General features: G+C 42.3%; 2 protein-coding genes across 3 annotated transcripts; one reads left to right on the top strand and one right to left on the bottom strand.

The window, feature by feature from the left end:
• The first annotated feature begins 8,366 nt into the window (after positions 1 to 8,366).
• On the top strand, positions 8,367 to 9,467 carry LOC147901904 (thioredoxin-like protein YLS8). Its single transcript, XM_087374854.1, has 2 exons — positions 8,367 to 8,539; positions 8,684 to 9,467. Exons 1-2 carry the CDS (start codon positions 8,420 to 8,422, stop codon positions 8,990 to 8,992), a joined length of 429 nt encoding a protein of 142 aa, XP_087230980.1. The 5' UTR covers positions 8,367 to 8,419; the 3' UTR covers positions 8,993 to 9,467.
• A 12,613-nt stretch (positions 9,468 to 22,080) lies between these two features.
• LOC147901903 (uncharacterized) lies at positions 22,081 to 44,747 on the bottom strand. 2 transcript variants are annotated; one of them, XM_087375105.1, is made up of 7 exons: positions 43,330 to 44,747; positions 42,090 to 42,630; positions 41,686 to 41,972; positions 31,810 to 31,983; positions 31,521 to 31,678; positions 22,726 to 22,836; positions 22,081 to 22,601 (listed from the first exon to the last, which is right to left on the bottom strand). In XM_087375105.1, the coding sequence occupies exons 1-7, from the start codon at positions 43,432 to 43,434 to the stop codon at positions 22,541 to 22,543; spliced, it is 1,437 nt and encodes a 478-aa protein (XP_087231231.1). In that variant the 5' UTR covers positions 43,435 to 44,747; the 3' UTR covers positions 22,081 to 22,540. The 2 variants fall into 2 exon arrangements, with proteins under 2 accessions (XP_087231231.1, XP_087231230.1); XM_087375104.1 differs by having other exon boundaries at positions 22,082 to 22,601; positions 41,686 to 42,630.
• Between the last annotated feature and the right edge of the window lie 27,342 nt (positions 44,748 to 72,089).

Genomic DNA, 72,089 nt, shown 5'->3' with positions numbered 1-72,089 from the left:
ACTACATTGGACACTAAGTACTCTTTGAATGCTAGTGTTGTAGCTGGTCTTATTTCGATACGCTTGTACCACCATTAAACCAATTGAACCATTGCTTGACTTAGGTCTACCACACTTGTGTTGGGTCACTCCATTATATGCACAACGTGCTTGCCAAAGCGATCATTCCATGCCCTGAGAGGACCACACTCCAGTGCTTCTATAAGTCCATGCCATGTATGGTGCATGAGCGTATAAAATGTGCTGCCAAATAGAAAAACAAATTAGTAAGTATAGGACCATTCAATATGCACATCTCAATGTCCAAGTTAGAGCAGATTACCATGTACTGTGTGAAATGATTCTTTCCCCAAATGATCTCCATATTTTGGCTAAATACATTCATAGCATTGATGAAACCCTGTGCATTATCATCTTTAAACCTTTTCTTTTGTAGTAAGGTTACCAAGCTATCAAGAAATAACCACACTCGAGCCTTTCCCAATCTTTATTGTCCCTTCCCCCCTCATTCACAATACGCACTGTGTAACTTTCTCCATATATCAAACTTATTAGCACGTTTGATTTGTCATTCTTCTTCTTTGCGGAAACTTGAATTTTAAAGCCTTGACACCACCAAATCTTGGCTTACAAGAAACATTGCCTATTTTTCTAGATCTTTTCTCATCTGTTGTAATCTTTACTTGCCCAGAGTGTAGTCCCATGTCTGAAAGAGCCTTTTCAATTCTTGCAATCATCCTCTCACTCTCTTGTTGGGGCTTCAAGTTATATGCATCAATGATGTACAGATGAATCAACTTTTCAATTATTCTCACAATAGCATGAAGCGCACAAATGTGTACTCTCTCAAGAGGAATTTCAAGAATTGGGCTCCATGACAGATCTTTCCCTAGAACATTCCTATTCGTTGCCTTAGTTTGATTTATCTCTACAAGTTTAGAAGCCCATTTCTTTTGATTCTTTTTACCACCGTTTGCAGGTACTCTCATTGCATGCATAATGGACAAGGATGTTTGGTATTTGCTTCATGTGTAGCAATCAACCTTTGACAATATCCTAACAAACCATTCTCACCCTTACACAGAAACTTTATTAAATTGGTCAATCCATGGAATTGAGGAGTCTGACAAGGTTGTGGATCTACTGGATATATCTTCCTGTCCAACCACAAATCCATATGTGTTTTTCCTTGATTTCAAAGATCTACTAAATCACTTTCATTTGCTAAGGAAAATTCATTACTCTTTAGAAATGGTACATTCTCTACATCAATTTGAAAATGGATATCCACCTTTTTTTAATTCCTAGGGGCTTGCATGATTTCATACACTTTCCACCTAATATAATATAGCATTGACATCAGCAAACAATATACATATAGGAGATGTTTCAAAATAGTATCAAACCAAGCAAAAATGAAAATCCCAATTGCATACAAAATTTAACAATTGAAATCTATAAATTCAAAAAAATATTTACTTATCATCAAATATTGTTAAATTGACATCAGCAAACAATATACATATAGGAGATGTTTCAAAATAGTATCAAACCAAGCAAAAATGAAAATCCCAATTGCATACAAAATTTAACAATTGAAATCTATAAATTCAAAAAAATATTTACTTATCATCAAATATTGTTAAACTATGTAAATTAACAATACTTGACAGGGATCCTGGAAGGAAAAATATCATCAAACTTATCATCCTCAGTAATTTCTCTTGTAATCCAAGATGCTGAAGTTAATGGATTTTGCTCCAAATTTAATTATATGCTTTCAATCAACTCAAAATCTATTTCAAGCCATCATATATAAAAAACCTCAATAGTAAGAGTGTATCTTTTAAAACAAACAAATCTTTCTTTCTCTTCAAACCATGTATTAAAAAGAAAACAACACAATTACCAAAACAAACTACAAATTAATTGTTTCTTCAAAGTTGCATCATTAAATCTTGTTATTTTCATTGTCTTGCATTATTCAAAAGCTTTCTCACCTCAATCTCCATACAAGTTGCTTTGATAGACCCTGATTTGTGTTAAAAACTAAAAACATTGTAAAACTACATAAATGAACAATACCTGATTCTTGGAGCAAGGTTCTTTGAAAGAAAAATGCAATCAAATTTGTCCCTCCCGGTGGTCCCTCTTGTGTTCCAGGAATGCTGAAGTTGATGGTTCTTGCTTAAAACAAATTATTTGCTCCAAAACATCTGGAAATCTATTTTAAGCAATATTCTATAGAAACCTATTGATAGTAAGAATGGAAAAGACTCATTTCTCATTAAATTTCTTACAAAATAAACAAACCTTTCAATGTTTTCAAACCATGTAATAAAATAAAACAACACAACTACACAAAATGAACTATGAACTAACTATTTCTTCAAAGTTGCATCATTAACAAACCAATCTCATCATAATCATTGGGTTGCATTATTCCAAGATTGTCGGACCTAAACCTCCATACAAGCTATTTGGATCGACCCTTAACCTTCACAAGTGGTTCAAAATCATGCACCCTTAGAGATTGTAGTAGAGAAAGTGACCAGTATTGAGACATGGGCAAAAAAAATATTGTTTTTCATGCATAAGCAACTGCAATGTCTGAAAATCAATCTTCTTTTATCCTTTTTCAAAGAATCTCATCCAGTAGCTCCTTAAGCTGCAAACACCCTGCATCTCATTCAGAACATTGATTGCCTTGACTTCTTGAATGAAATGATTTCAGATCATGGGAGAATCTCAGATCAAAGAGGAAGTGGCGAGATTTGAAAGAGAAGTGTTCAAAATAATGAAAGAAGAAGGTAGGGTGAATCTCATTCAAAAATCTTGAAATTTTTAAAAGAATGAGAGTGAAATGGAAGGGAAGCGCAAGTAGAGAAGAGAAGTGACAAGATTTTGGCGTAAGAGTCGAACCCATGAGAGGGAGAATAGAGAAAGAAGCTTCTCACTCAGAAGCAACCAAGAAATTTGAAAAGAGGGCTTGAGCAAAGAAAAAATCAAAATGGTGCTCAGAAATGAGGGGGCAGGAAGAGGAATGAGAGAGAATGAAAGAAGTGTGGTAGTTGGATGGCAGGATTTGTTTTTAGGTCAAATGGTACAAGTTTAGTTGAGAAACTAGGTTTCTCACCTTGGTTACAGTTTAAAAACGTGACGGGAGAGTTGAGGCAGCAAGTGGGTGCTCCATATCATTGTTTGGGCCATTTAATACAGAAATAGAGAAGTCGGGCCACTTCTAATATTCTATTTCCCTCCACTAGCCACCAATATTATATTGGGTTTTATTCACCTTATTCTTCTATGTCACCAGCCCAAGGGCTCCCTTATAGGGCCCTTTTTGAGTCCAATTTTTTGTAATGTCACAAAAATTTGCCCAACTTGATCCTTTAGCATTGTCTCTAGGAGAGCCAATGCTAACAATGGAGCCATAAAGAGCCAAATATATATTAAGGCCAAGTGAAGCATCAGTAGAAATACAACCAGTTTCACACCTGAAGCACATTGTCTCTTTATCAAATTACAGCTCAGTTCCATCTCTCTCCTTAAGAGAGCACATTTGTGGCAACTACTTTTTGTTGACTCAAGCAAGATTGGCCAAGAAGTGTCACTATTTGTGATCATGCTGGTTTCTTGCTAGGTAACGTCGAGTGGTAAAAAGTCTCTCCAAGATTACTCTTCAGGATATCCCTTTGACGCCTTCTATGGATGTTCCTGCAATAGCTCGACAAGCATGGTTTCGCTACACTCCACTCTACTTTGATTCTGTCTGGCATATGCGACTATCTTGCATTTGGCATTCCATTCCTTCTTCTCGTCATGCATTTTTTGTATGGCATTTGGTGTTGGATCTACTAAGGATTGGTTTATCAGGTGGAAGGATGTGGATCCATGCGGTATCTTCTGTCAGGTGCAGTTTGAAAATCATTTCCATCTTTTCTGAGGCTGTTCAATAATTCAGTCTGCATGGAAGTTTCTTTTTCGGTGGATGTCTCTGGGCAAAATCTCAGTGCTCATTCAATGGAAGCAAGATCTTCTAGGAGATAGAGGCACTCTTAATTATTCTCATTTCCATGTTTGGGCCCTTCTGATAGGATGGGCAGTGGACATCCTTATGATTCAAGAGCACACGTTTTCAGCAACAGACATCAAACGACACCGTCACCTTCTCCCAAGGAGAGGTCCAGAGGAGTGATCTCTTGCAGTAGGATGGAGCGGAGGGGTCTGCATCTCAGTCTCACAAACTTTGGCTCCAGAGGTCTACGATCAAGGCGAGCAAGCAGTTTGGATGGGAGTTCGGATGGGAGAGTCCAGGATTGGATTCATGAACGTGTATGCCCCAATGTGTAGACAGCACCGCTCGACTTTTTGGAGGAGGCTATCAAAGTGTCTTCCGAATGTTGATTCCTGGATTGTTAGAGGGGACTTCAACAACTTGGAGTTTGGGGAGGAGAAGCAAGGCGGCTCGTTCTCAAAGATGCTAGCAGCAGACATACGGGTTGTTTTTCTACATAGGATTTGGTTGATCTATAATAACATAATTTTTTGTGAATTCTAGCCTCTTTTCACTATAAGGATTTTTGAGTTTCACCAAGAGATTTTGCATGTTCTTCAACCATAATCCACTAGGCATCCTGATTATGCAATTGCATAACATGCTCTGAGCTTCATCTCAATTTTTAAATTTTCGTTAATTTAAATTCTTTTTCTTTGGCTCGCAAAAAAAAAACTATAACGTCATCTAGTAGTACTAAATAAACCACTCCAATCGTTTTTCTTTAAAAGCTAAATAAAGCAATTATCTATTAAAAAAAGCAATTGTTTTTCTCTAAAAGCATAAATAAAGCAATAAACCAATGAGGACATGTAGATCATTGTCCTTAGTAGCATTTAGCTAAGCAATTGAACTGCTTGAGAAAATATAATAGACACAAAGTTCAAGTTCCTGTGATAATTCAACAATGGGAAAATAAGGACAACATAGCATTTTGAGCTTCCATCTCTTTTCATCCGTAGTTATGGTTGCAACTGATCAACATGCACGAATCTAGTCAAAAAGCACTAGCTTCATTACAATTGTGCACATATAAACCCAAGAACATGTTACGATGGACTCATATGGATCATCCATCTCTTGACTACCCTCACTATAGTATGCAATAGCAAGATTCAATTTTTGTTGTTCATAGAGGGGAAGGAAGAAAAAGAGCTATCTATTGTCCTCAAGTCCAATTCAACCATCTTTATCTAAAGCAACAAAAAATAAATTTTGGTTTATTTGATGATGATGTACTGAATGGAAGTGCTTGAGTACTAACAAAGATGCCATAATCTATTTAATCAAAGAATGAAAGTTATTGTATTTTAGATGGATTTACATATGTGATATAGTCAAAGTGTTTTTCAATTTGGATATAGCATAATCATTTGCCATTACAAATATACTATCAGAGGAGAAAATATAGAATAGAGATCATTACTTATAAAGATGCAACTTTGGTATGTTTCGAGTACGTTTCAAAGGGTGATAGACCTTTAGCCCCAAGGATTCACTTGTGCTATATGGGGACTCCTATCACACGTGTTCTTAGAATCTTGAAAAAGTCCCTTTCATACTAAGTCACCCTTTAAAAATATACCCTTTTAATATATTACACATATAGGAATTCGCTTGAAAACAAAGCATATGCCCCTTCTATACATCTCTTTTATGATACACCCCTAGTCTAAAAACACCCTTCCTTAGATGGAAGTGGTTGCTACAAACATTAAGAGGACAATGTAGTCCCCTAACAAGGCATCGATTAGGAAGATGAAGGTGGTTCATAAGGAAAGAATAGGTTCACAATAGTTTGAGCTTATTTTTTACAACCCACAAGAGCATAAGATGAAAAGTGGTTGGAAGAAAGAGGCATGTACTTTCCCATGGCTCCAAGGTTACACCCACAAGTTGTCTCTAATGTGATCAGGTTAAAGAACAATGCAAGAAGTTCAAGAGAAGAATCCAAGATAAGTTCATAGCTTACATGCTCACAATGCACATTAGATAGAATGAATGCATCCATATAATATGTGTAGAAGAATGAATGTGTTTGTAAGGTAATCCCAAATTTCCATAAAATTCAAGCACATCATGAATGGAGGGGAGTAATGGCCTTAGTGCCATTGTGGGTCAATCAAACTCTCATATCCATGGCAGTATCAAACTCTATGCACTACTGGTATTGTTTGCCCAAATATAGTGATGAAAGCATTAAAGTGGCTCGTTGAAACACCATTGTACAAGCAAAGGGTGTCTCAATCTCACAGCTGTGGCTTCCACATTTCCATCTTACAAATGGGTGATTTACAGAGGAAAGTATGACTCTAGAACAAGAGAACGACCCCTTCACAGACACACTAGTACATGGGTATGTCGACACAGCTGAGATTTTTGATACAATCTCAGCCATCATAGCAATTCTCCAAGCAAGACCAAAAGCCAATGGGTGTATATAAAGACAAGCATTGCGAGGAGCTAAACTATCCAACACTATTCTTTGGTCAACCAAGGTATGAGCATATGCTCAATATCCTTAGTTACCAAAAAGCTGCCTAGTGGGAGATCCTGCACAGGGATCGACGCTTTGCAACACACATCCAAAACCTTTTCTTCAAAGCAATAAAGATCTTAATACACTTTGTTGCTAGTTCAATGTGGATTTGTATGCGGAACGGTAGGATTGTAACTACTAGGGATGTCAAAACAAAAACCCAACTTAGATGTAGTCTTGGAATCAAATATTGGTTACCGACAACTTGAAAGCATCTGGACATCGCCGAACTTGCAATGCCAGCAGAAAAGGCTATTTGTAATGATTTGCCAGCTAGGCCCACCAACATTCTTCGTGACGTTTACAAGTGGAGAGAGCAATTGGTCATCATTATTGGATGAACTGAGAGAGTTGCGGTCACATGAGTGCCACAATGATAAAAACGAGCTTCCAATGCACCAGCTGATCCATGATGCCCCCATCACTTGCACGTGGTATTATGACCACCGCATGAAAGCTTTTGAAGGTTGATTCAAAGTTCTTCGGAAAGATCATGGATTTCTACTTTGCAACTGCATTTCAAAACTATGGGAGCAAGCATGATCATGCCCTCCTTTGGGTGGACGAGGCCCCTATTTTTTATGGTAAATCAAGTGAGCCGGTAACATGCTTTGTGGTTCAATACATATCCTATGCTCTAGCATTGCTCCTCGAGTCGTTGCAAGCAGCACAATGCCAGACATACACGCATATGCCAAGAAAAAGACAGCAATTTGCAGGTTTCATTTTCCAATACCACCAATGGATGAAACAACAATCTTGGAACCTCTCCACGATGACAACTCCTTCCATATCAAATCTAACCTAGTGAGCTTGTATAGGAAGCTGAATGACTCGACCTCTACTTCATTGCAGAGTTTCACAAATTTTTTAAATAAATTAAGACTAACCAAGAAAGAACATATGTTGTGTTTGCGAGCAAATTTAAAGCGGCCAATGCTCTTTCTATAGAGGATTTAGCCATCGGATGCTTGGACAAACCCATGTGTGAAGTTGCTGGCACCATTATGGGATGCCAACACTGATGCTCAATCCATATTAGACCCACATGCAACGGCCGCATATTGCACTTCGTACCTCACAAAGGTAGACAACACAATAACTAGAGCATTTAATGATATAATAAAGAAATCAAACCAAGACAGCAATGACATGGTTGAACGAATCAAGAAAATGGGAGCTACATTTTAAAACTTGCAACAGATGTCGTCACACCAGGCAGTCTACCTAATCTTTCAATGTAGATGCACCACGCTTCTCGTACAGTACAGTTCATAAATACAACACCACTGCAGCAGTGTGCAACTATGCTAAAACCTAATAAAGTCTTGCAAACATTACCCGATGACTCAACCGACATCATGTGCACTTCAATTAATACAGATCACTACGTCGCACGACCAAGAGATCTCGAGCTAATTTTGCTTGCCAAATTCGTATCGGAATACAATAGGACAACATAAAAAAGGCTAAAGAAACCACAGGTTATTAGGTTCACACTTTCAAACTACTATAGAGAACAATTGATGCTCCACATTCCTTACCACGAATCAGAAGAAACCTTAGCCGGCAAGGACCTTCACATACAAGTCAATCATACGATCGTCATCAATGAAATACCCAAAATCGGATGAGTGACGGTGGACCTCGGCGATGTTGGGGACAGCATTGCCATGTGTCTTTTCCGAGCTGGAACTCGGTTCCAGTGGGGAAAGAAGTGTTCCAAGAGGGAAAGGGCGTGCTGATGTCCTTTCCAGGATTCTTCAGGTACATAAACACTTGTTGAGAGAGTAGAAGGACTGATAGTCGCAGCATTTTTCGACATGTCTTATCTGCTGCCTCATCTTCATTCTGGATGGGCTGTGGATCAGGCCATCTTGGCCGAAGAGGAGCGCTCCGTCGTCATCAGATTCGGTCACGACTGGGACGAGACTTGCATGCAGGCATTCCCTATCCCTTCTGGCAGAAACTGGCTTCAATTCTTCTTTCAAATAGTTCATCTGTGGTCTTTCACACGATCCCCTGTTTGGTGCGTTTACAGGGGCTAGGATCTGTCCCTGCTCTCTAACGCTCGCCCTGCTTTCCAGATGGACGAAGTGCTGGCTTCCGTTGCAGAAACTATAAAGAATTTTGCGGTCATCTACCTGGTGGATATTACAGAAGTGCCCGACTTTAATACTATGTACGAGCTTTACGACCCTTGCACGATAATGTTTTTCTTCCGGAACAAGCACATCATGATTGACTTGGGGACTGGAAACAATAATAAAATCAACTGGGCTTTGAAGGACAAGCAAGAGTTCATCGATATTGTAGAGACTGTCTACAGAGGTGCAAGAAAAGGGCGCGGTTTGGTCGTCTCTCCAAAAGATTACTCTACTAAATACAGATATTAGAGTCATTTTTCGACGTAATTAGTCTACTGGACCTTGAAATAACTCCTCTTGAAGGAATGCAGACTTTTATGTTATTCAAGAAGCATCAGTTTCTTTCTGAAGGCGGTTTTATTTTCAGACGGAAAACAGCATATTATTTTATTTGGAAGCAAATGCCTGTCCAGTTGCATGGGGGTAAAGAGCACAAGCCATTAGTTGAGACGAAAGGGAGAGACTCTCTATCCATAGGGCTCCTCTTTAGCAGCACATATCACAGCTTGGATGAGAAGGTCTTGGGGTATTGTGAGCAAATTGAAGTTTGACCAAAATGCATTTGGAGACACCGCTTGTCTCCCTCCATAGAAGGCTTTGTCAACTGCACATTGAAATTACACTCCTGACGTGCGAACAAGAGCTAGCATACAAAATCTCTTATGCCCTCTGTATACCAATTTGAATAGTGCGTCACACTATCCTACGTTTGAAATTGTTTGAAAATAAATGTCATCTTCGGTACTTTTCTCAATGTGCTGTCTTTTATCTGAGTAGCAAATGGGGGTTGCTTAACTGGGCTATAGGTTTCAATAATTGGGGCTGAGAAATCACCGATTTACCCTCAGACTTCTTCATCTATGCCATTTAGACTACAGGCCAAAGTTTCGAATCTATCTGTAGCGACAAATCCATTTGTTGAACATTGGATCCATGTTTTGCAGTCTGAGTAGGATGATGGTTGTTTGGGATTTATTGACCACTCTTGTTTTACCCTGTTGCTTATTTTGATTCAGAGGATTATTGTGGTGTGACCCTAACATCATCTTGCAAGAAAAGTTTTCTTGTTTCCGATGCAGCAAGATTCCCCTCAAATTTTGTCTATCCAGTCTTGCCCTTCAGCAAATGGCATGCTATCGTTCTCGACCTTATCCTTATATGACTCACTGCTTGCCCAAATTGAAGCTTTAGTGAAGGGTCCACAGAATCCTCAAGCTTAACTTGTGTTTGAAACCAGTGTTAGTCAGTCAGATCACAAGTATGCCAGAGCATGAATTAAATGAACGGTGAACCATGCTGTTATTTAGAGCTTAGAGAGGAAATTCATAGCATTTCAAGCTAAGGCAAAAAGGCAGGCATTCCAAGTTTTCGTCCATGTTATGGCCTGTTGGTACTGGATAATTCTTTCTATATTATGTGGTGTGTTGGCCTATCAGCTAGATTTAGATGCTTGTCTAGGAGAGACTAAAATGAAATAGTTTAGTCTTCACAAGCAATTGTAGCTTGAATGAAGAGGTGGACTACTTTTTGATTAGCCTTCTCCTTTAGTGCTAGCCTTCGTCATGGCTGAGTCCACCACCTCCGGAGTGCCGACAGAAACTCAGTATGAAGACTTTGTATAAATGGATGCTCAAGAATGTGTGGGTGTGTGGATTTGTATGTGTGAGAGCATATGTTTATACTATGGTCTACACCCACTGTTGGGCGCTGATGATGTCAGTCGGGATGTCATAGTAGCTAGTCCTTGCTATGCGTGATGGAGTTTATGGTTTTCAACCTTATGAGTGACTATCATGAGGTTGAAAGTGCACTATGTTGTGTTTTTAGAGGATTGAGTTTGGGCATGTTCCTGGATTCATCCAGGACATGAGAAGTATCAGAGAATTCTTATATCACAAGGTGCCAATGTAGGCACAAAACTTGGTCAGGCCGAGCCAATGCATCTGTAGGAAAGGAATGTGTACAACACTGCAAACTTCTTTGTGTAGGTATGTGTTCTGGCCCCTTGTGTTGGAAAATGTTGCCTGTCTACGAGTGATTGTTGGGTTTAAAATTCATTCTATGGAAAACTCTATGAGAATTGTGCTATGGATGAGAGTGGAGGTGTGAGTGGAAAAAGAGGTTATCATTGCTTGTCTTAATCTGACTTCATAGGGATTCATGTTTGGTTTTTTATCAGGATGCCATCTTTAGATAAAATAGAATAAGTCGCAAGCACGCAGAAAGGGCCTCTGAAAACATGAACAGAAGTAATAAAGCTTATTTCTTTGTGTAGTGGTCTCTCACATGAAAATGGCACGATATTGCCTTAAATCAACTTGGACCTTGTCTACTGACTGTCAGGTTCCTCCCACGTATCTTGTTTCTGCTCATTATATTTCTTCTCCATGATTTCTCAGCTACTTTCGTATTGCATGTGTTATTATGCTTGTAAGCAAGGATTTGGATTCTAAGGAAAGCTCCAAACTAAGCAACATTCAGATCTAATTATAGATGACGTGTGCACAAGAATCTTCAGATTGAGGTGATATGGACCTTCGTAAAGACAGCAAAAATATCTAATCTTTATTGCATCTAAATAGGCCAATCAGTTACAGATAGTGTCTGGGGTCCATGTGTGGGCTCCCCCAGCCACTCCAAAATTATATCCCACCCTCAGACCTGCTATGGTGCTTGTCACTGAGCTCCAGTGGCATTCTCTGGAGTGATCTAGGCTGGGCACAAGGAGAGGGGCTGGCTGTGCCTTCTCCCTTCCCTTCATGAATGGCCAGCCCAAGCTTATAAGCCAGCCTACCCTGATCTAGCTGACCAGATGGCTGACCCAGATCTGGCTCAATCTGATATCAACCTTACATACTGGCCAACCAGTCTGGTGATAAGCGCCTCAGCTCTCCTCAATTGGGGGTGAGATGTTGTCCCTTCTAGCCCAACAGGCTTCAACTGCCAAGGCTCCACCTCATTCATCGGAACAAGTCGATGTATAAGCTCCTGGTTTGGGTGGCAGTCTTTGTGGGCTCTATGGTTGATTTAGCATTCTGTGCAACAGGAGCAGTCCTATTATTACCACACACAAGTTCTGGACTAGCTTCAGCCTCAGTAGAGAACATGGAAATCAGAAAGCAAGTTAATTCTCAATACAATACCGTGGATATTTATGTTTTGCAGGTACGCAAGACTAGGGAGTACTCCCTTGAAAGTTGAGGCTGACAGCTCCACCTTTTAAAGTTATTTAGAATGTGTTAAAGACAGAGTACTCTCATGAAAGTCTAGGTTTAGAGTTATTTAGATTGTCTGGAAAGATGAGTACAATGGTAGGAGAGCTGCCTTTTTATAGTTTTAGGGCTGGGTGAACAATTTCACTGATATATGTCGTATTAATCCCTACTAATGACATGGTATTTGGTTGTCTAATGCAATAATTTGCATGGCATGGGATAACTATGTTAGAAATGACCCAGAGCGTACGCACAGCGGAAGATTGATAGTAATGCCCAAGAGCTCACACTGTGTGGTGTGGGGTGTGGAATCACAAACTTCTTTAGTGCATAAAATAGATGTGCAGACTCAGAGAAACCACCAAAATAATATATTTCCGTCCAAAGCTATGGACACAATACAAAAGAGATAGATCCAGAGTCCCACCAATGGTGTGGTCCTCTGATCTTACCACAAGGTATTTCTCCTATCTCTGCTGGCTATCTCTAGATTCGAGCCCGCGTGCTCCACCTTGAGCGTAAGTAGACTTTCCGTCCAAAGATCTTCTTCATCTTGCTGTCTGTAAACCAGCCTAGGTGAGCTGCCACTCAAGCTCAGTCTGCAGCTCCTTCAGGGTCACCTTCACCTCCTATGGATAGGCCCAAGGCTAGCCTGCTTGCTGCGCCTGTCTGCTGTCAGAGGGCTGCTCCAGATGATGATTTATGAGGACACAAAGGCCCTCCTTATATAGGGCACAAGGCCCTGCAGAACCAACCGACCAGCCAGCCCTAATTCGGCCGACTGGCTGGTCTGTAGCAGCCCTAACCAACCGACCAGATGGTTGGCTGGTTGGCTGCCTATCCAGCCCTATTTAGGGCCCTTTGCCAGCCCTCTGTTCCATGCAGGGCCCAGCCCATTTGGACTGCTTACCCTGCCACCTGCCAGCCCTGTTTGCAGGCCATAGACCTGCCCAATACCTGCTGCAACAGTGCGACTCCATGTTGCTACTGATCTGCCTGTGCTCAGCCCTTGTCCGGACACTGACGCACCCTGCACACCTTCCGTACACTGCCCTGCAGCTGCCCGTACTGATCCATATAGTGGCTGTCCCCTTTCTCTGGGCATACCTTGCCCTAGGTCTCCCTCCCCCATGCTCTCCTGATTTGGGGGCTTACAGATGGGGAGGTGACCTTTCCAACACCCCCTCTTATTGACACATCTCGGCCCAATGCCAACACGTCGATGACGATGCTCTAGTAACTCCCTGGTCGTAGTCATCTGGAACATTTCGGTGTCAAAATCTTTTCTTGGCTTTTCATCCAGTGGCTCTTGCTCCACCTGGTCTGGTTTCACTTCCGCACACCATCCTAGCACACAGGTCCATCTTTGGTAGCACCTCCTGGCACCACCTCCTTCAGTCACGTTCCTACCTTTGAACTCGAGCAATCTAGCCATCACGATCTTCCAGTTGTCCCCCTCATAATGAGTGAACAACCTGGAGTCTTTCAGGCACCATGCTTTGAGGGTCTGTTTCAACCCGCCCGCCCTTTGGCAAGGTCTACAACCAATGAATATTTCCAGATAACCTGGACCATGAACTTTTGCTGAGTTCTCAAGCAAGTGCTCTTCTGGCTTCAGTACTCTTTGTCCATCACCTTCTAGCAATCTGCGTCCTAGATTTGAAGAAGCACCAATACTTCCCCTTTTGCCTTCGAAGAAGGCCAATTCCTTCCAATCTCGTATCACTTGAGACAAATGAAGAGCAGAGTCTTCACAGCATGCTATAAAGGCTCAAATGCAAAATATCAACTACGTACTAGATTGTTGTATTGCTTGTGTGTTTGCTTTGAAAGCAAACCCTATACCTCATTGAGGCACCCACCAAGAGCCTGTGTAATCCTGTACTATCCCTCTCTGAAGTACAGCATCCATCTAACCATGAGACCCCAGGGCCCTCCATGGAATCCACCCTCGTGTTAGTGTCAATAGCTATGCACCTGGAAGGTACCAAGTGCTCCATGCTGTCCTTCACCTTCACAAAGGCATCTGACTCCTCATTGACCCACATCTCTATGTCAGACATCCTCACTGTGATTTCTTGGTCAACATATTTGACCTCAGTAACACTCGGTGATTTTACCAGGAACAACTCTTTAATAACCACATTTGCTTTGGCCTCTCCCTCTGAATCTGAGTTAGACTCCTTTTTGTTTTTCCGATCCGTCTTTTTCTTTCAATCCGCCTTTTTCTTTTTGCAATCCTTTGCAAAATGTCCTGGCGTATCACAATAGAAGCACTTCTTTTTTGGCTTCCTTCACCTTCACAAAGGCATTTGACTCATCAACCCACATCTCTATGTCTGACATCCTCATTGTGATTTCTTGGTCAACATATTTGACCTCGGTAACACTCGGTGATGTCACCAGGAACAACTCTTTGATAACCACATTTGATTTGGCCTCTCCCTCTAAATTTGAGTCGGACTCCTGTTCGTTTTTCTGATCCGCCTTTTTCTTTCTGCAGTCCTTTGCAAAATGTCCTGGCATATCATAATAGAAGCACTTCTTTTTCTGCTTTCTTTTTAGAGTCTTCTCGTCGTAAGAGTCATCTGTCTTGGACTTGCCACCGTTAGGCTTGCCCTTTCCTTTGCCAGCGTAATCCTTCGCTAGCATCGCCTTGTCGTCATTGTAGAGCTTCTCCCGAGCTTCCTCCTGTAGCAGTAATGGACCCAACTCCTCAAATGTCAAAGGTTTGGTCCTCTGTCCTGCTGTCACAGTCGTAACAAAGTTCTTGAAACTCCGAGGTAGTCTCCTCAATACCATCAAGGCCAAATGGCATGAGTCTGTCTTCTGACCAACTGTTGCCAGCTGATCCCTCACCACCTTGACCTTCGTCAAGTGGTTATGTACCGTATCTCCTTCTTCCATATCAAGATTGTAGAGTTGATCAAAATCCGAGAGGTGTTGTCCGTCTCGTATAGATCCTTCAGAGTGACCCACGCCTCTACTGACGTCTCAGCATTTTGGATATGTGGAAGAACAGAGTCCGCCGTAGTCCCTATGATTAATGCCAGGGCATGGGCATCTCTGTCTTCCCAAGCTTCGAGCTCCTCTTTGTCTCTGCTGCCATGAATATCTTCCCTTGCCTATCCACTATGTCCTCCGGCTTCGCCTCCACTCCCATTGTCAGCATCCACAACTTCCGAGCCACTAAATGACTCCGAATCTTCACTTAGTTGGTCCCGTCTAGTTTCCTAGACTCTCCAAAGTTAAGGATAGTGAATGAGAGAAAAGGAGACACAGGAGAGAGGGGGAGAGAGAGAGAGGGGGGGTGGGGGGAGGTACACATCAAATGGAAGAGAGAGAGAGAGAGAGAGAGAGAGAGAGACACACACACACACACACACACACACAGAGGAGCTACAGCAAATAGGCCAGAGCAAGAGGGGAGAGGGCGAATGTAAGGGACGACAGCCTCACATTTCAAAAATGGAGGGAATGGCATGTTGGACCAGAACAGTGGGGGAAGACGCGCTAGAAAGAGGGAGGAGGGAAGAATTTTTTTCCACAAGGGGCCCACCATGTCATTGAAAGCGGATTTGGTCTCATGTGGGGGAGGTGTACTTGGAAGGAGGGTCAAACATGGGTTAAGGGGGAGGGGGGTGGGGGATGGTTTCGGTAGTCTTTAGCGTAAGGGGAACAACCAATAGGGGCTCTCTGTAGACCTGCCCACCCTCCACCTCAACATACCATTGCCCCACACCTTTTAGCACTCTCATTGGTACACCTCAAATCCCTCTCTAATCCCTTGAAATTAGGAAACACTAATTGGAGGCCCTTTTGCGACCCCATTTCTCCCCTAATGGTCCATTTTCTTTTATCTATCCATATGGGCTTTAGAAGGTGCCTATATATTAGGTTTAATCTTTTAACTTTTTATTCATCTACAAGTATCAATAAATGTATTTTGCTTATGACAAAGAAGAAAGGTAGGTGAATTTTAGAAATAAGAGAGAACTCTAATACACAAGCCATAAACCAAACATGAACAAAAGAGTGAAGTTTGACATAGTTTTATGGGAATGATGGAAAAAACTTTTCAAATGTCAAATATTTTCCCACATCTTGATCCTTGAGCCCATTTGATAATAATCCTATCAAATATAACCTCTTTTTATATGCATGTACCATGCATATCTTTTTTTTTAACTCCAAATTCTTGCACTTCATTTCCTTCTAAAGTCTAGGGATGGCAGAGATCCATAATAATGTTCCTACATAAGCATAATAAACTATGATCTAGTTGCATGCTTATTTCAAGTGTGGGTGAATTCTCCACTACATGAATGTACCTCTTCCAATCTAGTGGTCAACATGAGACGTATATTCTACACATATAATCTAGTTCTACACATGAACATATACTCTAGCATAATAGCCTCATTCTTTACCCAACATTTAATGATGTTGACCCAAGCATAGACTCTATTTCCGATCTAAGAAACAAGTGTTAGGAGTGTCCATTCACTTCAAGCTACAATGCATTGAAATTCATTCAAGTTCTCTCTCTCTCTCTCTCTCTCTCTCTCTCTCTCTCTCTCTCTCTCTCTCTCTCTCTCTCTCTGCGCGTGCACGTGTGTGTGCGTGTGCATGTGTGGGGGGCATGTGCACGCGCACATATGCACATGCAATCATGCATGCACGACTACATCCGTGCATTGTGTTCCATGCACGTAGTATTCTTCCAATATCTTTCTTCAAATATATATTCTCCATATATGACTCTACTTGTATACTCCAATTAGACAAAATTCATAAGCTCCATGATTTATCAAAGTTACAACTACGATAAGCAAATGTAATGTCTCATCGTGTGAGAAAGAAGTCTTTGGATCAAAATTTTCTTATTCCACGATCTTCTTCATAGAGATTATGCATCATTGGCATTCATTGTGTATGGGCTTGATGTTTTCATGGCTATTCTTCCATTTCATATTTCACATCAATGCCTCCATGTATCTAATCCTAAGTTACTTGCTAATAACAAGTTGTAGCAATGGAAGAGCATTCATTATGTCCATCACTACAACATTTTAAGTGATCCACTTTAATGCCCCTTGACTAAAATAAACCAACAAACTAGATCCACTAGAAGCAAGATAGTAGCTTAAAAAAAGAGTTATATGCTATGGTTGGCATTTGGCCATGTAATGGTTGATCGGCTTTTGTATGCAGTATCTCTCAAAGTCTCTAGTTGGCTTGTGGCTTTTTCATTTGATGTAACAGAACTATAGGGATTGATGAGATGGTTTACTTTCATTTTTGGCTACTAAATGGCATCCCCATGACAAGATGCAACCTTTTGATGCTATGCATATTGTGGTTGGTAAGTGATTAGTGCATGTAGAATTGTAAGAGGAGAGAGTTAGTACCTCACTTTTCATCCCAACACTCTTACAGAATTACCTATTGGAGGGTTAGTGCACTCAAACCTCTGATTCTGCCATTAATGGAACCCCAAGTGTCATTCTCTCTTGACTTCTCCTCTCTCATCTCACCAACTCTCTCACATTTGCTTACACTTACTCTCTCTCTATCACTCAAGGAGTTGGATCCTCCTTTCTCAATACGAAAACTCAAGATTGAGTGAGGGTTTCTCTCAAGCAAGGAAATTTTGAATGAGCAATTTCTCAACGAGGAATCAAATAAGCAATGAGGGAAGATAAAGGTGGCAATTCATATCTTTGAGTCTCATTCTTATAGTTAAATTACCAAGGCATCACTACACCATGTCCTATTATTAAGACTATTGGGCTCATTAGATTTGGGCTATTGTTGGAATTTATTTGTACTCGAGAGCTAAAATGGAGCAATGAACACGACAGGAAAATTTTCATGCATCTTCAAGCATGCCTTCAACCACCCAAACCCCCATTCGTGATAGAAAATGCCTTGCGAGGCTTTGGTTCTCACTTCTTCTTCTTCTTGCTGTTCACTCACTTTTGAATTATTTGATTTCCTGTAATCTTTGATTATTGAGAGAGATAAGTAGGGAATGAAAATGACCACCCTTACATGGGTTCCTTGAGTGGATTCATAATGATGTGTAATTTTCTTGTAGAATTGACCTAGGAATTCACTTTGGTAACCAAGGTAAGAGCCTTTGCATGATGGTTGTAACATATGAGGGTAGTAGAGGGAGTTGTAGGTTTGAGCATCCACACTAGTCGACAAGCTCTTCTTTTAGCCCACTTCCGCTATGCATGGCATCTTTGAACCATGTGTCAAAAGCCATATGTCAACTTCCTCTAGTGCATGAGGGACTTCAACAAGGCATCACAAACCTTTATCTACTGAGTGTCAAACAAAGTCATTTCCCTTCATCACCATGCTTTGCACTGTGATCAATTTTATAAAATTCAAGCTGTATGCTTGACTACAAAGCCTTATTCAACGACTTTATGAAAACTGAAAATATTCTTAGTTGCCGTTGTTTTCTAATTTATCAAACCATTGTAAAGATGAAGATCTACTCTAGATACATAACTTTTGCTTTGTTTGAGAGTTGAATATCATTGTATTCAACAATTTGAATAGACTTGAAGTAGACCCAATTATTGCTTCTTACATTTGAACTCTTTCTTTAGGTAGGAGTTCCTCAATAACTGGCATATTGAGTGCTCCATCGGACCTTTTGATCTAGAAGCCATAATTGCCTTTCTTCTGATTTGATCTTATGTAAACTATCTCAATAGCTCTTGAGCTTTCGATTGGCTAGGCTTCAATCATTAAACCTTCATCACATTCTATTAGTGCAAGGGATGAAAATCCTCCTTGGATATTAATGTTAAACCTACTTTAAAGTGATCTTGAGCAATAGACCTTCGACTGTTTAGATCAAAAAATCGTCAAGCTTCTACTAGATCAAGCAAAAACATGTAGCCTAAGCACTATCAAGCCCTTGAACATGTACTATTGGTACACGAAATCGATGAAATCCTTCTTCTCAATCCATGTAAAGGTTCTAACTATTTGGAAAAGTCTCGGGCTCTTTTATTTTACACTAGATGGCCCCGATATCTATATTGTGAATCTTGCCATCTATTGTATGTTTCACATGTACAGAGCCATGTGGCTAGCCTAGATTGCAATCTTGAAGAATACAAGTATGTATATGAGCGCAGTGCCGAAGCTCTCATAGCAACGTTGACTCCAAGGGGGGAACATTCTGGGATGTAAGAATTTGTGAACCTTTAACTTACAACTTAATTTATGCAAACCTGAAAACTCTAATACAAGCAATTCATGCATTCCTTCCCCTTTATTTAAATTTGATATTTATCATTTTGTGAGGCCCCTTGTATTTGTATGTTTCTTTCAATTTATTGGTTAAAGACATCGCTTATGCTCAACCCCATTGTATGGTTATATAGTTTTAGATGCACCCCTTGAGATAGGCCTTTGCTTTATTCAAATACCCGAAACATACACAACAAAAGCACTTTTAGAGGTACCAATTGATTCGTGATCACTTTTTGACACATCAACTAGCAATGACATTTGAAGCAAAAAAGAACACTCATCGACAATGAAATCTCAATGAATTACAATATCATGGCATGCTTATAATTTCAAATAATCATATGGCCCAAGAGATCAAATAGGATGACTCTTACTGCTGTACGGCAGACCCATGGCCTAGAATCACAAGCAAGAGCCCTTGGTGGAGCTCCTTGCCTTGTTGATTGGAGACTTATCTAGTTTGAGGGTTGGTACATGAGTTCTCAAGAATCATTACTAACAATTGAGTAAGACTCTATGCCTTTGTAAATTTTGCCTAACCTTGAAATATCACCAATCAAAGTGGGATGGAGGGAGTAGGTTCATTCAAATAGCTCATCCCTTGTGCCTTTTTACCCCTCTGATTAATGCCTCTAATGTATTAATGAGCTATTGTTTTTATGCACAACTTTGATCAAAGCGTCATACTGATGTGAATTGCAATCCAAACCTTCACTCAATTCTTATTTTCATTACAACATACACACACGTGCCTCAACTAATGATGTACTCTAGTTCATAGCTCCTAAAACAATTTAGCGCTACCTCAACAAGCCCATGCTCATCGAATCCTACTATTAGTGGAGCCACACCTCACCTACCAAGAAATGGCATTGCATTTTTGTAACGTACGGCTCCATCACTCGACTCTCTTTAACAACATAGTTGCTATTTATCAACCCCTGCATTGTCAACTCTAAAATCTCATCCTTCTGAGTGCGCGCACACACAGATGTGGGTATCCTAGAGGGAAGCAAGACAAGGGGACAAGCCGTGCCCAACAACAATGAAGTCACTAACTAGACCAAGAGGAAGCTCATCCTGTCCAATGCATCACTTAATAACCTTAAATCTCTAAAAGCAAGAACCCAAGAAACTAACATAGCCACTATCAATAGCTAAACTAAGAGTAGAGCCTCTAGATTGACGGAGGAGCCATTAACCCAGAGAGAGTCAAATGCAAGAAAATATGAGAGATGAGGTAGGGTTGGTAACAAGAGAGGAGAAGTTGTGATATTTGACAAATTGGGTTCATTAATGACAAAATCAAGGGCTTGGAGTGCACTAACCCTCCCTAGTGATAGGCTTGAGGCCAAAGATGAGGTACTAACTCCTTCCTTCAAATCTACATGCACTAATCATTGACCAACCATGATATGCATGGTGTTAACACAGCTTGTCACCAAGATGTCACATTTTAGTGACCCAAAAATGAAAACTAATCATCTCATCAAGCCTTATAGTTTTTTTGCATCAAATAAGGAAAGTACTTAGAGAGTCTCCATGTACAACAATCCATCAACTATCATGTACAACTGCTCCATTTAGGCCACTCTCTTCCATCTAGGCCACTCTCTTGCTTTTAGTTAGGAGCAAGTCTAGTGAGCTGGATTACTAACGTCAAGAAGAATCAATGATGATTACTTAAAATCAATTGTAACCTAGTATATAATTAATGCTCTTACATTACTACAAAATATATGTAACCACCATAATTAACAAGCAACTAAGGATTACACTTTCAACTAAGGATTACACTTTGAGGTATGATTGAATATGAAATCGAAGCATTGTCCATGCAAACATCACAATAAATATCAATGAGGTATCATATTTATGAAAGCCATTGAATGAGGAGACAACTTTGATCCAAAAACTCCATGTTGATAGCAATGGTGACTTTGACGGTTCACGGACCATGCAAACTTCTTTTGATTACAAATAGAAGAAAGATGGTGCAAGAGAATCTCACATGGAACACCGTGCACACATGGACATGTACGCTCCGAGAGAGAGAGAGAGAGAGAGAGAGAACCTAAGTGCATGCATAGAGAGAGAGAGAGAGAGAACTTAAGTGCATGCATCGAATGAATTACCACCTACCCAACAATTGTAGAACCGAAGGACAAGTATCGTAAAGAGAGAGAGAGAGAGAGAGAGAGAGAGAGAGAGAGAGAGAACCTAAGTGCATGCATCCAATGAATTACCACCTACCCAACAATTGTAGAACCAAAGGATAAGTATCATAAAGCATTTCGTTTGAACTTATTTTTCCCATCACTTGACCAGAGTGAATTGGGCATTAGATTCTATTTCCAATTTCAATTTTTCCTACCAGGAAATTATTTACAAATATAAGACCCTCACAAATATTTTTCCTTACCTTTCACAGACACTCAAGTCTGGCTTCCATAGTCTTGACCTCGCACTTGGATCAAACAGAAGTTGGGAGCAGATATAATGTCTCGTAAATGAACAAAGGCCTCCTGGTCCCATTCCCTTAATCATATTTCATTTAAACGTACTAAATTAACGAAGCTGACAGTATCCAGTAAAAATATATTAAGTCTTTGTATCATGATCTTCCTCTGGATAAATATACCCAAACTGATCTTGTGAAGGCAAAACAAACATCGGTTCGAATCTATGATCTTAAGGTAAGAACCATATACTACTATGACATCCCCCAACATCATCCATGCCCAGACGCTGGGAGTAGACTATTGTATAAACAAATCCTTGTGCACACACCCACACACAGACAGTCGACCAATCATTTATACAGCGCTCTTCGTTCCGAGTTTGTCAAAACCCTGAAGTCGCACAAAGTTCATGCATGCAAAATCTACTTACAGACGACTATAAGAAAGGAAAGCACAACACGACTGGTCACATATAAATACAAATAACTTCAAACCTTCCATCAAAATTGGCTGTGTTATGAATTGCCATTAACACACCACCCTGAATCCTCTTCACGCTTCCTCCAAGCAAAGCTCTCAAGACCAGTTCGAAGAGGGGGCATTAACTGGCCCATAATTTCAAGCTTCAACCAGCACCCGACTTTTTACAATTGTTGTTTTGAACTCTTACTTCTCGAATCACATTTACCAGGCACTTAAGTAGTCATACTAAAGCAACTGCAGCATGAAACCTGGCCCGTAATTTCATGCTTAACCAACACCCAACTTTTTACATAGATGTTCCAGAGTTAATTCTTCAATCAAACTGCACAATAAAACCGATTATTCTTCCAGAGTAATCACACTAAATCATCTGCAGCCCTGAGCTCACAAACATCACCCCGACATAAAGGGCATACCCTGTAGAAGCACAAGACAACACTCCAAGCCATTAAAGAATGCACTTGGGCAAGACAGAAAATGCATGTTGAAAATACCATACACAAGCCATCAGTAAGGGTTAAAACGCATGCAGTTGACCTACCTATGAACCTCTCGCAGCCATTTGTCTATACAGGTCACATGATATTCATGATGGCAAGGTAAAATTCGCACTTGATCTCCTTCTTCATATTCCACGAGGCATATGTGGCATCTGCAAGATATAAAGACAGAACATGTGCCCATGTAAGGAATATGCTAGTCACCATTTCTCACCACTAAGCACCTGTGGATCTTTGAAAAGAATTGAGATATTCAACCTCTACCATCCCACTACAAAGATCTGTGCCAATCCAAATAATGTATGTAACCTGTTGGAAAACCACAGCTTCTTTATCCATGTTCACCACTTCAAATATACATCTACAACAGTCAAGATGAAATAGAGAAAAAGACACAGCACGTAATTGGGTTTGACCTAAGCCCTCACCTCCCCCCCTGCCCTCCCTTTTCAAAGCTAATATTTTATTATATTAGTGCATTCAAATTGATGTTGAAAGATTGTTCTTATCAGGAGCCTGAAACCTCACTCCCCTGGCAGCTTCAACCTGCATCGCCACAGAATTAGGGCAACCCAACTATTTATAGGCAAGGGAAGGCCTAGAAGCCGGCTCACCTGAGCGGTAGCCTGTAGTGCTAGCTGACCTGGCCAACTACTCCTACCAGCCACATTGCACGAGTTGACCCATGGACTCCGGTGTCCCATCTAGAAATCTCTGGATTCTAATGTGTGTTTGCAATGCAGTCTAGGACATTCTGCTACAATCGGTGAGAACTATCTAGGAGACCTATATAGCTATGCAAACATTTGATCAAGCTATGGAACATTGATGATGCCTTGCTAGATATGTCATTCATTCATGACCACAGCCACTGTCTAGAGGCACGATTGGATGACTACCTAAAAGAGATCCAAAACACATGTGGAGAGCCAACAGGTTCAAAGGGCAGACAAAGCATTTGATGATGATTACATGCCAGCCACTGATGATTTGATAATTTGCTCATCATGGACCAGTGGATGCCACTGTGATGAGTTCTCACTCTCTTACATCAACTCCCAGTAGCATGAGGGCACAATTCATGGATGTACAAGGCTTTGTTCATCTGCGACCTTCATGTGGATGACCCAAGCTCAAGGACTGGCATGGAGAACATAGGCAAGCAAATTCGCCAGTAGATTGCTAGAGGCGAGCAGCCCATGGCCTAAGCCTTCATGATATGTGTGAAGCAGAAAAAAATTAAAAGGACAAGAGCAAGCGGCCCATGCCTTCCCATAGGCACTATGGCAATGACGATGACAATGATGCCTCTAGTCAATGCACCTTAGAGGGGACACCAACCTCAGACGCAAGGGATCACAGAGAAGACCAAAAGAGCGACGTGCCTGGGTCGACCAGCAAGCAATTGTCCACACTAATGGGAACTCCTTAAAAGGCTAACTCTATTTATTTGCGCCTAAGGCAGAGGCAGCAAACACTCTGCTGCTCATAAGGCAACTTAATCAATCTAATGATGATAAAATATACAATGATTCCCATGGACAGTATGAGACTTTCCCTTTAGCAGGGAACACACTGTGGTTGCAACTACTGGCTTGGGAAAGCACAATGAATTGACAAGTTTGAGCACACATACCTATTCAAATGGTATACCCAAAGTTGAATCCTCAATTTGTGAGAATTTGCCAGTGACAAGCCTATATAGAAAAGTAAAATGTACACACGCCATTCCCACAACAATGAAGCATTTGTGCACTTTAATCTTTGCCACTACGATAGGTATGTGTAAGTACAATGTTCATCATGAAGAGCATGCACTTTCATCAGATATGAAGGGAACACCAAGGAATGCCAATTGTTTTTTGTTTTAAAAGAATATTGCTATGATGATTGACTTAATTAGCTATGGCAGTATCCTTGAGCAATGGGATCTAATATATTGGAATTCATGAGGGCTCCAGATTTGGATCTCCTTCTGGATAAACACCTAAGGTTCCCATTTGGCAACCGTCTAAACCCGTAGCAGGAAATTGTTGTACCAACCCTAGAATCCATGATCAAAGAATGTTAATGGTTCACAACTTGGGATATCACACCCCATACCCCATAGTTTCATAAGTCCCTCATTTTGTAGCTTTCTAGCTTTCATTAATTTAGCTAACATGTCATGACAAGAGAAATGATTATTTAGTTAATTAATAGTCATTAGAACTTTATTATTGTTAGGCGCCAATTTGATGGTGCGGTTATATGTTTGTATTTATGATCGATCAAGCGGTGTAAATAGTACCGCCAAAACTATGTAACATTGGCCAATGATTAGTAATAAAGATGTGCACACACGAGTCTAGGTCCTAGGGGCAATAGGAAAGGGAAAGGGTGCATTAGAGTGCATTGAATGGTAGGTGCATGGGTCATAGGCTAAGGGTAGGTGTAAATGGGAAGATGGAACTTGAGTGATCTCAAGGGACATTAATGAAAGGGGATCACCCTTTCATTGTGAATCTCACGTAGCATTCTTTCTACCACATTGCATTCATCCGTCATCTCTCTCCCACCTTGCATGTAGGTCGAAAAAGAAACAAGTACTCTCACGAGGGCGCTCTTCCCCATTGGAGGGCCAATCAGCATTCAAATTCTGCATGCATTGCACACATTTGCATTTTCGAAAAGCGTGGATCTTCACATTTGGTATCAGAGCGGCGACGATCCACGAACGGGACGAGGAGAGGGCGACAGTTGTGAACGACGGAAGTCGCAAGAGAGGTTGGCGGAAAAGGATCACGATCGACCGATCTCGAGGTTCTGAGACAAGGGGTTTTTTCGGAAAAATTTTGGCCTTCAACGGCGAACGGCGAACGGGGTGCTCTCTTTTGCGCCCCCCCCCCCCCCCCCAATGTGAATGTACCCTTAAACCGTGAGAAAAAGGGATTCCCGTTCTACCTAACCGGAAGTCGGATCGGAATAAGATTTTAAGGGAGTGATCCACCCATAAAGCAACCCCTATAACGGTATCTAGAGCTCCAATCCGCTCAAAACAAGTAGCCCAAACGGAGCGTACCAGTTTACAGCAGAAATACAAGAAGAAAAGCTTCAAAGGGAAGGGAAAGGAGGTCATTTTAAGTGTCTTCTCAACACAAACGAAGCGGGAGTCGGATAAGTACCACCACCTCTACAACACTTGAAGTTTGTTGTAAAATAAACCTTCTTTTTTTGAAATTACAGCAAGACATTTTCTCTCTTGTATTAATAAAAGGAAAGAATGGAAGGGGAAGGGACATATAACAATGAGCTTATTCCTTTTCCTCCATTACCCCAAGGAGAGAGAGAAAGAACACCTTCACCCCCTCTTGAAGAGGAAGGATTAGGTGAGAGTTATACACATCTTGAGTATGATAACCCACAAATAGATTTACAGCAGTCTCTCCTTCAAGAACCTACTGATAGGGAGTTCTCCTTTCGTAATGAAAGAAGAAATGAGACCAGCCAAGAACAAGGTGATGAGTTCACACCTTTAACTCAAAACCCAATACACATGGATTCTAATCCAAGTGCAAGAGGAAGAGAGGAGACTCCTGTTGATAAGCTGGTTTTCCAGCTTAGCAATATGATTGAGCAGTCCATTATGACAAGATTAGGGACTAAGAGGACTTTAAACTTCGGGGATGAAGAGTTGAGTAACCCTTCTACGAGGTCCAAATTCCAACCGCGAGAGAGAATTGAGTTCCCCAAATATGATGGGGCAAGGGAGGCTGACAAAATCCTCAATTGGATTCGTCATTTTGAGCTATACTTTGCCCATCAAGACAAGACCGAGCAAGAGAAGCTTGCTCTTGCCACATTGCATCTGCAGAAGGATGCTCTAATGTGGTGGTCCTTGTCACAAACAGGAAAAGAGCCTATTCATGAATGGGCTAAATTTGTGGAGCAACTAAAACCACTTTCATGCCACCGAGGCATGAAGAGAACCTAACCTTTCGTTGGGAGAGGTTTAGGCAGTTCGATAATGAGAGTAATGCAGATTTTACAGCCAGATTTTGGAAACTCTCTCTAGAGTTACCCGAAAAGAGTGAGGAAGATAGGAAAAAGAAGTATTTAGCAGCTTTAAGCCCAAAAGTAAGGTACGAGGTTGAAATGTTTAACCCGACCACGCTTAAGGACCTCACTAAGCTGGCTGAAATAGCCGAGAGAAAATTGAATCCTCGTAAACCCTTCAATAAGGAGTATGGGTCATCATCTAAGACCAATAATATACCCACTTTTAGGAAACCAAACCGGTTTAAGAATAATAAAGGGAAGGGTAAAGCTCTTGTAAGGAATGTGAATAGCCAATCACGTCCTGGATGGGTGCCATTTCCTTCTATGACTGACGAAGAGAAGAGGAAGTTGATTAAGGAAGGAAAATGTTTCGGTTGTAAGAAACATAAGCCAGGGCACGTATGGCATAAGTGTCCCGTTCTCTTGGCTAAGATTGCCAAGACGAATTCAGTAAAAGGGAAAGCCAAGGCATCCAAGCAGGAGGGTGAGGCTTCTACCTTGTCACCTTAGAGCTTATGAGGATCGATTTTCAAGAGATGACTCATTCGAATTGCCCATGGAGAGAGAAGATGATCATGCCATAGACTTAGAGCCAGGAGCTTCCCCTCCATGTAGAGCCCCATATAGGATGAACAGGATAGAAATGGAGGAGGTAGAAAAACAAATTGAAGATCTGTTGCAAAAAGGCCTGATTCGACCAAGCAGTTCTCCATTTGGAGCACCTGTATTATTGGTTAAGAAGAAGGATGAATCATATCGTATGTGTATAGATTACCGTGCTTTGAATAAACTTACGATTAAGAACCGGTATCCGATTCCAAGAGTGGATGATTTATTGGATATGCTTAAAGGTGCTAAAGTTTTTAGCAAATTGGATTTGAAATCTGGTTATCATCAACTTCGTATGAAAGCTGGGCATGAACATAAGACAGCTTTTCGCACTCTCACTGGACATTATGAGTTTTTGGTCATGCCTTTTGGCCTAACTAATGCTCCAGCCACTTTTAGTAGGCTGATGAGAAGGGTTTTGCGACCCTACTTGGGAAAATTTGTCATAGTCTTTTTTTATGACATTTTAGTGTTCAGCCAGAATGAGGAAGAGCATAAGGATCACCTTGCTAAGGTGATGGAGCTCCTAAGGAAGGATCGATTGTTCCTAAATATCAAGAAGAGTGAGTTTTTCAAGACAGAAATAGAGTATTTGGGACACATTGTGTCTGCCGAGGGAATTCGGGTTGACTCTAAAAAGGTCAAGGCCATAATTGAATGGCCAATACCCAAAAGCATACATGAGCTGAGATCCTTCCTAGGGATGTGTAGTTATTATCGCAGATTCATTAAGAATTTTGCACGTCTTGCTTCCCCACTAACAGATTTGTTGAAGAAGCATTCCTTGTATGAGTGGGGAGAGGTTCACCAGGTAGCTTTTGAGGAGCTTAAGAGAACATTAGTGACTGCACCAGTGTTAACACTTCCGGACATGGACAAAGAGTTCTTTGTTGTATGTACGGATGCAAGTGGTACCTCGATTGGGGCAGTGTTGATGCAAGGAGGGCATCCCATTGCCTATGAGAGTAGAAAACTTCAAGGGGCTGAATTGAAATATATCACGTATGAGAAGGAGTTATTGGCAGTCATTCATGCTCTAAAGTTATGGAAGCATTATTTATATGGTTCTGCTTTCAAGATTAAGACTGACCATCAAAGTATCAAGCACTTGTTCTCTCAACCCATTGTCTCTTCAAGACAAATCAAATGGGCTGAATATATTCAATCCTTTGGGCAACCAAATATCGAATATCAGCCGGGAAAGGAGAATTTAGTAGCTGATGCTTTGAGTAGACGGCCCCAAGTTAATCACGTTTCTGTGATTAAGGAGAAATCATTAGGAGCAATGGTTGAAGCTTATCCTTTAGATGAGGACTTCGCTGACATTTATGGGAAGATTCAACGTAATGAGGTTGGGGATTTAGAAGCTTATTCCATCGTGGATGGATACTTATTTTTGGGACGTGCCATATGTGTACCCAAAACATTTCGGTATCTAGTCATGAGTGAGTTACATGCGAGTCCATATTCTGGACATAGAGGTATTAGAGGAACCATTGACAATATTGAGAGATACTTCCATTGGCCTAAACTTCGCAAAGAAGTTTCGACCTTTGTTCAACAATGTGACGTATGTCAGCGCATTAAATCTGACACAAGTAAGACTGCTGGTCTTTTGCAGCCTTTGCCTATTCCTTCGGAAAGGTGGGAACACATTACAATGGATTTTGTGTCTGGTTTCCCCAAGGTTGGTCAGTTTGAGCAGATTTTCACTGTTATAGATAGGCTGAGTAAACAAGCTCATTTTATTCCCTGTAAAAAAAGAGTTGTCTGCTCCTGAAACAGCAAGGTTATTCATTAGGGAAATCTTCAGGTTACATGGGTTACCAAAATCCATTGTATCCGATAATGATGGCCGTTTCATTAGCAACTTTTGGACAGCTCTATTAGAGAATCTCGGAACCAAACTGAAATTTACTACAGCCTTCCATCCTCAAGGAGATGGACAAAGTGAGAATGCCAATCAAACCATAATTACTTTACTTCGAGCTTATGTCCATGACCAACCTAGAAGGTGGCCAGAGTTCTTACCCATGTTAGAGTTTGCTTATAATAACACTGTACATACTTCCACCAAGAAAGCCCCATTTGAAATCATCTATGGGCAATGTTTACCCACTCCAATAACACACTTGGGGGAGCGAATTTTTGCCGCTGACCAGTTTGCTGAGGATATGTCACAGGTTATTGAGCAGGTAAAAGAACATATTAAGAAGGCCCAGGTTCAACAATCCAAGGCAGCCAATAAAAAAAGAAAAGAAGTTTATTACAAGGAGGATGATTGGGTTTTATTGAAGATTGATAAAAGAAGAATCAAGTCAGTGAGAGGAAGTACCAAACATGTCAAGCTAGCACCGAAGTTTTATGGTCCATTTCAGATTTCAGCAGCTTTATATCCAGAAGAAGGATCCAGAGCGTATGAGCTGAAGTTACCAGCCCACTGGCGTATGAAGAACATCTTTCATGTGAGCAATTTGAAGAGATACCATGGCGATACTTCTGCGTTTTTGGATACTCAGCAGCAAGAAGAACCTGAACTTGAAGATGGGACTGAAGTTCTTACTCCGGAACAGATCGTATACCATAAAGAGAAGAGTACTCGTGGAAAGAAGAGATATATGTATTTACTGAAGTTTAAAAACCAGCCAGCTAGTGATGCACAATGGATGGAAGAAGAGTTCTTTACAGATTTTCCACAGATACTCGCAGATTACAAAGAGGCGATGCAATGGCAGAAGTAACAAGAGAAAGTGCACATAAGAGGAAGAGACAAGCAATAATCCAGAAGAGGACTTCTGCTCATTCAAGCAGGAGGGAGTGTCATGACAAGAGAAATGATTATTTAGTTAATTAATAGTCATTAGAACTTTATTATTGTTAGGCGCCAATTTGATGGTGCGGTTATATGTTTGTATTTATGATCGATCAAGCGGTGTAAATAGTACCGCCAAAACTATGTAACATTGGCCAATGATTAGTAATAAAGATGTGCACACACGAGTCTAGGTCCTAGGGGCAATAGGAAAGGGAAAGGGTGCATTAGAGTGCATTGAATGGTAGGTGCATGGGTCATAGGCTAAGGGTAGGTGTAAATGGGAAGATGGAACTTGAGTGATCTCAAGGGACATTAATGAAAGGGTATCACCCTTTCATTGTGAATCTCACGTAGCATTCTTTCTACCACATTGCATTCATCCGTCATCTCTCTCCCACCTTGCATGTAGGTCGAAAAAGAAACAAGTACTCTCACGAGGGCGCTCTTCCCCATTGGAGGGCCAATCGGCATTCAAATTCTGCATGCATTGCACACATTTGCATTTTCGAAAAGCGTGGATCTTCACATAACAGACCCACTAACCATAATGTACGTCTAATGGACCAATTAAGCCAATTCCTTACATGTTATTGTCTGGCAGTGAGGAGAATTATCAACGTAACTCTCTTTCAATATATGCACTCAATATTTTCCTTTGTTTATGGGATCGTGTTGTGATTAGCACAATTGTTAAAAAATCCAGGAGTGCCAAACCTTTCCAATTTATTCAGCCCTACCCAGCACCATACCTTCTGCCTAGAGATCCCAACATGATATCCCTCCTGCTCACATCACTAATATCTGACAATGGTTCTCTTTCAATGTTTACACATTTATAATTTTCCTTGTATGGATTGTTATGCAATTTGCACACTTAACCAAAGCTTCACAATTATCAACAACTCCTAAGCACCAACCTTCTCACCAATATATTCAGCCATACCCAACACCTTTTGTACCCCCAACCCTTTCCCCCTCAAATTATGCTACTTAATTGACCACTACCATACCTTGTGCTTTATGCCACTCAAGCTTTGTCTGTTCACTGCACAATACTTAATATATTCTTATTTTTTCAAATCAAGGGACATTAACAGATTCCATTAGCTACTACAGCTGCCACACACACTTCCTTTCTACCTACAGTGTTCACTCACTAACAGCACGTCTTATCTAATATAACTCTGTTTCACATTCACAACAATATCAATATTTCACTTTCAATACCTTAACAATCCATCAAGTGCGATGTAGATGGGGAGAGCTTGGGATTCAATCACGCTCCCATTGCTCTACAGACTCAATGCTTACATATGAGGCGGATTCAACTGCCTGATAGATCTATATAATAAGATACAACCAGGATTTACTTACTGTAATGCATCCTCTTCGACATTCTCTGCGATTTCAGCTCTCTTATGAATTCTCACAGGTATCGACTCCACAACAGAATCGGGTGCTGGAAGTGACCCTAAGGATAATCCCGCCGATTGAGATAATGCAAGTGATTGCCGATGAATTTCGTCCAGGACCTTCAAAGAAAATTTGCATGCCATTAGCTTTAAAGGAAAAAAGAGAATAGGTATTGTACTCTAGCTTCATAGTAAGGCATGTGAGCTTCATCAGGATACAGCACAATAAGTGCTGCAACTCAGAAGCATACCTGAAAGAGTGCTTCTGCTAGCATTATGATCCGTGAAATGCTTGCTCTGGTGTTTGTCTCTTCAGGGGCTCGAACTGATTCATGAGAGCGTCTAATGCTCTGCTGACGTACACAGGGCCTTGCATGACCTGTCACACCCTCAAACCTGGTACTCAACCTTTGTAAAGCCCATACCTGTTCAAGGATTCAAAAATACTATTCAGTATATCTGTGCATCAAGTGTCACAAGCAAAATCCGAGCCTTGCATGACCTGGCACACCCTCAAACCTGATACTCAACCTTTGTAAACCCCTGTTACAATTCGTGCATTAAGTGTCACACGCAAAATCCTCATCAAAACCCAACTGATGTCTTGGATTCCAGTTGAAGTTAGATACAAACCACAGGAAATACTTAGGGAAGCACCTGAAAACAAGGGCCCCTAGTAGGCACTGCACAACCATTGGATCACATCACAATAGTCTTCACCTTATTATAATCACCCACAAGGAAATTTTACATCATGCATAGAAGGGACAAGCAGCTGAGCAGCACCCAACAGCATGTATACACCACTGTCCAACCATGCACAACCCCCACACATACATTTGTACAACAGCTGAGCCCCCTTTATAGGGCTCTGGGCAGCCCTACAGGTGTGTCGTCCCACCTAGCCTGGTCGGCCATAGACAGCATGGGGTCCGCCCCCTATGATCAGCTGTTCGGTGCCCTAGCAGGCTGGCCGCCTAGGAGAGGCTGAGCCTATATATATGCCTCCACCCTCCCCTCATTTCCCATCTCAGTATGGTGCCTTGTGGAGCCTTCTGAAGCAGCCTTGTGGAGCTGTCTTGTGAGCCCCTTGGCTGTCCATTTCAGTAGAGGTTTTCCCCAGTTGGCTGTGGGGTTTTGGCTTGAGATCACTTGCAGTTTTTCTCATCTCTCACTCCTTTCTTGTTTTGTGTGTGTGGTTGGCTCTCTCTCTCACTCTACCATTCATTTCCACTGCACTTCTCACATGGTATCAGAGCCACGATTGGCTTGAGACCCGAGGAGCGGAGGAAGCATTGAGCCAGCACACGGAGAGTATAAAGAAAGTTCGTGGAGACAAATAAAACAACATTGAAGACTAATGATAGCTGAAGAAGAAATATATATCACCAAAGGAACTCAATACAAGATAAGAAATATCTGAGAAAGAAACTGTGGAGGGAGCAAACAGCAGTCCTCCAGAACAGCCAACTGAAGTGGGCTCTGCACTAGCTCCACTAGCTGGAACTGAACCAGATCTGGGTCAGTAACCTATTGCCAAAAGAGCAAAGGTTTGCTGCAGATCTGGAGAAAATAATACAGCAGCAGTAGAGATATAAGTCGATCCTGATCTGGAGCAGCAGCAGGAGAGGATGATGGAGCTGAAGCAGAGGAGGCAGAGACGCTGAAGCTGAGGCAGAGGAGGCAAAGATGCTGGAGCTGAGGCAAAGGAGGCATAGATGCTGAAGCGGAAGCAGGAGTGGAGGCAGAGAATGCTGGAGAGGATGCAGGAATGGAGGCAGAGGAAGCAGAGGCAGCAGCAATACTGGAGCGCACGCGTGCAGCAGCCTGTTCCAGAAAAGGTAAGTGAGTAGCCAGGGGGCTACAGCCTTTTATAGGCCTGACCTATCTGGTCGGTTAGGTCGGCCAGTTCTGGTCGGCCAGTTTTGGTTGGCCAGTTATGGCCTTTTTGGCCATTTATTTGGCCCTGACCTTGGTGTTTGGAGATTTGCCAGTTTTGGCCTTTCTGGCCAGTTGTTTGGCCTTGGCCTCTGCATTTGGAGATTGCCTGTCTTAACACCCCCTCTCAATGTCCAAGGTAGAATGGTTCCAGGGCTAATCAAAAAATGGTTCCAGGGGTGATCTATCTTCTTCATCAGCCTCTTTTTTTTTTCTTTTTTTCTTTTTTCTTTTTACAAGAGGGTTTTCATTTAGATGTAGATGCCTACAAAGTAGGTTTTCATCTTCGCAATCAGAAAGTACAGAAAGAGAGGTACTTAAGGAGTATAAGGAGAAGGAGGCGGTACACCAATCCCAAGCCGTGGGCTAAGATGCTCAAGAATAGGTCGGTTAACCGGCTTGGTAAGAATGTCAACATGATTATCAGCAGCTAGAACATATATCAATCGAATAGTACCCAATTCCACTTGCTCGTGAGTAAAATGACAGTGTACGCCAACATGTTTGGTGCGGTTGGAGAAAATGGATTGCCGACGAGAGCGATGGCACTTTTGTTGTCAACGTAGAGGACCATTCGTTCAATACAAGGAAAGTGTAGCTCTACCAGAAATTGCCGAAGATATATGGCCTCTGTGGTACAATCATACAAGGCTCGGTATTCAGCCTCAGTAGAAGATCCAGCAACAGTTTCTTGTTTGCGGCTAGACCAAGAAATAGGTGCCGAGCCGAACGAGAAAATGTAGCCGCCATGAGAACGGCGATTGTCCGAGTCGCCAACCCAATCGGAATTAGTGTATCCCTGTAGTGTTAGTCCTAGTCTGAAATGTAAACCAAGAGTAAGTACCACGTATGAACTGCAAGATACGAATACATGCATGCCAATGAGTGTGCTTGGGTTCATTAAAGTACTGACTGAGAATAGAAACTGAGTAAGAAAGATCCGGACGAGTGTGAATGAGCCAAAGCAGCTTGCCAACAACCTGACGATAGAGATGTTCATCAAAGGGAGGAGACTCCAAGTCTTTTGAGAGCTTGACTGTGGGATCCAAGGAAGTGGCAGCTAGCTTAGGCTCGTGGGAAATGATCTGATCAAGGAGTTGAAGAGCATATTACTGTTGAGAAACAAAGATACCACCAGAATGCTGAACAACTTCCATGCCCAAGAAATAGGAGAGAAGACCGAGATCGGTCACCTCGAATGTGGTACTGAGTTGTGTTTTAATGAATTGAAGTGTGGTGGTAATAGAGCCCAAAAGCAAAAGATCATCCACGTAAAGTAAGATAAAACAGACCCCCTCTGAAGATTGATGTATATATAAATTCGGATCAAAAGGAGTGGAATGAAACCCATTAGTTTTGAGGAAGATGTCTATTCGGTGGACCCAGGACCGAGGTGCTTGTTTAAGCCCATAAAGAGCTTTGCATAGACGGCCTCAAAAGGCGTCATGTTCGGGATGGGCTGAGTAGGGCAACGATTAAGGAGATAGACAAAAGTATTCACAACTTCTGGCCAGAGACGTTCAGGCAACTCGGCTGCAAAAAGCATGGAACGTGCCATGTTCATGACTGTGCGCTGTCTCCGTTCGACACGAGCATTTTGGGAGGGCGAATTGGGAGATGTAAGATGGCGTTGGATACCATGCTCGTGAAGGAAGTGAGTGAATTCATGGGAAATGAATTCACCACCATTATTTCTACGAGCAATCCAATAGGCTTCCCCGTTTGATTCATGACCAATCGAGCCCAAGTAGCAAAGAAGGAAAAAATGTCAGATTTCTCTTTCATGAAGAACACCCATTGATATCGAGAGTAATCATCCACAATTAAGAAGAAATATTGTGAGCCATTCAATGAAGGAACTGGAGATTTGCCACTAATATCGAGGTGGATTAGACGCAATATTTCATTGGCTCGAGAAGTGAAATGAGAAGGAAAAGGAGTTCAGCTTTGTTTGCCTAATTGGCATGGACGGCAAATATCTTTGGCTCGCGATAATTTAGGTAGGCCATCAACCAGATGATCCCGAGACATTTTATATAAAGAGTCATAGGACAAATGTCCCAGACGATAATGCCACAATCATTCTGTGTCAGTTGGATCTTTCAAGGTAGCGAGACCATAAAGCCGATGAAACTCAGAGCCGGTATTGGAGGGAGTCTCACGAAATTGTGTTATGAGGTACAGACCATGAGGTTGGGCTTCGCCTCGAGCTAAAAGGAGTACTGATGTCTCATCTATGATTTCGACATGCATCTTTGTAAATAGCACCGTGCGGCCAAGAAGGCAAAGTTGATGGACGGAAAGAAGATTGACCCCTAATTGGGGGACATAAAACACTTGATCCAATTGAGCAAGATTGGGGCCTTTGTCAGTATCAAATGTGATTGAACCAACGCCACGAATAGGAGCGACAGAGTTATTGCCACAACGGACTCCCCGTGTTGCCGGTTGGCGAGAAATGAAGAGATCATGATGAGGGGTCATATGATGAGTGGCTCCACTATCCACAATCCAAGGGGCTTTAGGGCCACATGGAAGAGTATGAAATGCTGATCCAGATATGGATGGGGAGGAGTCAAGCTCGGTGATATGGATCAAGGCTTGAGAAGTGAAGTCTAGAGAATCTCCAATGGACCAGTCAGACAGGCCTTCGGGAGTGATGAAAGGAGGGGATGGGGTGAAATGATTAGTGACATGGCCCTGTGGTCTCCAAAGGCCAGCGTTAGGTGGAGGAGGACCACTCCTAGGGCGCCAACGAGGTGGCAGAGGAGTCGTGGTGGGAGGCTGTGGCAGAATGCCTTTGGCGCGACATTCGTCATCAACATGCCCAACTCTCTGGCAATGCTGACACAGCCGGTCCTTTTTGGGAAGGTTGTGCCAGGCGGGTTTAATACCAAAGAAGTTTTTGGAGTCAGGAGTGGGAGAGGGCTTCCTGGAGCTGAGTGATCTTTTTGAATCCCGGAGAGAAGAGCCCCCTCTGAAGCAAGAACACTATGTTTTTGGTGGACCTGAGAGTAGAGTTACGGGGAAGGGTTTCCCCTTGATGAGGAGCTTCCATAGGGTCTGGCAGAGATTAGCACAGGGCCTCATTCGTGCACAGCCCAGATGCAGAGAGGAGTTTGGCAGGAGGCTTTAGATGGACTCTTCGATGTGGATCCCTTTGAGGGAGAGGCATTGGGTGGCCCAGAGAGTGCCCCGGGATGTCTGTTCCAGGTTTTGGACGCGGTTATGGTCCAGTTTGCGGCCGAGGAAGATAGCCTACTTCTTCTGGCTGGCTGCCCACGGAGGCTTGCAAATCGGCCCGTGGTTGGAGCAGATGTGGGTGGAGGGGCAGTGTAATGTTGCTCTGCTCGTTTTCTGGAGACGATCCCGCAGAAGGAGAGAGAGGAGAGAGAGAGAGGGAGAGGAGAGGAGGGAGCAGAAGGAGAGAGAGGGGAGAGGAGGATTTGACTTACTATCAGGAGCAAGAGCGACAAATAAGATTTGACTTACGAGAAGAATGAAAAGGACTTATGAGAAGAAAGTATCGAGAAGAATGTAGGAGCCCAGTGGCATGGGAGAAGATGGAGGATGAGAAGCCACTGCAGGAAAGATGGTAGTGGAAGATATGAGAGGGATGGGAGGGAAGGAAGAATGAGAACCGAAAGCAAACTCATTGTCTGACCAATTTCTCCTTTCTCGTCTACGAGTATTCACATGCATGTATGGATCTGTGTCCTCATGATTACTCGTTCCTATGCCTTGCATAACAGATGGAGTTGCACCAAGGGAATAGGGCAACATACCTTGCACTGATTCTTGTGGGATAGGCATTGTCGAATAACCCATTGTCCTCATGCCGGCCTGTCCTCTTTCGTCAGGGTATACTTGTTCTTCGTCGGCACCGAACTTGAAATGTTGCTCTGCTTCTTCCGAGTTGAATAGAGGTCCTTGTTGACCTATCGGAGAAAAACGTGGAGAAGAAGAAGCATGAGGTGTGCGGGTACCTGCTTCAAGTTCCTTCCATTTCTGAAATTCAGCAAATTCTTTAGAGAGTTTGGAGAGGTATTCATCACCTTCGATCCTTGCAGACTCTCTCTCGACATATGACGAGGGTGGTGGTTGAATAGAGGTCGATTCGGGCTGAGATCACTTCGGGGAAGAAGGAGAAGACATCTTCAGTTGATGATCTATCTTCCAAGCTTTCCAGGTCAAGGCTCAGGGGTTGATGGGCACACCTTGCTCTGATACCATATAAAGAAAGTTCTTGGAGACAAATAAAACAACACTGAAGACTAATGATAGCTGAAGAAGAAATATATATCACCAAAGGAACTCAATACAAGATAAGAAATATCTGAGAAAGAAACTGTGGAGGGAGCAAACAGCAGTCCTCCAGAACAGCCAACTGAAGTGGGCTCTGCACTAGCTCCACTAGCTGGAACTGAACCAGATCTGGGTCAGTAACCTATTGCCAGAAGAGCAAAGGTTTGCTGCAGATCTGGAGAAAATAATACAGCAGCAGTAGAGATATAAGTCGATGCTGATCTGGAGCAGCAGCAGGAGAGGATGATGGAGCTGAAGCAGAGGAGAAGCTGAAGCAGAGGAGGCAGAGATGCTAGAGCTGAGGCAGAGGAGGCAGAGATGCTGAAGCGGAAGCAGGAGTGGAGGCAGAGAATGCTGATGAGGATGCAGGAGTGGAGGCAGAGGAAGCAGAGGCAGCAGCAATACTGGAGCGCAGGTGTGCAGCAGCCTGTTCCAGAAAAGGTAAGTGAGTAGCCAGGGGGCTACAGCCTTTATAGGCCTGACCTATCTGGTCAGCCAGATCTGGTCGGTTAGGTCGGCCAGTTCTGGTCGGCCAGTTTTGGTTGGCCAGTTATGGCCTTTTTGGCCATTTATTTGGCCCTGACCTTGGTGTTTGGAGATTTGCCAGTTTTGGCCTTTCTGGCCAGTTGTTTGGCCCTGGCCTCTGCATTTGGAGATTGCCTGTCTTAACAGAGAGGAGGTTTAGCGTGCAGTTCGGAGGTGTCTTTGAGGAGGAGCGTGTGCAAGGAGTGGACTGTTCGGATGTCCAGCAAAGGGTGACTTTGAAGGGTGTTTTCAGATCACAGAGGAGGTGTACCAGAGGGACAGATAGCGAGGTGTGGAGGTGCATTGGGCTGTCAGCCCCTTCATCCTCTTCCCCAGCCCTCTCCTTTCTTCAACCTTATGTTCCCTTCTTCTATCCCATCCATCTTCTCTTTCAGTTCAGCTTCCTCTTCACTCCGACATGGCAGCTTTGACCAAGATGGCAGAGAACAAGACTAGAATTCTAATGTTGCCCACATTCCCAATTGACCGGTAGTGGGATAGGCTCAATTACGATGTCTGGCAGGTGATGATGGAGTCTATGTTACAATCATAGATCTGGCAGATTTCATCTTGATAGGTGTTGCCAGACCAGATCCCCTTGCTAAGGACCTTGGCATCCTGTAGCTGTGTCAACTCTGGGACCGTGTCAATGCAAAGGTAAGATCATTCATTTTCCTTAATTGTACTCCTCAGGAGATCAATCACGTAATGCACATGATAGTGGCCAAGAGTGTATGGGAGCTTTTGGCGTCCATGTAATAATCAAACCTCTCCTATGAGAACAGTTTCCCTAGAAGTCTAGATGCGGTTGTTGGATCCCAAGAAGTCTTCATCAATGCGGTACCACACCAAAAAGTTACAAGAACTTCAGCAAGAGATCCTCCAATTGGGGAAGCAAATATCATCCGAGGACATCCCTAACTCTATTGTCCCAGTTATCTCTCAGTATGGGGCCATCTATTCGTCCTTGATCACCAGTGGTAGGATGAATGAGTTGACCTGGTCAGCCTCAGGCTTTAGCAGCTGAGCACAAAAGCAGAGAGCAATTGACAGCTGAGGAACGAGAAGCACTCAAGGCACCCCGTACGTGTAACCGATGTGGTCAAAAAGGTCATTATAGGCGGCAGTGTCACCAAAGGAACGTTGAGGGGCCCAGTAACCAGTTGGCCAAGTGTTCCTCCCTGCAACAACATATACTCCAGTCTTCTAGTAGCACAGAGCAGGTGCTACCAGCAGGAATTCCGGATCCCAATGGAGGATTGCTTGCTTGTTTGTGGCAGCGAGACCTGCCAATCAAGTGCAAGAGGAAGGGAGTCCTTTATCGAGGCAGGCTTTCAGGTAAGACCTCGAGCCACCAGGAGTCATTCCCGCTAACTCAAGTGGCAGTACATTATCTGTATGTATTTTGTTTGGACGTTGTGACCTGGCAGATCTAGAGGGTCTCCTAGTGTTCTGTTGCAGCTATTGTCTGATGCTGCTGGAGATCCGGATGGATTAGCAGATTGCTAGTGCAGGAATCCAGACACAGTTGATTGATCCTTGTGAGTTGTTCTATGCCTGTTGTCATTGGAGCACTGAAGTTCATCGATCTAGCGACCGTGTACCAGTTTGGACTTGAGAGGGGGCTATCTGTCTCTGAGATATAAGTGCCCATACAAGGAAGCAGACCTTGCACCAGTGGCAGTATCAGTTGGATTATTGCTTCAGTACCTTCTATTGGAGTCATGTACCAATACCAGCAGTTGGATTGTTGTACCAAATGACCCAATGTACCAGTACCAAACTAGAGGAGTGTACCTAGCACCAGTAGCCTGGGATCAACAGTTCCAGGTTTCCAGTGATCGTGCTGAGGCAGTTTGCACCAAGAGGGGGCTTCTTCGACAGTACCTGTGGTGTTCTTCAACGATGGAGTATCACACAATGGACTCCTCCAGCTGTTCCAGCAGCACACCCAGCTCCCTGGCATCTCTGTTCCATCCAGGAGCTGACAGGATTGTTAGAGGTCAACATCTCCTGATGTCACCTAGAGAGAGAGGGCCTAGCTTGTGGGTGTACCCACCTGTAAGTGAGGCTAGAGTAGATGAGTGGGGCATGTGGTGTGGGTGTGCCTGCCCCCCGTGAGAGTAGGACTGTGTGGCTTTCCAGTGCCTCTTGTGGGTCCATGCGGTGCCACGTTGGCCATGGAGGTTCCCAAGAGGGGTGCGGAGCTGTGTGGGCAGGCCTGCCCTGTTGTGCTGCCACGGGTCAGCCCCTAGGTGCCTCTTATGGGCCCTATTTGTGGGCTGTGCAGCAGAGGGTGGGCCAACCTGCAGGTCGGCCACCCTGATTGGTTGCAGCCCTCACATAGGCTAGGGCGTGAGCCCCTTTTATAGGGTTGTGGGCAGCCCTACAGGTGGGTCCGCCCTAGACAGCATGGAGTCGGCCCCCTATGATCAGCTGGCCAGTGCCCTAGCAGGCTGGCCAACTAGGGGAGGCTGAACCTATATATGCCTCCCCCCTCCACTCATTTCCCATCTGTGGTGCCTTGTGGAGCCTTGTGGGGCAGCCTTGTGGAGCTGTCTTGTGAGCCCCTTGGCTGTCCATTTCAGTAGACTTTCCCCAATTGGCCTGAGATCACTTGCAGTTGCTCTCATCTCTCACTCTTTCTTGTTTTGTGTGTGGTTGGCTCTCTCTCTCTCTCTCTTCCGTTCATTTCCGCTGCACTACTCACAGGCTCATCAAAAAATAATCCAAATTCTATTCATACAACAGAACACTCCTAGTGAAGACTAGAGTCTGATCAAATACTTCTATACGAAAAATACTCAGACAATACCTGGTAGCTGTTAGGGCAATGCACCACTTGGGGGAGAGGGAGGTGGTGGGTGAAGCTTGGAAAAGGATTCACAAGGTGAAACTTGAAGGTCCAGCAGAACATTAGTCAAGTTACAAGGAACAGTGGCCAAACTCAAGGATGACAATAACAATCACCAGATCTTTTCACAGCAGTGAATACTTTAAAGCAAGATAAGCATGCCGTATGCTGTATAAAAATCCCCAACAAGGTGAAACTTGAAGGTCCAGCAGAACATTAGTCAAGTTACAAGGAACAGTGGCCAAACTCAAGGATGACAATAACAATCACCAGATCTTTTCACAGCAGTGAATACTTTAAAGCAAGATAAGCATGCCGTATGCTGTATAAAAATCCCCAAAAAAGGGAAAAATAAATACCACTTTGTGCACATTATAGATGCATTTTGAGACATAACATAACAAACAAGCCATAATGGACACCAATAGCTCTCAAACTGTACCCTCTATCACTCCCCCACGTGGTCAAGCCCTAAATTAGTGGGCAATGATAACAAGAAACAAACCTGTGATCTGAATCGACGCCTCCTTTCATCCAAATTCAAGCTTCTGTTTCTGTGGTAATAACGGCCTTCTCTCTCCGAATGGGCTCTTCCGTCTTCACCAACCCTCCTGTTTGATACTGCAGATCCATCATCATCATAAGGGAACAGTACAGGCTCTTCATTCTCAATGAAACCTCGCTGATAACCCACGGGGCGATGTGATGCAGCTCTGGTTAATGCATCCCAAAACCTTCTGCCACTATTCCTTCGGGCTTCCCTTCCACTAGCTTCTCCTCGGGAAACAGCAGCTGAGGATCCAGAAGAGAAAAGTGATCCTGAGACGAAGCTCCCGTGTGAGCGAGAATCTCCAATGAAATCATATGTGGAATTACTTTCAAGGTTCTCAGATAGAGCTGAATGCATACGCTGTGAAGTCCCCCTTCCCCAATTCAGCGTTGTAGATAATGGACGCGCACGAGGTTGCAAAGACTGATCATTTGTATCATTTGCTGCAGAATTAGAATATTCAAAAGTATTGGTCTCCAATGCACTGTCCAGTCTCCTCCTTCGAACCCTGGGTGCAGGGTCTAATGTTGAGCTCCTTTCAGCCTCTTCCACATAAGATGATGGGAGCAAACCTGCATACCTCCGCAAGTGCTCATGCATTTCTTCCACGCTATGTTGCCGGAATCTTGCCTCACTTGCACCAAGTAAGCTCTCATTCTCTCCGAGGTGAAATCTTGTCAAGGGATCAATGTCAAGATGCCTTGTCACTGGACGTCTTCTAGTGGATGGCTGGTCCCTTATTTCTGAAACACCAGTAGCTTCTTGTTTAACATGCAGTCTGGGATCACAGTTCAACTCGCCTGCACCACTACTGGAGCCAACAAACAAAGGGACGGCAGGGACTTGCTCAACTGCACCACTAGAGAAGATGCTGTTTTCCGAGGCTGAAGAATCAGATGCCTGTTCAGAGTGCAATACAGTTTAAAAGATCTTTTATTAAAAACATAAACTCTTTCTCCTGACCACTAACCATGCTTGTGAACACAGCATGAAGCATTCATAAACAGATTCAACTGTAAAAAACTATCGAGTAAACCAAAAAATGTAGCACTTTTGACAAAAGACTGCCACATTAAGTTTCACGGTCAATGCAGAAGATTCGCTATTGCAACAATCAGGAAAAACCTGCCCCTAGCTTTACTTGCCAAAAACTGTTTGGCGTTTAAGTTAGCCTTTATATTGGAGTTAAATTCTAGGCATCTACTACGCGATTTCAGCACTCAGGACCCATTACATTGAAGCTTCGTTCTTGTTTTTTCATTAAGAAAAGAAGTTTTCTTCTTACTCGTTGAGGGCCACCGAAACACACAACTATCTTGAAACTTTCCTCCGTGTGTTTATTATAACTGCACTCTCCTTTCCCAGTACAAGAAGAAAGCAGACTTACGACAGAACCAGATTGCAGCTGGTATGCACGTCCTATGGAAGAACTCATATCTCGGACCACATATTCCGCGCATAAAAAGCGGAACATAATCAAAATCTCTCTCAAAATGTCGTAGTACGAATGATCGAGTTTGCAACAATAGAGCAAATAACAAACACCGTCAAGAATTGAAGCCCAAATGAAGGTTTACGAAGCCTGCGACAGGCACGCACCTTCGAACCGTAGGTGCAACAGCAAGAAGAAGGGGGGCTTTGTTGCGGTTCTTGCCCGTCCGAATGATGACCATCCACAGCACAACGGCTGCTCCCCAGCCCCATGAACCGTGTTGGGAGCTTCAAGAAAAGCGATGAGAAGAGCAGCAGGGGCGGGAGGAGCAGTTTTCCGAGCTGCTGCTATGAGGAAAAGGCAAAGGAAGTGCAGCAGAGCAAGGCCATGATACGAGACCGGGGGGGGGTAAGCAAAAATGGGTTGGAGGGAGATGTGAAGATGGAGCGAGTTGAAGAGAGGAGCAGTGTTTGAACTGTGAAAGGGCTTCTTGATGATTGCTAATTACAACACCCTAATGCTGAATTGCCGGTAATCTCTCTTGCAATTATTGGCTTGTCAAGTCTTTGCAAAGGAATCTCTCTTGTAATTTAGTCTGATTTGTCTAATCTCCCTCTAATTTGTCTAATCTGGTGCTCCTCTCAATCTCTTTGCCTCTGCATGTTATGGTGCTAATCTTGCTGCATTCTCTCAGATTCAGAAGTACAATCAGATCTGCCTCTGTAAAAACCCTCTGTAAGATAGTGTGCTCTCACCGTAGTCTTTTGAATTTTCCTTGTTGTTTACGATCTTGGTGCTACTCTAACCTGAACGCTAGCTAAAATCTGTTGTTAGTGTGCTCTCACTGTAGTCTTTTGCTTGTTGTATACAATCTTCATGCTACTGTCTAATTTGTATGTAAATCTGATGCTAGGTAGCCTCTGTTGTTAGTGTACTCTCGCTGTAATCTTTTGCTTGTTGATGCTACCCTCTAATCTCTATGTCTAGCTAGCCTCTGTTATAATATTATCTGCCAAATGGGGTGCTAGACTCCTCTCTCTCTCTCTCTCTCTCTCTCTCTCTCTCTCTGTGTCTTCTCTGTGTCTGCTTGTGGGTAATGTGTCAATGTGATGTTTGCCCTACTCCCCCTGTACTTTCCGAATCTTCACTTTCTGCTTTTATTTGCGTCTCTGCACCTGCGTCGCCTGCTCGCTCCTTTCTTTCGTCCTTGTTACTCTGCCCTTTTCTCTTTCCTGGTTTATCCTTCTGCCGGGAGACCCTCTGTCTCTCTCTCTCTCTCTCTCTCTCTCTCTGTGCCTGCAACTTTGGGGACCCTCCCTCTGTTCGCTACACCCCTTCTGCCGATTTGAAGTTTCTGTTGTATTTATCAAACACTCTCTGTCTCTCTCTATCCTACTGCCTAGTACCCAGGTCCCTTTGTCTGATGTGCCTGCCCGAGGAGGATGGCCTTAACAACTTTTATTACGATTTCACATGGCTTCCCGCCGACACCCAAGTGGTTGCGCCTCGACGCCAAGCCTGCTCCGGCCCCGCCATGGTTGTATCAACTTTCAAGGATAGAAAAGCAGCAACCAGTTACTAGAGAGCCGGCAGCCATCTTATATGCAATCCACACGTGCCACTCGTGCGAAACTAGTCTACGTTGGCAAGCCAGACGTGCCACTCGTGCGAAACCACTGTTGGAACTTGGTGCGCAATCAGATCTCGACGTGCCCTTCTAAAAGAAAAGGAAATAATACATATATATATAAATTCCTCACTCAAAGGCTCTCTCTCTCTCTATGCCTCACTAGGAAGGCATCCCGACGCATTCGCACACGAGCAACCAGCTAGGTGCTGAGCTGCTCCTAATTCACAAATCATCAATATACAACCTTGAGCACAAATAATCAGTAAGTTCATCTAGTCCACTACTTTGAGGCAAAAAATTATCAATAAGTAGGTTATGCCCTTCTTGCGATGCATGTATTGATGCCCCTAGCTTGTGGAGGAAAAGATAATGCAGGTTATGGAAAGGGCGGTGCTTTCCAAAGTTTAAGTTCTTTATGTGGAAGATACTGACACAATGGTTGCTTGAGCAGTGAGTACATGGCAGAACTAGAGATTAGTGAATATATGCACAATTTGCCCTTTATACAGATGCTCCACAGAAACAATACCACATCTTTTCTGGAATTGCCATATTAACAAGCACCTATGGTCAACATTTCTCATTCTGAACTGATACATCAAAGCTTCAACATGCTTTATGGGGATTCAAGGCTCTTCATCTCTTACCTCAACCAGATTTGGCCAGCATTTACAGGAGGAGCTCTTCTTGCAAAAGGGGTCTTGTTCCCGAATCAACAACAGATGCAATCAAAGAGTTATTATGAACTTTGCTTAGCGATGCAGATTTAGTCTATGAAGGCAAGCAGGGAGATTTACCTAGAATGTCAATAGCGGAATTAGTCAAGTTTTTGGGTTAATCTTGTTTTCTACTTAATAGATCTTTTTGGGATTTAATATCCCCTTCTTTTGTAATCAAGGTCTTTTAGGGTTGGACCAACCCTAATACAAGTCAATTGTTTATTTATAATACACAACTTCGACTCCCATAGAGCCAAGCCACACACTCCTTGCGTTGCGGGGACGAGATTGGTTTTTTGGCAAGCTTTTCAAGGCAAGCTTTATTGAGCAAGGTGAACTTTTCTTTCTCAGAAGCATAGAATTTCTGAGCCATTTTTTTGCATGCACACAGGAATGGTAAGCATTTTCCTTGTGTGCAGCCAAGTCAACCATGAAGTGCTAATTTGCATACACTGGGTTGGAGCCTAATAGCAAGTTGGGAGCCCTAAGCAATTTGGAGATTCTAAAAAATGTGCACCTTTCAAGTGTAAAATATCAATACCATATACATGTTAAGCAGGGCATAATACTATAGGTACAAGGATGAAGCTTTAAAAGAACAAAAACCTTTGAGGAGGATGAAGCATTTAAAGAACCAAAACCTTTGAGGAAGATAAAGCATGGCATAACACTATAGGTACAAGGATGAAGCTTTAAAAAGAGCCAAAACTGATAAAAATGAATATGCAGCCACTCCTTAAATTTTATTTAAAAAGGGGAATCCATAGATTCCATTTTTCATCACATCATGATCTCTAGGAGAAGCAACAAAGACTTATTTACTTAATGAGCCATTTTAAAATTCAGACCTTGCAAGGGTGAAATACGAATACCATATACATATTAAGCATAACATTGTAAGTAAAAGGATGAATCTTTACAAGAACAGAAGCTAACTACAAATAGCTCATAATCATAGCCAACCAAACAATAATAAAAGGTGTCATATTTTTAGTTTATTAGATCATGTATGATCAAACCCACATTAATAAAAGTTCATAAAAATCCTCGAGCACATGGCTTAAGGAAATTCTCCAACCAGCAATCATCTTTCTCCAAAGAGATGCAGTGTCTGCCCACTTCCCCACATGCCTTAGCCATGTTTCCTATCCCATCCATGGCTTCTATAACCGTGTCCCCCACCCATGTGTAAGTGTGGAGCAAATACCTTCAAGCAAAAAGAAAGGCGGAGGTTACATTGGAAAACTAGGATGTACAAGCTCACTAAGTGCTTACAGTTTCAGTCCTTGCTTTATTCTTACTTGCTCATGTTGACTTGTTGCTCAGAACTACCGCGTGCAACTTCATTTTCAAATTAAAAAAGGATTGCTTCTCCAACATGACACTATCTTAACTAATTTTGTTTCAATGGACATATTCCTTTTCCTCCTCTTCTATTATATACCTTGGGTTCGCACGAGCGACCATAGCATTGACTAAACAATCTAATACATCACAAAAAAGACAAGTAAGGATACATTTATCATGAAATATAATCTAATGAACCAAGTACAAATTAAAATATGTTTGTATACTACATCTTCAATTGGATCCTGCCTTTGGTATCCATTCTCCAAGTTGACCATTACTGTGTAGTAAAGGCAAAGTCCATACTGACTTACAGATGTTTGCACACCGTGCGAGTGATTTGGCAATGATGTGTTGATAAACCAACCTTCATCAACCCACAAAGCTCCAAGCAAGCATGCAAGTAGCCATAAGTAGCTCTATAGCTATATTATTCCCTACTTCAATATTGCCACACATTGCAACACTTAGATTGGAGGAAAAGTTTGCCCACATCATCATGGCAACCTTATCACTAGCATTTCCTTGCATTGAAAGATCCCCTCTACTATTGTTTCTCATGAATCTCTTCACTTTTGCAAGAACCCTACATGAAGATCAGGATGTTGATTTAGAATCAAAGCATAATAACATAAGATTGCATAATGCAAATCTACTTGCAAAATATTTGTTCACTATGGGCCTTTTCGCTCCATTGTTTTTGCCACCTCCTCTAGATCAACTTTGATGACAAAATGATAAGAGTCAAAACTATATAATTATCTTCAAGCAAAATTATTGCATTTATTCAAGACTAGGTACTTTTAAGATGGGACATCAATAGAATTTAATGCTCATAAAAAAATAGCAAACTATCCAATTCATCATACAGTTAGACCTCCTTGTTGGTTGCTCTCTGCTTTGATAGCCATGTCAACTAGTGGTACTGCTCGAAGGATCTAATCTCTTCTTGCTAGGCATGTCTTCATTTAGCTTCATTCACATCTTCTTTTTTCCACTTCAAAAGTTTTGAGGCAATACATTTTAGCTTGCATATCCATTAAGGCTTATGAAAAAGTCAATTTCAACAAAAGGAGAATACTACTACCTATAAACAAGGATACCTTTGACTGGTGTCTCTTACCACGAGGGCACTCCAACAACCATGGGCACATCTGAAGCTCCCACCCTATTATTCCATGCTCATGCCATGCCTCAGGATACATGGAAGAAGGACTGCATCAATAAGCCAATCATTACATCTATTGGGAGATTTGTAAGACGCCCCAACCGCGTAAGCTTAAGAATCCATCTACAAGAATCCCAATCGTATTAGCTTAAGATTGACATGATGTCACTTCAAAAAAATGAGGCAATAGATTTTAGCTTGCGTATGCGTTAAGGCTTATGAAAAACTCAATTTCAACAAAAGGGGACGACTACTACCTATAAACAAGGATACCTGTAATTGGTATCTCTTGCTAGGAGGGACTCCAACCACCATGGGCACATCTGAATCTCCCACCCTATTATTCCATTCTCATGCCATGCCTCAGGAAACATGGAAGAAGGACCACCTCAATAAGCCAATCATTACATCTATTGGGAGATTTGTAAGATGCCCCAACCGCGTAAGCTTAAGAATCCACCTACAAGAATCCCAATCATATTAGCTTAAGATTGACATGATGTCACTTCAAAATTTGAGGCAATAGATTTTAGCTTGTATATGCATTAAGGCTTATGAAAAACTCAATTTCAACAAAAGGGGAAGAAGACTACCTACTCATTACCTATAAACAAGGATACCTCTACTAGTCTCTTGCCATGATGGCACTCCAACGACCATGGGCACACCTGAAGCTCCTGCCCTATGATTTTTGTTTCATGCCATGCCTTGGGATACATGGAAGAAGGACAAGCTCAATAAGCTAATCAATACATCTATTGGGAGATTTTTAAGATGCCCCTACGGCATAAGCTTAAGAATCCACCTACAAGAATCCCAATCCCATTAGCTTAAGATTAGCATGATGTCCTAGAATTGTACAATTGGTTTAGTTAACACTTGTAAGGCACTCATGCCTGAATGCTCGACGATGAATTGCCTTGGTCATCTTTGGTTGTTTATTAGCTGTAAAGGAGCTCCTCATGCTACCATGCAAATTATAAAATGCTTTGATTAAAGTGCAAGTGCTTGCCAGATCTAAAGTAGACCATTGTATCTCCTAGCACTTGCACATGTCCTTCACATAAATCCATTATAAGATTCACAACTAGCTCTACTACAAGGTCAGCGAGGCGTGTCCAATATGTCTCATTATATGTGTCTCTATTGGAACTCCTTAGTATCCCTAGGCAATCCTAGGTTCTTTTGAGTACGTTCATCTCCGACAAGCATTTTTAAATGTTAGACTTCATAGATGTACAAATAAGGTGGTAAAAGATGAAAACTTGATTAAAGATGAGGGATTACTTTTTAGGGCCAATCTTGGAAGCACGTATCATGCCCAATTGGTCCTCATTGAGATGTTTTTCCATGGTCTCCCACTTAATGGAAAACAACAACTAAAAGAAACCTTCTCCATTTATTGATTGGCTATAGAAGCCAATTTATACCCTTTTAATTTGACTTGAACTTATTCCTCAAACTAGCAGCGTCTAACAACTCCTAAATGTTGATGAAGTAGTGCCAAAATCCAAAAGTGATGTTGAAGTCACCAATAGTTCGATCAAAGAGGTCACTTTCAAGGATATGGAAGATGGTAATAGGAAGGATGCTGGATAGTCATGATGAAGGAAGCTTGCAAGGTAGAAGGAAGGAAGGAAGCTACTTGTGGCAGGGTAAAAGGGGGGGAGCGATGAAGCAAGACAAAAAGCAGTGAAGGAAAGAAAGGGATGAAGGGTTTAGAAACATTCAACTTGCGTTCATAAAAAATTAGATATATTTAAAAACTATTAATGTTATGTTTAGAAACATTAAACTAATGCCTAATGTTTAGAAATGTTTGGTTAATGTTATGTTTATAGACATTTAACTAATGCTTAATGCTTAGAAACATTTAATTATTATTTAAAAAAGTTAAAGTAATGTGTGGAAACGATTATCTTTGAGTGGGGGCCCACCGCAAAGAGGATGCATATTTGAAATTTTGAAAAGAGACGTTGTGTGGGAGCCACTAAAAAGGAGAAACCCTAGATCTTACTATGTCGTTTCAGGCTATGGAGCCTGTCCTTCTTTTTATGTATTCATCCCTATGGAACATTCATCTTCATTATGTAGAGCTCATCCTACTTTTTCTATAGTTGTTTCATCTTCATTATGCATAGCTCGTCCTTTTAAGTTGCAAATTTCATCCTTCTTTTCTTGCAGTTGTCTCTATAGAACATCTTCATTGTGTAGAGCTCAATATTTGAGATTATCTTGCTTTGCACAATCCTTCTCACTCAGTTCACTTGTTATCATGTCTCTTCTTTCCTATGTCAAAGCACATCACTATAGAATTTGAGGATGGTGGAACACCCCAATGCAGGAGAAGTGTATTGTTCCCATTGCCTTTTTACAACACAAAGGACTAAAAAATGTCATGTTTCTTGGGCATAGTAGTCTAGTGATTCAAGGTGACAATCATGTTAAATCAATGTTCCCACTACCACGACATGTTGCTGTAGAGGAAAATCCTAATTACATTATTGACAATAGTCTTACACAAGTATGCAAGGTGTAACTTGCAAAGAAATCAGGCTCAATGGAGGACTCTAGCTCTTCAAAGACACTTGTTGACTTTGTCAACCTTGGTCAGTCTAGTGAAGGCAACGAGTTTGATCTCACACAACCACCATGAGACAATACTATTCACAATAATCCTAGCTTATGGGATGCTGCAAAGACTTTTATAAAGTTTCCAATCGACTTGGTTCAATCAAGTGAACATGAAGAGATTCATCTTAGACCACCATCATAGGACAATATTTTTCACAACAATCCAATAAAATTAGATATTGCAAAGGCTTCTATAAAGTTTCAAGAGGAACCTAGTGTCATTTCACTTAGTAAGTCAAAGTATGGATCAACTATCTTAGGGAAGTTGATTAGCAAGACATTAAGGATTCTTTGAGTTGAAGAGATACCTAGAACCTAAAATAGTGATTGTGTGTTTGAGGTACTACCAGTATCAAGCCAAGGCACAAGAATGGAGGGGATGGAGAATGGTCACATACTTACAAGGGCTATCACAAGCCATGTTGCATTCAATGGAGTGGTACAAGTTGCCTATTGTGCAGGGATATTTGGACGTTGCAATCCTTGTAGCCCCCATTTGATGGATAATTGTTTTAATAATAACATTATTTCAAAGGTTTTTCATCAAAAAAGTGTGATTTTGGCAATCTAGCTACAACAAAGGGAAGTGTCTTAACATTCTTTTTTTTGCAGAAAGCTATAAAATGCACTGGTGCATGCTCATGTTATGTGTATTATGTTATGCCAAGGGGACTCCCCTTGACAAAGATTGATCATACACATGGGTTTCACATGCATGAGGTCCAAATGGGAACATCCAGACAGAAAATAAAAAATGTACATGCACATCTATCAGCGAGCCAACACATCTTTTAGTGTCCTCATATGAACCTGAGTCTTCTAGAGGAATTGAGCCTGAAGAAGTAGTGCATAACTACCAAGGTAAAGGCAGGTATAATGTTCATTCTACTAGACCATTGTTACTTATGATTGCTTCAATCATGCATGTGCCTTCACTAGAGCTCAACATAGTGCTCTCCTCCTTCCAAGAACCTAGGAAGCACATTGATAAAAGATTCATGAGTTATCAGAGGAGGAGGATGCAATTCTTCATATCCAAGGCTTAGCTGAGGGGAACATGCACTACCATGTGTTGTGTTTAAAATTGTTCAAGGAGGGTAGGTGTGAGAAAGCTGAGAGCTGCGAGGATTAGAGTAGTTTGTTCTAAATCATGAGGAATATGATTATTACTTGAAGTAGCAATCACCCCTCTAAATAATGACCACATAGGGTATCACTTGGGGAGTACACAGATTTGTAGATCAGCCTTTAAAAACATTCCTAGCTTGGGGAATGCAATGCTTGCATATGTGCAAGCATGGATGGAAAGCTACTTTGCTATGAATGTAAAAGAGATGCCCACACCAAGAAAACTACACTTGATAGATAATTACACAAGATTTGAGGTTTACATACTATACAAGGATGAGATGTCAGAAGGTGATGAATGCTAGCTATAGTCATTTTAGAAGATTGTGAAGAACTTCTTTAACAATGTGAAGATACCCAGAAAAGTAAGAATGGGGTATGTAGCATATGTGCAAACATCAAGAGTTAATGACAAAGGAAAGCCATGTGAAGAAAATGAGATACCAATCTTTTTACACTAATAGATTGATTCTCCAAAAGATTTTGAGTATATTTAATAATTTATGTTGTTTTTATATGCAACTCAAATTAGTACTTGAGCACCATAGAAAGAAATAAGCTCCAGAATTCCCAAAGTCAGCAAAGCATAGAAGAAAGTCTTTGAAGAATCCCAAGAAGTATTTTAGGATCTTTATGGATGGTATGAATCACAAGAAGACCAATTTGCTGCACATCATGAGTGTTTCAGAAGATGTGAAGAGAGAGACATTTGTGCAAATGCATCTTGTGGGATGCTTCTATATCACAAAAAGCTCCAAGGTAAATTATCCAAATTTGCACAGTGATCCAAATCTATCAATCACAATAACTCATCACATTATCATGTTGTTGGAATGCCTCCTTCCAAAGAACATTATATATCTAGCTTGACAACAATAAGAGAAAATAAAAGCCAGACATTTCTTATGTACATGTGCATGCTTATGTGGATAGGAGAATTGTTGATAAGATCAAATTTGGTTTCCTCTTGGTTGGCCATACTTATGATCAAATAGATCAAATGTTTATTGCATTCTCTACGAAGCTTGGAAGAAGTGATGCATCCACTTTGGTAGAGATGATGGATCTTATGAAAGGACCTTATCCTCCATGGTGTGAGGTTTATCACTTGAAAGAGTCTTTCAGGAGATTTATTCAAGTTGGCAAAGGTGAGCAATATGTACCAAGAGGTTGAATGACTTGACTTTCGGCATCAATTTCTCATTTAAATCAAAGAACATATCTATATGGTAAGCAATATGCCTCTTCTCTAGATTGGGTGCCCATGGATGGCTTACAATTTTTGTCCTTTGTTCTAGTATGTGAATTTGAGAATTTATGCTTCAATGCAAGAAGCTTTAGTTCTTGATAGTGAGATGAAGCAGACACAAGATCAAGGAAGGGATGTTGACTATACTTTCGTCAGGCTTCATTGTATCAGTGTGGATAACTCCTATTTAATCATGTGTTCAATTCATTTGAGAAGAGAATTTGATTGAGAAGGCAAAACATACTCTAGAAGAGGAGATAGTGGATTGTAATGGAATATTTTCTTAGAAGAGCAAGTTGTCATCCTTGATTGATTCAAGAGTGATACTACTACTTTATACAATCCTTTTGTATACCCAACACCTTCTCCTCCTTCAGGATAGCTTGTACAACGTCAAAGTCTACCCCTTGACGTTGACGCTTTAATCAACATACCTACACGAGAGATATACCTTGGTACATGAAGATCTCACCAAAGATGAGAAGAGGTCACTGAAATGTGGGCAAGTTCTGTACAAGATTTAAAGGGTGATCCATGATTTCCAAGGGGGCCTCTTGGACATCCATTCTTGATTGTAAAAGTGGTAGAAATTCAAAAGTTTATGCAAGGGCAAGTAACTTCCCTTGTTGTGCAGTGATTTAGGACTATGCATGCTAATGCATTGAAAGCGAAATGTGCTCCTAAATTAGTTGCACATCCAAAAACAAAAAGGGTAAGAAGGGGCACCAAAAACTAACCATGGTTGGGTGTTCTTGATCTTGAAGTAGTAGACAAACTTTCTCACGATTTTCAACTTACAAATGGTGGATGACTAAGGAAGAAGATGATAAGCATTCTCTAGGCGAATGTTCCATCCTATGCCATACATCTTTTTGGATCCTCCTTTAAACTCACATGGTACAAACAGAAGGAGCATTAGGTCTTCACAAGGATGAAGAGAATGTTCTTTTGGTAGTGCCAAGGATGATGACCCATCAAGTAGCTAAGTCGGAGGCCATTTTAGTCAACATGTTTGAGTAAAATTATGCATTTGCCAACTAGTTCTTGGAATTGACATAGGATGAGAACGTTTTTTGAAAGTGATACAAATGGAGAATTTATTGAGATGCCATGTGACACATGAATGCAATCATTCCTTGGCCCCTAGCTCAAGGAGAAGCAACACCCAATCTTACAATCAATAGTATATTGAAGTAGCCCTAAAAGACACATGTGGCATCATTGAAGCACAAGACTCAAGCCAATCCACCCCAAGGACAATGAAGACTAAAGCAAGCTTAATTAAAAGACATTGAGTAGCTCCACCAATGGGGATGGCTGAGTTATGCTATGGGACGTAGTGCCCTATTACCAATTTATTGATGGATGAGAAATAATTAATCCCAAGTACCTACCTAGATTCACCCCAAGGTTATACAAAGGATGAGCCAAGGTGACCAAGGAGGTGAAGCCTTTGTGTTTAGGTGCCATTTGAAAAATCTATTGACAAAATGCTAGACCCATGTGATTGAGACTCTACCAGGTGAAATTGGACTTGAATTGGGGGATGGCATTCACCTCCTAATCCAAGATCAGTTTTAAAACCAGTCTTGGATTAGGGATGATTGTAAAAGCCTTTGGCCTTCATCACCTCAACAAAGATCAGTTTTGAAACCGATCTTGGTTGAATGGGCAGAAGGAAAAATAGCATTCAAGGCATTACTAATGACCCTATTAGCCATGGATAAGTTAGCTAGTTCATGCAGCTTCTTGAATTTATGAAATATGTCATCATCTTGTATTAGAATTGTATTCAAAGAGGGAAGACTACTTGAGATGCTAGAACTTTGGTCGTTATTATCTCAAGTGGATGAGATGCTTATGCATGCTCATCTAAATTTATAATGGCTATAAGTAATCTTTTTTGGGGCTATCTAGTGATCGTGAGAGTCCCTTCATTCAAACAGCCATCTGGAAGGAACACCAAGCTAGGGGCTTTGGTGATGATATTATTGGAGCAATAATGTTAATTTTACTGTCATTAGCAACCCTACTAAAGGGCAATAATAACCCCACTAAAGCATGTTACATGGAGCTAATCGAGTTGATAAGAGAACGACTATCTATTCTGCATCAAGTGGTAGTTCTCTACAAATACAAGGTGAATGGCCAAGGATGGTCTTGGGGGTATTTCTACAAAAAGATGTTAATGTTCAATGTAAGGGTTGGAATTAGAAGCTCCAACCATCTAGATATGTGTGCATACAATTTGACTTATAAAAAAAGTAAAGGGACTTCCCCATATTTCTTTGTGTATGATTCTGGATGAATTTTATCTTAAAGCAAAGATACCCACATAAGGATGACTTTGTAACATAACTTGGGAGATCAAGAGGCAATTGACTAGAGGTCCCTTTAGGTCTCCTTTTTGAATTATCATTGTGAGCATGGGTATCTGAATGTGTTGGAAGGTATCACGACAAAAAGGATTTGACCTTTGAGTTTAAATCGAACTATTTAATGTTCTTTGATTCTCACCTTGGGTTGTTCCCCATCAAGTTTCAATGTCTCTAGAAAGGATTGGTTAAGGTTGTTGATATAGAAACTTGGAAAATTATAGTTCAATAGGCTAAACTCACATGGAACTTTTTCCCCTCTTGAATGAACATTCACAAGATTAAAGCTTATTATGCTCAACCTAGTTTTAGGCCAAGAGAATAGATATGAGATTTTGCATAAATTTTGTGAGCGTGTTTGTTTCTATTATTTGTTATTTGTTTTGTGTTTTTTTCTTGTGTGAAGCATGCATCTCAATCTTGCCTTTGCTTGTGTTTTTAAGTTTGCATCTATAACACTGTGAAAACTACTCAATGGGCATTACAATTTTGCTACCTACCCTTAGACCCTTACTATCTATAGAACTACCAAGGTGTAAGCATGATGTTGCTACACATCACTATTAATATTATGAATCCTTTTTCATGTATTCAAATTACCTCCTCACCTCTAGTTGGACATAGTTTTTTTGGGGCTCAATGTTTCCCTAGTTGTTGCTAAAGCTATCCTAATGGCTTGTATCTAAGTTCTCGGATCATGATCCATCGTTTGGTATTTTCATTGCACCTTGGTGTTGGTAGGTTTTCTCATTCATGCAATAGGTCCATTATCTGCATTGCTACCTTTGTGACCTTATAGTGGTCCTTGGGATTTCGGTTAGAAAGCCTACCCTACTTTCGCTTGTCACTCCTATGGGCATAAAATCTAGATCCTGGTCATCTATCGTAGGGCATCAAACACGATGAGGTCGAGTGGCATGCTAAGAGTTGCAACGACTCTACCACCTTGTTTGGCAATTCGTTCTCTCTTTTGTTGAAAATTGTCACAATGTTTTGGACCTTTGTTCATGAATTTCTCTTCCACCTTGAGTTTGGATCTGGAGATAGCTATGTGGTTAGAACTTAGATGATGTATTTACTTGCATCTCTAGTATTGCCACTCTCAACTTTGAATTTCTCTTCCACCTTGAGTTTGGATCTGGAGATAGCTACGTGGTTAGAACTTAGATGATGTATTTACTTGCATCTCTAGTATTGCCACTCTCACCTTTGACTCTATGTTATGTTTCCTTGTTTTATCCAACTTCCCTATTATTGCCTCTATGCAATGCTTTGTCCTCCTCCTAATTTTTTAGATTTTGCGAAATTTTCCTCTAGCAAACCAATTTCTTGCTTCACCTCTTCTTCTCTTCATTTGTGCCTTGAGACTACCTCCTCACTTCTTCTTTTTATCCAGCCTTGAGGTTGCCTCCTTCACTTCTTCTTGGTCTTGTTATATTTTCTTTCTTCACCTCTAATGTCATACACTTCGCCTCCAAGCTCTATGTGTTGATCTTTGTGCTCTCTTGCACCTTGAGGGAATATAAATTCTCCACCATAACCCATTGGAATATTTGGCTTAAGGTCTTCTATTGTAACCTTGTTAAAATCCATGCATGGAATGGGTGGTAGCCCATATTTGGCTTAAGGTTTGCTGTTGTAACCTTGTTAAAATTTGTCGTAGGGAATCCACATATTTAGTTGTAAATAAAGATCATGTGGCTCCCACTTCGCTCTCATTTTTCAACTTCCTAGATCATTCAGAACTCGATGCTCCTTAATATTTGGCTTCCTAGATTGGTTGCTTCCCCTTTCTATTTGTTTCTTGTGGCTTCTACTACACTTGTCTTTCCTCTATGAATGTCTTTGTGGTGGTTCACTAAAGAATTCATCCAAGAGGTTCATTGCAGGGTATGCTTGGTTGCTTCCTTTTTGCACTCATTTCTTGTGGTTTCTCCTACACTTATGTCTTTCCTATATGATCGCTTCTTGTTTAGGTACATGTTGAGTTGTGGCTTCTTGTATGGATGTTGGCTTAGAAGTTCTTTGTTGTGGTTTACTAAATAGTCCATCCAGGAGGTTCATTGTTGCAAGATACCTTGGTTTGGCACCTTCATCACCTCTTGCAAGCATGTAGAGCCTATGTAGAGGTGTGCTCATACTTGGGGACTGTTAGCTATGAATTCATACCAGCATGTGAAATTTGTTTGCTTGGATGTGCATTCGAATTTCCTACCTTCTAGGCTTTGAGAAGAAAATATACTTTTTCCAAACATCCTATTGGAAGCATCGGCTCACAAAGAGTTGGTTATGGTGTGCTCATAACCCCTCATCTAGGTTCATAACTAAGTCAAAACAATGGGCAAATGCAAATTCAAATGCATTGATAGCCCCTAAGGCTTAGACAATTATCAAAGAGAAAGGGTATTCCATTCATCACTTAAGGTCCATGTGAGGTAGTACGAATGGCCTTTTATTGCACTCGATACACCCATTCCTCTGTCAGCTCTCACACTCACGAATGATCATACATTGTGGATCTATCATTGCATTCCCATCCCTCACTCTACTATCTATTGTGCCATATTTACCTATGTCACCTACTGAGTACAATGTCAATGCATAAACAAACACAAAAACATAGTCTAAAATAACCAACATGAAATAACTATCAAAATGCCCTACAATTGACTATTCATCTTTGGGATACTCTCTCCCTCCACATAGGTATATTGCCTTTGATGTTTCCCGAATGCCATTTGTAGATGCTCCTCAACCTTGAGCTTAAATTCTTACCAAGATTGTTGGCAAATTCCCTTCAGGTGTTGGATGCCCCTCCATTAGCGTACGACTAATCTAGGGGTTCAACATTATCCCCAGTTGTTGATTTAGATAGGTCCCCATGGTTTTGATCTCTACTTTCTACATCATGATGTGTCACCTAGAATTGTTATTCCATTGTGGGATAGGTGGGTCAACAAGTCCAATATCATAGCCTTGACATTTGAGAGTTGATACATTTTGTAATAATAGTTTTAGCTAGCTTCAAGTGAATATTCCACTCCCCTCCATCTATGGCATTGCCATATTCATAATGGTATCCAAGATGTGGTCTGCTGTGTTGCTACCATCGCTTGAATCTTCTTTGCCTTCATGATATTGCATAGTGTAATGCCTCTTCGCATGGTGTGTTACAGAGCATAATGCCTCTTCACATGGTTAGCTTTCCATATGGTGTCAAATTTGGAGGATGTAGATGGTTTGGTTATGGTTGTAGCAGCTCCACTTTGATTTGCATCTCATCCCTTTGTTGATGAATGCCCTCAAAAGATTTTGAGCCTTTGTTCACGAACTTGAGTTGCACCTTTGACATTGAGACTAGCACTTTGTTTGCTACTTGGTTTAGTTACACCTCCAAGATCTCTATTTATGCGTTGGATATGGCCTCAATGTGATAAGTTCTTTTGCCAGTTTACTTCGATTTGGTTAGTTTTTTATTAATCAATCGTGATTTACTTTATCCTCCATTCATTGTGTCTAGGATACATCCTCTTGTGCTTTCTACAGGTCCTTCAGCCATTGTGCCTTTTTTGCTTCTAGTTTGGCACATGTTACCTCCAACATTTGCATTTGAGGCTTTGTAAGCTGCAAGCCCAATTCCATGACCCCAAGGAGCAAATTTTTTGTGTGCACATGGCCTATGATGTGGATTTCTTGTCAAAGCATTTGTAATTAGGCATTTGTATACTGCTTTGTTGAGGTCGAATCATGAGACTAGGGGGAACCCTTCTTTGTCATAGGGGATCCACATGTCTAATTGTAAGTAGTTGTCATGTGAAGTCTTTCTTGGTCCTTCTTGCTCAATTGGATTGCATTGTTATGGGGAATGTCTTTTGTCGAGTACTTTCTAGTGAGTACATTGCCTAAATGGTGAGTAGATTCCCCAAAATGGTGAGAAATTTTTTCTTTATATCTCTCTCTACTCCCTCTATTATTTGTCTCTCTCTCTACTCTTTGTATCTCATCTCCTCTTTTAGTCCCCCTCCCTCTTCATGCACAAAGTCATCAAAACACACTCATCTCACGTAGTTCCACATTTATGGATTTTGGGAAACATTTCTATAACCCTTGTAACTCCAAATAATAGTAGCCAATTTCCTCTCCTCAAAGGAAGATATTATCCCACCCCCCTCCCTCTTCCTACATGAGATCATCATAATATAGCCATATCATGCATTTAATACTTATCAATAGTGCAAAATATCTCTATAACCCTTGCAACTCAAAATACAAAACCCAAAACTTATTCACCCTTCCAAATAACTAGACAATCAAGGTCTTTTCGTGCAAATTGTCTTTGCATGCAAGAAGCATCGACATAATCCCTTATATCAAAACCCTTTTTTGGAGACTAGGGAGGAATTTGAGAGGAGATTATATCAACAATTTAATGCCATTTTACCATTGAATCTTACTCGCAATAGCCCTAGATTAATCCTAGCTAGGCCAAGCTACATGTAGGGACTACATAATACAAACCAAAACTTGATAACATTCCTTATTCCAATTGCTAATAAGGATCCCTTTTGCTATCCAGATTTTGAAGACAACAACTAATTTGGAGTACCTTATGTAAAACAAAATGAGATTGAAGATGAATTCATGATGTAAAAAATTTATGCATAATTAGTCTTTAGACCATTAAATCTACTAGCTAAAATACCTTGTTTAAAGTGAAAGTACCAGGGTGTTGTTTTTCCCAATTTAAATAAAACATGCTGAGGATGAAATCAATTTTAAACCTCTCTATAGCAAGTGCAATACAAGACAATCTGAATGCTCTTTCGTAATGTAATAGAGACATGCTACCATTGAGAACAGTAAAGGACACCATACTGTCTTATGCAAAGTTTTATTCATAAGCTCCCAATGAACAGGCACACCTCTTTCTCTTACATGCATGCAATATTGACAAAATACATATTGCATAACTTATCAGTCAAGGGAAAATTCAAAAATTAACAAGGTCCCCCAAAAGTGGGTCTTTTACATCACAACCTATCGTGCATATTACAAGTCAAGACACTCTAGAGGAAGAGGGCTATGGTTCTTGATCCATAGGCTAACCATATGGCTAGAATGGTATAATAGCAAGCCAAGGCTAGTAATTGAAGGGTGGATGTGTTTCGGGTTGATAAAACACAAAGGGCATAGGCAGTAGAGGTGCCTGGGTTGTTAATGGGGCTAAATATAGCCTCTGCTCTACAGAGAAGTTTGGGGTGGTAAATGGCTGAGTGGGAAAAATAGGGGGTGGCCTAAACCATTTTGCAATGCATGTGTCTCCTTCCTGATGAAAGCACTAGCACCCATGTCTACGAGAAGCTCTTGCAACTACCGAAAATTGATTGTGGAGGCACCTCATACCATTCTCAATGGTAATACAATGCCGCCACATATGCTTACATGCCTTGGCCATGCTGCCACTCACCACAATGCAGTCTAGCACAAGGTTCCTCCCTGATGGTGCAGGTTCCTACTAGCAACCATCTGCAGGCAACAATATTTTTTAAGAAGATCCATTATTGCAATGAATTCAATTTTTGAGAATCAAATGTTACAGTTCCTTACCTCAAAGTAACCAAGGGTCTCTCAACCTGACCTTGCAGCAGGCTCTGGTCTCTACCCATTATCCAACTGGGTAATTCCTTGCCACACTCACGAAGAAGGATACAGCCTATGTCAAAACCTATCTACTTGCAAGCTTCCTCATATCCACAGTCTGCTAGTGTTATTAGGTGGATTGTGCACAAATGCTCCTATGAGTAGAAGGGGCACATGTACCACCATTCCAAGCTAGACATGATTGTTTAAAACTTTTGATAAGGCTAATTCTATCAATAGATACTTTAGAAAATGGCAATAATTCTATCATCAATATCAAGGCAAAGAGTTTAGTGTAGTTTTGAATTGATCAGAAATGGATCCCACGCCCACACAACAGCCACAGTGGTTGGTAAATGCATTGCGTGCTATCGCTAAATTGTCATTGTCAAGAAAATGCTCAATGCTCATTCACCAACATGCACAAAGACATCACTAGCTCCCTTGACCAGATATTTCAAGACTAGATCCATAAAGAGTGAAGTAGGGAAGTTTGCCCATACTAGCATGCAGCCTTGCACTGCAAACATACAAGTGATAATATCCCTGTGCTTCTCTAGCCTTGAAACAAATGCCAATACTTCTAGTCCCCCTCCTAAAAAGTATCATAAGGTCCAAAGGTCAGCTCTTATGAATTCCTGCAAGACACAAAGCAATGCTCCTTCTGCAATTTAATTTACAAACTCACCTGGGCTGGATCTACCAAGAATCGTGTATGCCAAAAGAACAATACACACCATACATACTTTAAATATACAAAAAGTCTTAGAACCAAAACATTAACAAAAGTATAGCCACCACTATTATTTAAGAAAAATGACCCACCAAGTGGAGGACTCCACCTCGACCCCCTGAGTCCAGTGGCACACCTCCTCCTGACTTTGTCTTGCTCCTCGTTTTCATTGCTGCTATCCACTCTCATGGCTTTTATTTCTTATTCAATGAACACATGATTCTGTCGAGTGGCAATCCACTCTCTCCAACTCATCCTGCTCCTCATATTCATTGCTACTGTTGTCCACTCTTTTACCTTTTCTTTTTCTTGGTGCTTTCCTTCTTTCCCTATGGTTTTTCCCCCTTCTTGATTGTCCCGTGTGCCTTTTTCTATAAGTTTTCCCCCGTGGCTTAGATCCACTTCTAGCTCTGGATCTTTTCTTGGAATTCTAGGATGAAGCCCTGCAGCAACAATGAAACTATTATATAAGATGAGAGCATCTTATAATTATTATAAGGTGATATCATTCAATGTAGTGAAGAAATGAGTGCAATATGTAACTTCCTCTTCCATAGCTCCTCCTCTGTCTGTAAATACATGTTCTCATCAAAGTCTAACCACCACGGGCACAGGTCATATTCATCTATCCCTACTATATTAGGCTACCCATCCCTTGGATAAATCCTAGTCTCCTCATCCTTGCTTGTGACCCAATCTTGTGTCGGATGCTCAAGACCTAGTCTATCAACGAGACACCATATAGTTAGCCATCCCTATTTCATCATGGGACAATCATACCATAATCAAAGGGCTGTAAATGGTAAATGCAAGGTGGATGCATCAACAACAAAAACCAAATGTGTTCTCTATCTGTATAAAACACACTATGCCATGATCATTATATTTGGGATTTGCTTCTACTAAAAATGAAGGATTGATCATAGACACGATATGCCCAAATGCATATGCAAAGTGTTGATGCTTGCATTCCTTTAGGTAAGCCAAGAATGGCTTCCCTCCAAGATGCATAGCATTCTTGTCCACACCAACAACACCTTTGCAAACTCTGTCTCCATGGCTGCCAAGATTTCCATGGTCGTTTCCTCAGCACGCTCCAAAAGATGTACCATCCCATGAAAGCATAGAATGTATGGTTAGTGTGACCAAAGCCTTTTACTATCATTGCCTTCTTCCTCTATGCAATCACTCTCACAATCGTTGCTTTCTAGTTCATATGAAAGAGAAGTTGTAAGCACTCTACAAAAGAGAGATGTACCCACAACTAAGCTTTTCTTCTTCACACTAAATTCACATTGGCATGACCTAGTAACTATATCTTGTCCATTGTAAATGGCTAGCCTTTGACATTCTAGACCTTGCATTGGTGACATCCCCTTCTACTAAAACTTGAACCAGTATATGAAAGTGGCCTCCCGTCGAGCGGATGGAAGTGACTAGCTGTGGTATACTTGGCCTATAAATCCTGATCTGGATACCTCATTCATGAATTCAGAAATGGTTGCTAAGCTCATGAATCCTGATGTGCATGTTCCAAGATCTGGTGCTAACTTTTGGTACGGATATGTTATGTGGGTTAATATCTAGGTTGAGGTTCCCTGTGGTCTTCCTCGGTGCATATAGGTGATAGGGAGGGATGGGTTTGAGAGGGCATAACCTTGTTGCCTGCTGTAATATTGTATCCTGTTGTAATATTGTATGCTGCTGTAACACTATGTCTTGCTGGTGTAGGTCTCGAACCCCTTGAATGACCAATATCAAACGTTGAGGCGGAACACCCTTAACACAATAGATGAACTTGGACCCATGGCCTGGGATTTTGACATCCAATCCTTGGTAATGATATTTTGGTCGATCTTCGAACTAGTGCCACCATCGTGCTCCCAAGATGATGTCCGCAATTTGAGTAGGTGCGGTCGTGAGTGGCCGACTGTGTACCCACCCTAAAATCTTCAGAGTGACTGAAGCTACATGCATGTTGCTCTCTATCCGCTGCCTTGGAAATGCACCATTAAAGGCCATTGGTTCTGTTGGCTTACGAGGCAACTCAGCCTTCTGATCTGTTTTGGTGGAGATAATGTCCTCGGAACTGCCTGAATCTACTAGGATAAGGACCTTCTGAACACCAAGTTCAAGTTGTCCATAAAACTGAAACATATTGGGAAACTAACGAGGCTCCCCCTTTTGCTGAGCTTCAAGCTTCTGTATGACTACTGAGGTTGTCCTTGTAGTTTGCTGGTCATCAAGCTCCTCGATAACTACTGAGGTTTTTGAAACTATTGTTTAAGTACTTGACACGACTCTTGCCGTTATAAGAGTCTGGTAATGCGTGCAATCTTCCTTAATATGGCCCGGCACATGACAATGGAAGCATCGGTTCTCTTTGGCATAGAGTGCTTGTGTCGCTTTATCCAAGTACCCACCATAGCCAATGCTATTCTTCGCCATCCAGCTCTTCTTCTGCTGCCCATTCCCACCATCACCTGGTGTGGAATCCTGAGACTTCTACTGTTGACCTCCTTGGATCCTTGACCCTTGTGCATGAGCTTAAAATTCTAAGCAAGCTCGAATTCACACTCATAATCCCGTGGCTTGAAACTTCTAACATACCACTAGATGTCTATGCCTAGCCCAGGAGAAATTTAATCAGCCTTTGACTGACCTCTAGCTGCAACTTTATAAACACCTGAGTGAATTTATTCGCATAATGATTCACCATCTTGGTGTCTCCTCTCCCTGGCGTAGCTCATAGAATTGACTTTGGAGCTTGTCTAGGTACTGTGGTGGTGAGAACCGTGATCAAAGATCTTTCACGAATTACGTCTATCTATAAAAAGGTATCTCCTCGTTTACATCATAGTGGTCCTTCTGCCACTTGAGCCACCAAGTAACCGCCTCACCTATGAGGTGCATGAATGCTAGGATGCACCGCTCATTGTTCTTTGTAGGTGTCGCTGAAAAATAACTTTCGAACTGATTGAGCCAAGCCAACACTAAGGGTTCCTACTTACCAGCATACCGTGTCAAGTTGAGCTTCCCCAAGGAGTGCTTGGTCGGAGGTGGGCGTCTCTGTATGTCACCTCCCGTTAGTCAGAGTAGAGAAATGAGAAGCTGCCGGTACCGTTCTTCCTTCTATTCTCGAGTAGTATGTTCTTGGAGCTCCTCGGCTTCCCGAGCTTCTCTATCGCGTTCATCTTTTGCTTCCCGAGCTTCCCTTTCACCTTCTCGAGCTTCCCAATCGCATTCTTCTTGTGCTTCCTGAGCCTCCCGATCGGATGCTAAGATTTGCAAGGGATGGGAAAGACACTTTGTTGAGCGGGATGTTGTGCTATGCTTTGATAACAGATTGGACCACCAAATGGATAAGAAGTTTCTACCACTATGGACCGATTCATACAAAGTCATCAAGGAACGTAGCAATGGGTCTGTACAAGTTTGGGAGCTGCATGAGCCATATGGTAAGAAGGTGATCAACAAGCGTTACCTTAAGCCCTTCTTTGTGCGTGATGGACCCAAGCATGGAAATGCTGTGCATTCCCTGCCTGGGGGGGGGAACTGTTATGGATAAATTTGTCTAAGGAAAAAGGCATTAATATGTGTGTGTGTTTGTATGTGTGGCAATAGTATAATAAAATATGGAGTGCATAGGGCCCAGGGTTGAGGTGGCAAGGCATGACCATGTGCCACCCTTCCATGTAAGAGGACCCATAAGGTGTGTTCTACATACTCCATGGTATAAAATATGGAGTGCATAGGGCCCAGGGTTGAGGTGGCAAGGCATGACCATGTGCCACCCTTCCATGTAAGAGGACCCATAAGGTGTGTTCTACATACTCCATGGTAGTAATATTATAAAATGTTAGGTGGCATGGCTCCTCCATGTGCCACCCCTTCACCTAGGCGGTCCCATGCCTGCATTTAGTGAGATATGGCTCAAAGTCCATGGGAGAAGTAATAAAAAATAGGTGGTGATGGATATTATATTGAATTATTCCCTCCATATAGGATAGGCCCATGTGGGGGAGGTATAGAAGGTCCAAGGATGCAAGTTAAATAATGAGAAAAGTAGGATGAGGTGGCAAGATTCCTTGTGCCAACCCTCCACTTGTCCTCCTAGATGTTTAAACGTATTATAAAATTGGGAAGAGACCAAGGGAGTATCATAGACTTAGGATATGGGAGTTGATATATGTGAAAAAATGTGGCCAAGCGTTATCGCACTCAATTGAGAGTGCGTAACCGCCTAGCCCACATGGGAGACTCTTCCACACACCATGCATGTGGGAGGATGCATTTATTGGGAGAGACCCCCTCTCTTGGCTATAAAAGGAGGGGGCTATTCCTTGATGGGACACGCTCATTCTTATAAAGCCACCTAGCTAGTACTTTGATATTTCCCCTCATCTTTCCTTTCAAATAAAGCATGACCCTCTTCCCTTGATGTCTCCATCTCTACATTCCTCCTCCACCCATGTACATACTCCTCCTTCCCCTCTCCCTCTCCCCTTGTGCCATAGTTTCCCTCTTCTTTCCCTCCCCTCTTAATCCCTTTTTCCCACCCATGTTAATACTCCTCCCCTCACGTTCCCTATTCCTCTATGACCCTCGAGCGTCGCCATACCTATCCTCTAGCCTCTTGTCTTAATTTCTTTTCCGGCTAACAGTGCATACTAATGATTTAATTAATCGAAGCTTTCGTTTTTGAAGATCCATTGATACATGTACTTAAGCATAATTTCATATATATAACTGACGATATTTGGCACCCATCTTCAATATAGGTGGTTTTTCATCTGGATCGTTTTGATCGAAGATGGTGGTACGTGATCCAAGTTGCACCACGAAGTAAGCAAATTTTTGAAGATAGAGATGTGGATATGGAGATGCCACTACCAATGCCGGATCCAATTAATCCAGATGAATCTAGCAAAGAAGATGAAGATCACAATATGAGCCAAGAGGAAGATGCGCATAATGACATCACACGGGAGGAAGATGGTGATCACGATATTGAGAAAGAAGACAACGATCATCAAGAATCACCACACTTTATTGAAGAAGATGATCAAGTACTTTTAGGTGAACGTACGATGCTAGAGTACGATGATGATATAGGAGATCAACTCGGTATAGAGTTAGAGATAGACTTGTTTGGCGCGTTAGACTTGGCTCAAGATGAAACCGTTGATGTAAATACTCTTCATTGATTGTTTTCATCTCAAACTTAGACATGAATATATGATCTTCAAAGGCTTGATGTACATGCTCTCATACTTTTATTCTCTAAAAAGATCAAACATATATGAAAATTAAAAAAAAATTGCCATTGGAGAAAACTAACTTTTAAGGTCAATATGAGAAAAAAAACTCTCTGTAAAACGTCGCTATATAAAAGTATCTCAGTATCGCTATATAACGGCACTTACAATTCAAATAAAAGTTGCTATATAGTGACTTTAGCAATGGTTGCTATATAGCAACATTTGACTAAAGTCGCTATATAACGACCCTTGACGAGGTGCACTTATAATACCGATGATTAGCGCCCCGCCCCTAGCAAGTCTTTTGTCCTCTCTGGCGGCCTGCTCACGATCTTCCTGCATCTCCTGGAAGCTGGGTCATGCAGGTGAAGAGAGCCTTGGACTGTTGCTACTGCATCTACATCATAGCCTGCAACATGGCTGTCATGGCAGATGTGGAAGTGTCTACAGGATTCTGTGGTGGGATGTTGGTGGTTGGGGCACTGAACCCTCCCCCCCTGTGTTGAATTGCTCATTGGTGCTCATGGTGTCCTTACCTGATCTTTTCTTGACCATAAATGATGGGGACTATCCCTGACTGACATGAATCTCTTGATTCCTGGAAAAGAAATTTCCCCTCTTTCCTACGGGTAAAGACGGGCCGGCCCATGCACAATGGAGTAAGGGAGGGAGCGGCTAATGGAGTATGGTACTACCACTAGTCCGGGGTAGGTAGAGAAGATATCCCTGGAAACCCCTCTGTCTCAGAAAAGAATCTGAAGCTTTGATACCAATGTAGACCATCCTCACTCTCTCTCCTGCTCACTAATTGCAAACTGCAAGATGGTGCACTCAATACACAAACTGATGCTGTGGATGTAATTGAGAGAATCAAAGGGAGAGAAATGTAGTGGGCCTCCAAAGAGGAATATATAACTGAAAGGTATGAATACCCAAAGGGCTGAAGACAACTGTATGGAGGGGTTATGATACCAATGTAGCGGGAGATAGACTATCCTCACTCTCTCTCCTGCTCACTAACTGCAAACGGCAAGATATGCAACTCAACACACAAAGTGATGCTGTGGATGTGAGTGAGAGAATCAGAGGGAGAGAAATGTAGTGGACCTCCGAAGAGGAATATATAACTCAAATTGCTGTACGGATTGCTGCGCTGGCTCATTACAGAAGGCCGAGCTGGCTGTTGCTTGCATGGCAGTCCACATGACAGCCAGCTGACATGGCAGTCCAGCATGCTCCAGGCTAAGGATGCCCGTGACAGGATGAGCCCATTTGAAGCTATGTATGGCTGCAAAGTTCATGTGCCCTCCACAAATATTGATAAGGCAATGACCAAACAACAAGCATGTGATGACTGGCCCACAGGACTACTTTGCTGCAGCAATGTGAGGATAATATGATTAAGCAATCCGGAATGAAGGCATGCAAATCAGAACCACAGGAACTGTTTTGAAGAGGGAGATCATGTGTTTCTCAGACTCCACAGATCCATATATGCTTCTCTGAAGGGAAACACTAATACTAAGCTTGCTCATTGGTATTATGGCCCCCATGAAGTTCTAAAGAGAGATTATTAAGCAATCCGGAATGAAGGCATGCAAATCAGAACCACAGGAACTGTTTTGAAGAGGGAGATCATGTGTTTCTCAGACTCCACAGATCCATATATGCTTCTCTGAAGGGAAACACTAATACTAAGCTTGCTCATTGGTATTATGGCCCCCATGAAGTTCTAAAGAGAGATTGTGAAGGTGGCTTATAAGCTGGAACTGCCGCCATCTTCTATAGTATTCCATGTCTCACTCTTGAAGTACTTATGACCTTTACCTCCCATGGATGAGGAATGACAGATTCAATACATCCCAAAGAAAATCATTGGATTTAGGGACCATGTACTCCGGAATAAGTCATATGTAGAATACTACATCAAATGAAGGGGCCTCTCGGATGATGAATCCTCTTGGCAGCCCTCATGTATTGTGAAGCAGCACCCTTACCTTCTCAGCTGATGCAGCAACTGGGAGGATTTGTGCATCATCATTGTTGCAAGGAGATGATCCCATGTCATCTACTCTTCTCACTGTTTTTCTTTACTGTTACAGTGACTTCTCAGAATTCCAGGACAAATTCTTTTTGGGTGGCAAGGACTGTAAAAACAGGTGGCTTTTTAATTGGCTTTGTAGTTGGTACTTTGTACTTTAGGCTACTAGGAAGAAGCCACGAAGCAGTTTTGGGGAATTATCCCACATACACAGTTGTAAACAACCTGCCCTAATTTCTATAAAAGACATGGCTGTCCCACACGCACTCATCTTATAATTGTACTTCCATTCATTGAATGAAACTAGATTATACAGCAGAGCTGATTGCTCAACTGGTAATTCAATAAGGAATAATCCTTTTCTGTCCGTGTGCAGCCCCTCACAAGTCACTATGGTAAGTCCAGCCCATGACTGCTTAATTCTCCTCGGCATCCTACCACGTGAACATTGGAAGGTGCATGAGTGTTTGTAAGAGTGATTTACAGTAGATTTTTCCACCTTGCATTTTGAGCACTTTTCCAATGAGGATTGTTGTATGCATCTCAAGCACCTCACCTCCCATGGGTGCATTCTTTCGATACTAACCCATGGTGTGCAAGTATTGAAGATCTCTACCATTCACTTCAAGCTTGGGTTCAGCCTCGAGACAAGCATGCTAGCCAAAAGTTGAGTCACAGGATGTTTTAATAACAACGTTCAATCAAAATGCTTACTTTTGAATAAGCAATGGCCAAAAGCAAGTAGGGCAGAGCTTCTAATGGCGTAAAAAAGGTGATTAGCAACAACATACAACTCAAATGATCTGATCTAGGCCTCCAGGTGTATACAACTACATGCAACCCTCAGTGCACAAAAGCTGCTTGATTCTCCTCGGCATCGTGCCAAGTGAACGTTGGAAGGTGCATGACTGTTTGGAAGAGCAACTTACAGTAGATTTTTCCACCTTGCGTTTTGAGTACTTTCCCAATAACTCAAAGTGATTGCATGTTTAAAGGGAGGATCACAAATTCACAGGAGAGCTACTGAAACTGTCAGATAATCCCTCAAGTGTTTCCCTTGTATCTCTTACTTAATCTCCATCTTTGTGTTAGAAAATTACCCAACAGAGGGTACGCACAGCGGAAGACTTATAGTAATGCCCAAGAGCTCACACAGTGTGGGTGTGGGGTGTGGAATCACAAACTTCTTTACTTAATGTGCGTCACATAGATGTGCAGACTCATCAATAGACAATGAACCAGCCAGATAGAGAAACCACCAAAATATATATTTCCGTCCAAAACTATGGACACAATACAAGAGAGATAGATCCAGAGTCCCACCAACGGTGTGGTCCTCTGATCTAACCACAAGGTCCTTCTCCTATCTACTGGCTATCTCTAGACTCGAGTCCACGTGCTCCACCTTGAGCGTCTGTAGACTTTCCGTCCAGTGTGTTCTTCTCCACCTTACTGCCTGTGAATCAGCGTAGGTGGGCAGCCCCTGCCAAGCTTTGTCTACAGCACACAGGTCCCCTTGGTCCTCCTGAATGTAGGCCCCAAGATAGCTGCTCCACTGCTCCAACCTGCTTGTGAATGGCTGCTCCAGAAGATGATGATCTCAGCAACTTTTTTCCCTATAAGACAGCCAAGGGAACGCTCCTGCGAGCCCTCTCCCTCCCTCCCGCAGCCTCTACCCCCCTAGCTCACCCCCGCCTCGGCCGCCCTCACCCCCTTGCCTCTCCGCCCTCACCCCCTCGCCCCTCCGCCTCACCCCCGCCTCGGCCGCCCTCACCCCCTTGCCTCTCCGCCCTCACCCCCTCGCCCCTCCGCCTCACCCCATCCCCTCGCTACCCCCTCACCCGCTCGCCCCCTCCGCCTTACCCCGCCCCCTCGCTACGCCTCACCCCCCCTCGCCATTCTGCCTCACCCCGCCCCCTCGCTTCGCCCTCCCCCACCCCCTCACTTCGCCCGCCCCCACCCCCTCACTTCGCTATCCCTCGCCCCTCGCTTCACCCCGCCCCCTCGCTACGCCCTCCCCCGCCCCTCCCGCCCTTTCGCCCCGCCCCCTCGCCCCTCCTACCCTTCCGCCCCGCCCCCTACCGCCCTTCCGCCCCGCCCCGCCCCACCCCAGCCGTCCCCCGCCCTCGCCTCTTCACCCCACCCGCCCTCCATCCTCAGCCCCCACCCCCGCCACCTCCGCCTCCCGGCCTCCCGCCCTCGTTTCCACCGCCCTCCGCCCTCCAACCTTCCCGCCCTCGCCTGCGCCTCCGCTTCCCCCACCCGACTCGCGTCGCCCCGTTTCGCCTCACCCGTCTTCATCACACCCAGGCTCCACCCCCCGCATCTATCCCCCCTTTTTTGGGTGACAGCCTCTTCTTCATCGGAGGTCTCGCAGATTGTCTTGGTGGTATGGCGGCTCCCTGCCCGGAATCGGAGGCCCAGTCGGACCCTCCCTCTCCAGATGCCTACCGCGTTATCTTGACAGAGCAACAATCGTCTCGGGTTCAGGAGGTTGCCAATGACTTTGCCCTTACCTCTGTCTATGGCAGCGTCATTGGACATTCCCCCTCCAGATCAGCCATCAGGGACTGGCTCCAGTCCACTCTCATGCTAGAGGACAGCCACATTGAGGAGGTGGCCCTTATGGGAAGGGGCAGGGGCATCTTCTAGCTCAAACTCTCCACTGCGAAAGCTGCGAGCAACCTGATTGCTGGTTCCCCCACATCTGTGGATGGATAGATCATTATGATAGTCCCTTGGTACCGTGGATTCAGTGCAGCGGATTTTGATGCTCGGTTCCGCATACCTCGCCATCCAGTGACGCTAGTTTTTCCAGGCCTTGCTGCTGAGCTTCGGCCGATTGTCAGGGACCTCGGCTCCCACTTTGGCTGGGTTATGTATGACACTTTCGCCGACGCAGTTACTACAGCAGGAGCCCCCGAGTCCGTGTGGCTGTGGAGCGATTTCGTTTGGAGAGATCAGTGCGTCAGGGTTGCCCCCTTGCTCCTTACCTGTTTCTC

The sequence above is a fragment of the Dipteris shenzhenensis genome, chromosome 5, assembly GCF_047967505.1.
Source record: "Dipteris shenzhenensis isolate YYH24624 ecotype China chromosome 5, Dip_SZ_1.0, whole genome shotgun sequence".
Lineage (NCBI taxonomy): Eukaryota > Viridiplantae > Streptophyta > Polypodiopsida > Gleicheniales > Dipteridaceae > Dipteris > Dipteris shenzhenensis.
The sequence above is the reverse complement of the archived record's forward strand: the minus strand, read 5'-3'. Positions and strand labels throughout refer to the sequence as shown.

What these genes read in the sequence shown, in the direction of transcription:
- LOC147901903 (XM_087375104.1), bottom strand. Translation starts at nt 43,434, where the DNA reads ATGGGGCTGGGGAGCAGCCGTTGTGCTGTGGATGGTCATCATTCGGAC. An exon ending in TAGCAGAAGCACTCTTTCAG is followed by an intron (nt 31,679 to 31,809) that starts GTATGCTTCTGA and finishes TTTTCTTTGAAG; the next exon opens with GTCCTGGACGAAATTCATCG. An exon ending in GTCGAAGAGGATGCATTACA is followed by an intron (nt 22,837 to 31,520) that starts GTAAGTAAATCC and finishes TATATCTTGCAG; the next exon opens with ATGCCACATATGCCTCGTGG.
- LOC147901904 (XM_087374854.1), top strand. Translation starts at nt 8,420, where the DNA reads ATGTCTTATCTGCTGCCTCATCTTCATTCTGGATGGGCTGTGGATCAG. An exon ending in GGGACGAGACTTGCATGCAG is followed by an intron (nt 8,540 to 8,683) that starts GCATTCCCTATC and finishes CCTGCTTTCCAG; the next exon opens with ATGGACGAAGTGCTGGCTTC.